Here is a 50,534-nt window from a genome sequence, read left to right as displayed (position 1 = left end):
TCTTCCAACATGAATTGCCCAATGATCCCACCCTCTGATCCTAACTCCTTTAGATAGAAATTGTCAGAGGTGAGAAAGCTGTTATCAGGGAAAACACGATACTGCATAAGATTGTCCCTCAGTCATTCTCTATGCATATTTATTATTTTATATGTACTCACAAAGAAATAAATATAGGCAGTAAAAAAAAAGTAAATTCAATGAAAAATGGGATTCTGGAGCACAATCCCATTGAGAAGAAGCCCCGAAGCCAGAGAGTGACCTGAGCCTTATGACAAAATGAAACTGTAACTGCACTTGACTCATGGCTACCCCGCAGAGCTATTGCAAGGGAAAGAAAGTAGTTTAAGGCACCCAGTCCACCTGTGCATCCTCAGCTGGTTCCTTTTGCAAGCTCCTATTACACGGACAATTAATCCCACCTGCCCCGGGGCTGCAGAGGTGTCAATGAAAACCTTCAATGCCCTGCATGGTCCTGAATGCACTCGGTGATGCATGAAGCAGAAGAAAATCAAGTTCAGACCTATGGTCCTAGCCTGAATTTGTAGGGTTTGTGGCTGACAAAACCTAGCACAGAGGCTTTCCAGAGCGACCCGAGGTACTGGATCTGTAGCACAGCAAGCACAGATCTGGCAAGGCCATTTTTTACCTGTTTTCAGCCTAGAACCACATTTTGGTACTTAGCGAACTCCCAAAAGAGGCTGCAAGTGGCAAGTACAGTGAAAGAGCTGTTGGTTATTTTGCGGTCCCATGATGATGTTTCATAAAGGTCCATGGTGCCAGGAGTGGGCTGGTGGCTGCCAGCTGCAGGGCAGGCAGCAGCGTGCCTCTGGTGCAGAGCAGCCACTGTTTGGACTGCGTGTTGGGAAGGGTGTGAGAGACTTTCCCAACTGTTGACGACAGAGAAGTCTCTATGGTGCTCAGTAACACCCATCTTTTTATCATCTTCTGGTATAAGAAGGACAAACCAACTCTTCCATGAAGTACTAGCCAGATGCTGGCAAACAGGGTTGTTTTGCTCATGTAATAGGGCTCTCTGAGACAGTTCTGTTTTCATGAGCCATTTCAGGATGATGCATGTTCATTTTTACCCCCAGGTAGATTTTAGGTACAACTGGGCTTTCCCATCACACGTTGCACCTGAAATCTAGATGTAGCACTACCACCGGTTATATCTTAGTCAATGCCTTGTTCCACTTTGTGTAAGAGCTGAGGAACAAGCTTAAAGCATCATATTTTTCTATCCCTACACAGTGATGCCTGACTCCCTAGGGCAAAACATTACACTTCCAAGTTAATTGGTATAGATGTTTCCAAAGTTTGGTACTACAAATCAAGCAAGAAATTCATTTCAGAGTGCAGGGGCTCCATACTTTCTCTCCCTCTCAAGTCAATTCCAAATGCTCCGCTCTACAAGTTTCTCTTCTTTTCAATTACAGTTCTCCCATGGTAGTAAATAAATTTGTTTCAAGCACACATGTTTCTCTTCTTTTCAATTACAGTACCCTCTCAAGTAATTTAATTTCTTTCGAGTCTTCAATTCACATCCAGCTTTCTCTCCAACAAATATATACATCAGGTAGCAGAAATACATCCCAGGCTCTGTCTTTATATTGAGGTTTTAGAAGGTGAGTTTTGTCTCCATTACCTCTGAATTGACTACAACCTCTTTACAGGTTCAGCAAGAGGTTCAGCAGACCAAAAAACAGGCGAAAGCTGCAGAAGTGGACTTTCATCTGGGCCATCTCCTTTGGTTCCAGTGGCTGTCCTAATCCAGCTGCAGGAGTAATAGGAGTGCCGAGTGTCAGAGCTCCAGCCTTATTTTGATAGAAATCTATTCATTTCAATTTGCAGCAATAGCTGATGTGATAGTGAAATTCTATGAAGGCTTCATCATCAGCTGTTTCAGGCTGATATTTATCACCCTCTCGTCTTCACAGAGTGTTAGAAGATGTGCAGAAAGATAGGGCTTTAGGTACACGTGAGGGATGGATGGAGGGCTGAAGGAACCGGAGGTCAAGGGCTTCCTTGGGGTTGAGGCTGGGGTGATCCGTACAGCCTCTGGTTGCTCTAGGACCCACCAGAGGTGTATCACAAAAGACTGGAGGACAAAGCAATCTACCAGTATGTGTACTCTGTCCCTCCTGTGAATATACACAGGACTGAGGTGACCGTTTAGATACCTTCCACATGTGCAATACTGAATATTCAGAAACTGAAATGTGCGGGAAAGTGCACATAAATTCATTGTGATAGGGGCTGACCTAAACTGCCCACATAACAATAAGGGATTCAGGCAGCGAGGCGATGCGTGGTCCTCACAACACAGCGAGGAGATATGTGGTTGGACTCTGGTGTATGTGTAAATTCATCCAGTTGAGTTAGCAGCTTGCTGAACAGGCAAAAATATTTCTCTGATGCTTTACTACAGCCACCTGTCAGAGGATGGGTAGAGCAGTCAATAATCTACAGAGGTCCCCACAAGAGGCTTCCTCCTGCCTTGGTTCATTTAATCACAGCAGCGAGAAAAGATGATTCAGCCTTTCATGACAACTATATAAAGGTTATGAAAGCGAGAGACAGACCTCCTCAGTCAGCTGTCCTGAGCTGGCATGATCTGCTCTCCACAGCTCGTAGCTGCGGGCCAGGATGCTGCAGTGTGTTTGGGGTCCCTGCCCAGACCCAAGCCCCGGGCAGGTGGCTGAGTGCATCCCCTCTCACGGCGCCAGGCAGCTTGGCTTCAGTGCCTGTGCTGGAGAGCCACCACCGGTTCCTGGTGGCCATGGGAAATAGGTGTCCACACTTGCTCTCATTTTGGACATTAAAATAGAAAACGTATTTCTATCTTCAGTCTCCTCAGCTAATTGCACTTCATTTCTCTCTGGATTTGGCTTTTACGTGTACCCCAACTGACACCTGCTGTTTTTATTTATTGAGTCTGTATCTGATGAGATTCTGCTTTTTTCTTCTTCTTTTCCTCCTCATTTCACTGTACTTGCAGTTCATTCAGTAGCTCCCTGATTTGATAGCTCTGTCGTGGGATCTGGCACAGTGCTTAGTCTGCCTCCTTCCCAATACCATACTATTTCCTTACAAAGTCTTGTTTTCCTAACATCCAAATTGTGCAGAGGGGCCCGCATGTTCCCGTGGTCCATGTGCTCTAAGGCACAGCAAATTGCTCTTTAGAAGAAGCCCTCCATAGTCCCCTGTGCAAGCCGAAAACGCACCCTTGGCACGGTGCCGTTCCCACTGACAGTACAAAGTAGTCTCGGGGAGAAGGTTCTCAAGAGGGCACAAGAGCTGATGTGCACAGTGGAAATGTAGGTGCAACTACAGACCAGCTCAACCAGTATGCTCAACGTGTAGCATTCTGTGAGACAAAAGCCTCCCACATTTTAAATGCCACGCGAGGCACATGCTGAGCTCCCCTTCCTACGATGTGCAATGATTAAAATCCTTCAGAGATTCCTAAACACACCAAAACCCACCTCCCGCCATTCGGAGCAGGCAAGGCACTCGCTGTGTGGGAGTGCACGGACCTTTCTGCTCGAGAAAAGTGTTTGCTGGGGCCTCATTAATTGCCTTCCCTACTTTGCTTTTGTCTTTTTCCATTTTTCCTCTGTGTCAAACGTCTGTTCTCACAACCCTCTCCCATTTTACCCTCCTCACCGTTGAGGAGGCACTTTGATTTCATTGTGCCAGCACAGCTCCTTGAAAGCCTCAGTGGTGGAAATTATGGGAGTGACTGGAGCTTGCTTTTGACCTGCTACAAAACACCCACCTACTCTTTCCTGGCAGCCCCCGGCTTCTGCTGAGCAGGGGAACTGTGCCTTGTCAGCAGCCCAGGGAAGGGCTGGGGAACATCTCCTGTTTGTCACAGGCAACTGGGAAGACACAGCTGTGCTGCATCTGGCTAGGAAGAGCCACATGGGAGGGTAGGAAGAACCTTGGGGCTGAAACACTGAGAAGGGGCAGAGAGACAAAGCAGCTGTTGGAAGGGATCTTTTGACGTCTTAGCTGGTTATCCTCTTTTTCAGTCCTGTGTGGATATAGTTACACCTTTCCAGGTGGGAAGCTGGATGTGGAGCCTGCTTCTCACTCCAGAATTTTCCTGCAGATTTCAGGCTTTCACAAAGAGGTGAACACCCAGCCCTCGCCAGGACTGAGACCTCCTTCCCATCAGCTGGCCCTCTGTCAGCCCTGCACCTCCCTAGCTGTGCAACCTGGGGCTGATTTCTTAAGCAGTTTTTTTCCTTGTTTTGTTCTGGTTTCTTTTTCCCCACAGATTTGGAAAAAACAGTTTTGGCTTCTCCCTTTTTTTTTTTTTTTGCCGGTGCGTCTTCATTGTCACTTGTAGGGTGCTACCCATGCGCTGCACATCCTCACCGAGCCGCGGAACAGAGAGTCCAGGGGAGATCTGGGAGCAGAGCTGGGCTCCTGGCTGCGGACAAGGAATGGTGTAACGATAGATGGGGAACCCTACGCATTTGTGTTGACTGGGAAGTCAGAATCCGGTCTGAAAATGAGACTTGAGATAAGGTAAAGGAGATTTTTAGCCTGACATACTAGAGGAGCGGGATGTGGAAGAAGGCTGTTCTTAAATGTATAATAAATGAATCTTTTCTTGCAAATAAACACAATGGGACACAATCCACAACAGTCATATCAATCAATATTTTCAAACATGTTCCTGTGAAGAGTGTGTAGAAGAGGAGGAGAAAAAACTACATCTCAGCGTTTCTGCCACCAGATGTTGGTGCTGCTGCATGCCACAGCTTTTGGTCCCATCATACCATGGAGTACAGAAGTCCAGGGTTATAGTTTTAATTTCTTAGTGTTGTGCTGCTGCTGTGGGCCCACCTGTGAGGAGGAGCTGGGCAGATCTCACCCTTACGGGAGGATGCCCTCAGCGATACACTGATGGTGAGTGCCAAAGAAGATGCTGCAGGGCTGGAAGGCAATGCCTGGAGAAAGCTCAGACAGCAGCAAGCATCCAGCTGCGTAACACACTGAGTGTACTCTTCACACTGCTAGCAGGGGGCACGTAGGGTTGGACACTTAGATGAACGAAGAGGTGGGGATGCAGGAGGGCACAACCTCCTCTGATGGCCCCCAAGCCAGCGTACAGCACTCCCAGCACAAGGGCCAGGCCAGGCAGTGAGGGTCCCCACTTCCCAACATCCCAAGTGCTGAAGGCCAGGCTGGATGGGGCTTTGTGAGCACCCTGGTCTAGTGGAAGGTGTCCCTGCCCATGGTGGGGGGTTGGAACTAGATGATCTTTAATGTCCCTTCCAACACAAACCATTCTACGATTCCCTGAAGGCACTGAGGACCTTCTTGTCCAGATCTCCTCACCTCCTCACAAAATTTGGACTTACTGTGTATACAGTATTTTGTGTATCTTTCAGATACTTTAGTGATACACTGACACACCAGACATGGTAGCAGATCACTTGGAGTTTGGAGGCCTTCTGATACCTGTCAGTCCCCCATAGACCTCTGCTCCTAGCCATGAGGAGCCAGGACTTGCAGTTCCTCATGCCCACCTTGTGCTTAGATTAGGCAAATCTATTTGTTGCTTAAGCAAAAGGGAAACCAAACATCTGTATCAGGTAAAATGGGCACTGCGTGTTGTTTGCATCAGGTGTGGACTTTGGCCTTTGGAAAGCAAATGGCTGTGAAATATGTAACTGCTCTAGTTCTGGAAAGGTTGTACCTTGCTGGTCATAGCACACTTTGGTCTTTGCATTTGCTTTTTCCTTTTTTCCCCCCTTACTACTCATTCTGCTGCTCCCAGAAGTAATATACCTGAAGAGAGGTATGTACAAGTCTATACAGGTTTGAGAGTATGTGCATCAACTGGTGTCAGGCACTGTCCTGGAATGCCATTAAATTAAACAACATTTCTGGGTTCATTCCTTCTCATTCAAAAATAGTTTTGCTTTATGATCAGTCCATCCTTTGCAATTTTAAGTAGTTTTCCTGTTGGAACCAGGGTGATGATATAGTATGTCTGAATTTATCCAGTGCCTGGATAAATCGCTCAGATTCAGTATAAATGAATTTTAAGGCCAGCACCTGAATTTACACAGATTGGGAGCACATCTATACTGAAATCTTTCAATGCTTTGCATAGTAAGGGCTCTACAAGAGACAAAGGACAGCTATAGGATGGCTCGCCTTATTCATAAGAATTTAAAAACTCACTAACAATAATAAAATTGTTGGTGTCATCTGTGGCAAAGAAGTTACTTACTTTGTTCTCAGACTGAGTATTTTCATTACCTCATTTTGCTGCTTGGCCTGTGTTCCTCTCCTGGTTCCTGAAATCTCTGGATTTCTCATCCCTGGATCTCATCTTGTCTCATGACTGGACTTTTTGGATGTATCTTTATATACTGGAAAATCTCTGGTGAGTCCTTGAGAATCTGTGTCTCAAAGAGCCGCCCATATCAAGGATGCTGCCTTCCTGCTCCTTTCACCTTACTGCTCGTCTAGTTTGTCCGTCGTTTTCTGAACTTCTTCCAGGATGAGGCAATCATGTTTGTGTTTGCTCTCTTTAGCCTCACACTACCCAGCTGTCCTGTGCAAGAGGTCACCTGTGCGTATCGCAGTTCCTTCACTCCACAAATTGAGTTTGAGGGATGATGTTATCCTCCTGTCTTTGAGTTCAGCAGGATTCTTCCCTCAGCCATTCTGCCTTTTACTGTCGAGGTCACGGCAGGCTTAACCACAGGCAGAGTACCGAAGAACTGATAAATAGGGCTTATTATGTGGGGCTGGGTGCCATGCTAACCCAGTTACAGAGCTCCCAGCTGCCACCCGCCTGGCTGGGGGCTGTGCAGTGCTGCTCTGAGCAGCGTACCCGCACCTTGGGGAGGGCAGGGCTGTCACGGCTGATGTGCCCACCGAGACTCCATCATTCCCAGCAAGCAAGGCATAGCACCGGGGACTGTGAGGGGCTGCTGGTCCCAGGGTGGGGAGGGGTGGTCTGCCAGGGGTGATGATCCCCTCCGCCCATGTGGCAATAATTTCTTTACGCAAGTGTTGGTTACCGTCAGTGATGCCAACCTGCATCTGCAGAATGATGCTTCAAGATGAAGAGTGAAAATCTATCTGGAAAATGGTGACAGTTTCTAATATGACAGTGTCCAACCCATCAGCTAATGGAAGACATATCTGTGATTTGTCAAAACTAGGATTTCAGCTGAAAATGCAGATTTGAAATATTAATTACAAATATAGTCCAATAAAAGAAGTTAGCCATTTTATCAGCTACGGTATATATACAAAAATACTGAGGGTTTTATATTTCCTAGAATTCACAGAATTTTCTCCTTGGGCATCATATTGTTGAGAGAGTTGCTTGATCCCAGGAACTACCATTTAAGTGCTTTTCTGCATCACAGATATACTTCTTACTTGGTTCGTCTTACATTGTGTACCTACCTGATTTTTACAATTTGCCCTTTTGGTACTGATTTTTATAAAACATGTTCTATTATACAATATGTCAAATAGAAAACCAAATAAACTGAGATTCCAGACTATGTGCCTAATGTTGTTAAGACTTGATCCTACCCACAACAGCTTTTAGAAACAGTGAAAATAAAAGCAAACCATCCCCCACTTCTCCTCCCCCAAACAAAACCCAGCACAAACCGCAGACACTATTAAGTTTGTGGTCGTCACAGGAAAGCACACGTGTCTTGGGTGAGATCAAGCTGCCAGCTAGCACCGAAAAACAGTGCTTGACCTTTTGGTAACATCAAGAGAAGAGCTCTATCAATGTGTGGTATTTCCTCTGTAGTAAGACTACATCCTGCTTTTGCAGGAAGGGAAACTCAGGCTAACTAGTTTTTCTTCTTTCACTTAGAATTCTAGCCTGGCAAGAAGAAATATGATTAATACTATGCAGCTGGGTATGGTGTTCAGCTCTAGGTATTCGGCTGTTTTCCTTGTGGAACATTGCTCAGGCCAGTGGTTGAGCAGGGGACTCGCCTGCAGTGCCGAATGCGTGTCTCCTCGCTTGCGCTTCAGCCAGTTGAGGCCAATTCCTACCGATTCGGAAGCGGTTATCAAGTCTTGTGTGTGCAGCTGAGTCACACAGAAGCAACGAGAAGTTACTCGTTAAAACTTGAGATTTTTGGAAGGAGAGAGGATGCCTGACTTTTCTTCTCATCCCACAGGTAACACTCACTATGCTTTTTGGGGGGGTTATGATTTTGAGTGTGGCAAAACTTTTAATTTGGATACGTACTCCAAGCATATGGTACTGTTATGAACTATTGTAGTGTTATTTTTTTTTTTTTAAATATGACGGCCAGCTATGCTTTTAAAATAAACCATCTGCTTTAAAGCAGAGCTCTTTTGATCCTTGCCTGTGAACAGCCAGTCACCACTTCGAGACAGGAAACTCTGGGAATGGAAGGAGAGGTGTGAAATATCTGGGAGTCATTAAGCAGTGTAGCAGAAATGTAGTTACCAGTTGCCAGGAATAGTAAACCCTGCTTACACAACACTGACTTTTTTCTTTTTTCTTTTTTTTTTTTTTTCCTTTTTTCTTTTCTTCCCTTGGTTTGCCTGGGTCTCAAAGATTTCCTGCCCGATGGATCTGCATCCCCCAGGCCAGTGGCAGCAGTGAAGTGGGATGCTCCCAGGGTGCCATCTCCCTCTTCTGCTGCAGTGGGATCGCTGCAGCTCTTGGCAGTGCCCAGCACAAGGAGCTTCCTCTGCCCTGCCTCTTTTTATCCCTGTAGGAAATCTGCAAGGCTGCTCCACCCCCAGCTCACCTGCCCCCAAACCAAGGCATGCAGGACCTCCTCCCTGGAGCATCAAGGAATTCAATTTTAGCTGTAGCTTTGCATGAAACCATACCTGAGAGTTAGAGGCAAAAACCAAGAAAAAGTCGCTTATTAGAACGCCAGAGACGGTGGGGTTCTTTTGTCACAAAGACCTCTAGAAAGCTCAATTAAAGAATTTCACTAGGGTAGTAGCCGCCCTGGAGAGAATGTGTTGGGATCTGAAGATGCCGGTGGGAAGCTGCAGCGTGTCACACCCAGTGGCAGCAGCAAGGGAGGAGTGGGCCAGCTGCCGCCCCCTCTGCTGCCCGTGCCCCACGTGCCCGGGAGACCATGCGATGCGGACATACCGCACTGGCGATGCCAGCATGGCATGGCAAGGTGGGCAGGACTGTGCTGGTGAAGGACCAGTTTTGGTTCTGGGTGGGTTTTTTTTGGTTGTGCTTCCCCCCCTTGAAGCGTGTAGTTTTTCATCGACTGGAAGAAACTTGCTGGACAGAAAGTAAGGGGAGAGGTGTGCAAGGCTGTACTTCAGAGAGCGTGCGTTACTCATACAAGCTTGTGCCGTAGGTTGGTTCCAGCATATGGGAGAGCCGGGATTCCTTTTTCATTCCAGGTTTGTTTTGTGCTCAGGACTTGACGTTTTGCGAGGCAGCTCCTTTGGATGTATTACACTGGTAAGCAGAATGGCAGAAGCTCCTTAGTGGTTTGTAACTTGGCTATAAATATCAAGCTGGGGTTCAGTTTCAGACTGCAGACGGATGATAGTTGTTAGAGGTTTAATAAAATAGACTTACAGCCAGTCTTTTGCTAGCTTACGGAATGCCAGTCTGAATAAGGAGCAGGATTTCAGTCAGGTGCAAGACCAATGTTCAGGTAAGTTCACAGGGTCTGAAAGCATTTGCAGTGGGTCTTGAAGCCAAGCAGCATCTCATCTTAATCTAGAATATATCTCAAATGACAGCCTGCTTTCATTGTTGTTGTAAGTTCAGGCTAATGTTTTATCTGGAATCAGAGGATCAGTTGTTAGCAGTATTAATGACTGTAACCATGTACGGAGTTGTGCAATACCTCCCTTTTCCCTCTTCCAACACTGCCAGACTTCAACTCCTTCATCAGAAATATTCTGTATCAAAACACTGCCTGAATCTGTACTTGTTAATATTTCTGCCAGAACTTCGCAGATGGGTTTTGAAAAGCAAAATAGGAAGGAAGTTACGTTTGGGGGGAATTAGGACAAAACCATCTACCTAAGCCAGAAAAGAAATCAACTGAAATTTCAGACAAAACACGTGTGTAGAAGTGCTTTTTAAAATAAAACAGTAAGCTCTCTCTTTAAATTTGAAATACAGTGTCTTCCAAGGTATTTTTAGGTGGAAAGATGTGAAAAGCAAGTGAATGCAAACCAAGCCTACACCAGTTGTAAAAACCTTGCCTTATGAACACAGTGTAAGTCTTGTCATTGTAAAATTACGTACTTAATTTTTTACCATCAGAATAGACACATGCAAACTTCGCTGTTACCCAAAGAAAATCCTTTAGGAATCCGTTTATAGCCATGTACGTAAGATGGCAGTGCTTATTATAACTACGAGTTGCTTGGGTTTATTTGAAGAAGCACAACAAAGCATATGTAGCAAGCTTGGCAAATACTAAAACGATCCCCAAAGCAAACGCTACGACAGATTTAAGCTAACATCTCATGTTAGTATGATGGCAATAGCACATGTGCCTCTGGGCGCTACATGGGCAAATTAAATTGTCCAAGAACAGGGCCTTGGTGCCGTTGTTCAAGCATGAGCCAGGCAGTTTCTGCATGCCAGAAACAGCTTGTTTCAGGTGAGACTTGGTCTTGTAAGACCCTGTGGAGTTTTGCCGGACTGGCCAATTAATTTGCAAAAGGACTGATTAATATTCCGATCAGCACTACTCGCAATCTGAATACACTGTATATTCTATGCAGACAGTGAACCACATAGAGCGTGAAGTCTATTTAAAACACCGACTTCTCTGTAGTCCGTAGAAATTTGCCTAAAAATGTTCGAAGGAGACTAATTTTCATGAAAATCAGAAAGCCAGTATTTTAACTCATTTTTGGAGTTCAAGGCTGATATAATCCTTCGTATGCAGACTATCCGGTATGTGTTTCTGTAATTCAATCAAGGACAACTTAGTGGGCTTCCATATACTGACAAAATCAAGGAATTCCACAGTTGCACCAAAAAAGATTATGGAGGAATGTGACTTTAAAACTATTAAAGACTTGCTCAAGTTGCCAATAAAATAATAATATCTAAACAAAATATTCAGATACAATGTGTTTATTTTTTTTTTAATCCAATTTGTAAAGGTCCCTTTTTAAACAAAACAAGAACAGAAAAATCAACACAATTCAGAGGGCTTATCTCATTTACCGTATTCTTCCCCACTCTTCACTTATAACACAAAGCAGCAACTTATATTATTAGTGCTCATATAGTGCACTTATATGAATTTTGATTTGTGTATTAAGCTTTAAATACAATGGTTTTTCTGTGAGTATAGCCCAAAGAGTACACAACATTACATTTCCAAAGCATTATGTTAAAAAAAAGGACAATAGATGTATATCCAAGACAGTTAAACTCAAATATTTTGACTTGGCAAATCCTATAACAAGTAACAGCAATTTTAAACTGCGTACAAAGCAGAACAGTGCCAACATGCCTCTGGTCTGTGAGCTATGGTAAAATATCAAGCATACGTATAAAGGAGAGAAGCCAAAGAAAACCGCCACAAATTCAGAGCTAACCTGAGGCACACTCAACTGCGACCAAACAAAGGCAGCCCACTTTCTCACTCGATAATGCAAAGAGCCTGACAACAACGAAAAGCACTTCTACCCTACAGAAAGTGAAACGGTAACTCCTTCCAATTTTGTATCTGTGTTTTTAAACAACTTCAAAAAATTTAAAGATGAACATCTACTTATGCCAAACAAATGTACAAACTATAAAGTCAGAGAAGCTCCAGAAGATTGCCACTTTCAACCTTGCATAGTGATAGCTGGCATTGATATTGCTACCATAGCTTCAGCAGAAGATATGGAAAAGAAAAATCTTTACTTCTAAGTGATGCACATACGTAACGTTTTCTTCACAAAATTCAGTTAAACATTGTTTTAATAAAAGGGAAAACAGCTCTAAAAAGGGAAAGATAGTGTTCACAAGCTTAGAAATAAAAAAATACAAAACCGAAACATTCCATAATAAAAAACCTAAAATAATAAACATTCCATCATAACAGCCCTACTTTATCACTAAATAAGCCCCATACATGCGACAAACTACAACTATTGTATAAGGCTGTCAAATTAAAAGGTTTACTTTTCATATAAACGAAGTGTAAAAATAGCAGTAAGTTGCAATCTTCAAATCTAATGCTGTGAGGATTCTGTCCCCCCAGTTTCATTTGGTAGCAATTTCAATATGGATTTGATATAAAGGTCGTTCATTTAGGAACCGTGATACAAATACATTGTGCCTAGGACAGTATTGTCGTATCTCTGTTCAACCTTGACCGAATTGGAATGCTCAACGACACTACTAAGTTCGGGGATGCTTTCAGCAGTATCCCCAAAACCATGGTAGTGTCCATAGTGCAAAGTATCGCCAGGGTCTTCCACCCATGAGGGCCGGTTAGAAACACAGCTACTCGGGCTGCCATTCAGATGTAGAGATCCACACATATCGGTGGAATTATTCATGGCTTTTTCTGGTTCCTCGGTGCCACCACTGGTGTGAATTCGATGCCTGCTGGGAGAAGTTATTCCGGGAATTACTCCGTTAGGTGTTAAACACTCCTCGCGCCTGGCATCCATCCCACTGAGCTGTTGTGCGGTGGTGAAATCCAAATGTCCATTGATGGCACATCCATTTGTCAGTGCATTCAATATGGAGCTACTGCTATTCATATCTGCATTAAGAAATACACCTGTCACCAACAATTAAGAATAAATCAAAATACATCAAAATGTCTCCACTATACTCCGCTTATTTAAAAATGTTGCCGTACACAGCTTGGAAATGCAATCTACCCTTTCTGTATTTGTAACAATATAGGTAGTTCAAAGTAATGAGAACTGATTGCTTGTTATCTTGTAAGCTTGTAGCATGGATTCTTATGTTGAAAATGCAACTATCTATCTACATTCGATGTGTAAATATGCCTATATTAATCTTTGCAAACACAATGTGAACTTCTCAGAATTTTTTTATTTAACTGTACAAAGTAAGCGTAGCAGAAAACGTTCCGGGCAGTGTTTTGAAAAGTGGAATATAAGGTATCTTTCCACCTTAACTGTAATGCCCTCTTGGGATGAAAGATTATGTACACACAAGAACTGAGTATCTGTGAGAGAGTGAAGTGTTGTTGGTTGGGCTTTTTTTGGTTTTTTCAGCTGTAATTTATCCGTGGCTCTTTTTTCTTTTCAGTGGTAGCTTTCTCAGCACAATATACACTGAAATAGGTCAAATAAAGAAATGTTATGCTGAGGTGCTAATATAAAATGTTTCCAAGTTCCTTTATTCAGAAAGTACTTCAACTTAACTGGCAGCATGCTAGAGAACGTACTAGGCAAGTTTGTACTTAATGGTAAGTTTATAATAACATCTGTACAATCCACATGCAAAATGCCATACAATAGCAACAGCAGAGTGCACAGAAGACTAAAAAAGATTAGTAGTATGAAACAAAATTCTAAAAATGTGCATGCAAAAACCACTGACAACTGTTATAAAGCAATTTCTCCTTTGAATTTAGTAATTAGTACAACAGTTTTTATTTCCATAAGCAGATTTCATCAGTATGTCTGAGATGTACGCTTTTGCAGTGGTACTCAAAGTACTAGCACAAAAAATGGGTGATGTATTCTGCCTTAAAAATACCTAGCAGTAAAGGACATCTAAAATTTACATCTCTACTGGTAAAGATGAGTAAGGCAAACGTAGACACTGCAGACCTATATGGTGACATTTAAAGATTTTACATTCTGTTATTATCCTTGGATACATGCACATATGTTTATGTATACATGAATACGTAAACCTATGTGCAAAATAGGATTGCATTTACCGCCTGTTTCCAATTCAAGCCAGTAAGTCTGCTGGCAACTCCCCACATTTGTAAAACGCTGGGTTCCTGTTTAAGCGACACATAATGAGTACCACTGTTTGACAAGGAAGAATACGAAGTTTTGTCTCTATTAGTCTTTTGCATGGGTATTATCTGAAATATGGATTATGATACTGATACATACAGCAATACATAATGCCAAGAAATGTGTTCGATTTGTAACTCACTGGATGTACTAACTGGAGTTTTCTGTTAGTTCCTACACAAGTTGAAATAACGGTATCAGCTGAACTCACTAACCACAAACTCTTATTGAAAGTGGAAAAAAGAACCCAAACCCATCAAGATATCAAAGCTACTAATTCAGTGATGAAAACACACAGAAATAATTTAATATAGGGTTTATTAACTTAAAAGTGCAAAATTTTAACTGTTTAAAAATAAATCTTTATAGGCTGGCTTTGGCAAATCAAATTTATTAAAGATGGAACTACTGTTAGTTAATATGCAGAAGTAGGTAATGAATAGTTCTAGTGATAATTATAGAATGTTATTATTTGTTAAAAATTAGCACCTATAGTAATAGAGTATATTTATGAAAGACAATCATTTTTCCATAAATAAGAACACTTAGTAATTATCACTGGAAAACATCATAGTCTACGTTTAAAGTATTGATATATATGTATGTATATATTTATTCCTAATATATTAAAGTATCTATTAATTATCATTCCCTTTGGTGAATCTGATCTGTGGTACAAAGCATAAACATATGTATCACAAAACGGATTAAAGAAAGAAATTAATTTTTGAATGTAATAGTGCACTATCATAGTAACTCCATGCCTTTACCTACAAAGTACATGGAAAAAGCTGACCCAAGACAGTTTTAATTGAAACTCTATACACATCCTGGGGTTACCAAAAGAATCTTGATTAAGCAGCCCTTAAAAAACTTAAGAGCATTAATCTTCAGTAATACTAGTAACATTTTGACTGTTTCATGAAGATCAGTACAAACCACAAAAACTGTTTTCCAAGGTACTTTAGTTCCAAATACTAGTTTAAGACCTGTGATGTCAAGTCTTTTATTTACATAAAAAAACCCACAGCAGGATCCTGCACTTAAATCATTGTGGCTGAGCAAAGTCTGAAGACATGGTGTATGTCTAGGCTATTCTTTATAGTATTTGTTGAACTATTTTGAATATAGTTTCATTGTAACATGTTATTTTCAAAGCTATAAAAGCACTAAGATATGTTTCCCTATCGAGTCTTCTCATTAGCAATGAAATCTATTTAATGGAAATTAAATCAATAATTTAAATTATCTCTGAATTTCCTTTAACCTGAAATTATAGCAACTAAAAGCAAGGCACAACGTAATACAAGCCTCAGGTTAAAAGTGAAACAGCCATTGTGGAATTCTGTTTATCTGAAATAATAATAAACTGCTAATAAACCTTCTCTTTCACCATTAAAATATACTGTGTGAAACAGCTGATTTTCCATACCTACTAAACCCCAATATAACGGGTGTTACAGCAATACAAGTTTTCAAGACTCCAGACAACAATGTGCAAAAATAAAGGACTAAGTTTTATACTTAAATTAAAAATAAAATGTGCATTGATTCTTGCAACGACAAGGAGTTTGCATTGCCGAAACAGTGTATATTTCAATTTCTTTTGGTCCAACAGAAGAACTCTCCTGTTGTTTGGTGTCTTCAACCATTTGAATGTTGTTGTAGTTAACAGGAAACTGTCCACTCCCACCTGATACAACAGCAAACTCTCTATCAACGTGCATATTGTCAGCATCGTCCTCAACTCCTCCATTCATCATTGGTATTAAGCCATCAAAGCTGTAAACTGATAAAAAAAAAAAAAAAGTCATGTTTAGTCACTGGTGCGCACTTGAAAACTCAGCCGAACAGACGACTATAAAAGCAAAAGCTTTTTACAAAGGAATGTAAATTTTTCATGTCTGAAAGCTTCTGACGTGCTTGAGATTCCAAATGCAGAGTAAGTAAATGCTAAGTACCTGCACATTCATTTTAATTCCTCAAAAATGGAGAATTACCAGTGTACCTACCAGACTTTGCACCTACATACCAAACAATTACTAGTCTGATATACTAATTAGGAGCAATTTAAGTTACTTACATTTAGGCTTTGCAGCTAGTGCTCCCGATAGATAAAAAGCAATCTCTACCTCACATTTGTCTACCGTGTCTGGACTGCTCCCTCTTTCACTCCCAAGGGCCAGTTCCCAGGAATCCACCCCCTGTTCATACCAGACCGCTACAGGGAACCCTTCAGGAGCTGAACGAGCAGATTGGTTTTCCAAGAAAAGCTGTCAAGTGGTCAGACTGCTGTGGGAAATACTTTAACATGCAAGATGGGCTTGACTCCACTACCTCTTGTATCTACCACCCAAATCACTGCTCCAGTACTACCCCAGCAGATCTTCTGCTGCTGTCACACTGATATTAACACACCTTCCTACATACACTGCACACACTCTTAAGGTTACGTTATGAAGGGCTACTTCAGTAGACTGCAAGTCAGCTCTCATTACCTTGGGCACAACAGAAAGGTAGAAATTTTTGCAAACTACTTGTCTTTTAAAGAACTTTAAGCAATAGCTGAAGAGTTTCAGGGCCAAAGAGATTGCACAGTGCTTAAAGGAGACGGGGGCCCTTGATCAGTGGGCTTCAAACTACCCTGAACCAGGAAGGGTAAGGCGTTTTTTCTGGTTACCTAGAGGAATATGGAAGTGCAGTTTCAAGCTGGCCAGCTCAAGGGTACACCTGGCCATGCCTTCCACCCCCACCTCCCCACGCACATCTAAAAGCTGCCGTGCCGAGGCTCGCAATACCAACACCGTCGGTCACCGGCTGTGTACAGCAGGTCAGTGACGTGTGCAGCACGTACAGCACAGTGCCCAAGCCAGGCTGCCAAGGGCCACAACCCGAGGGGCTGGCACGAGGAGTGCCGCAGAGCCATGTGACCAGCCAGGCTGGTGCGCGCCACCCTCTTACCAGCCAGCCCAGGAAGCGGGATGGTATTTCTCTGACTGATTTCAGAAAAACAGACACAAAATCCAGCTCATGTTTCCAAGTCAAAATTAAAAGCTGTTTGGGGTATATTCTGAAAGTGGCCACTGTGTTAAGCTCAGGTTCAGCCTTTGGAACGCATCTTTGCATTACATTTGAGAAAGTGATCGGTGCAACTTAATTTTGAGGCCGAATGATTTTTTTAGTAACTATGCATCTAACAGCAGATATATGTGTGCATAAACATATAATTTTAAGTAACCCCCACCCTCTGCTCAGCTTAGCTACCCGAGGACAAAGGGCAGGCTAAGTATTTCTCTTCTTCCAACTCTACTGCTTACAGGTTCTTGTAAGGGGCATATACTGTGCCTGGTCACAAGCAGCTTTTTTTCCAAAGCAGCATTTGTTTTAATTTGGGGTATAGCCATCAAAGCTTGACTCTTCCCTGCAAGTACAGCCTACCTGCACATTCTGAATATCTGGAACGTCCCGTGCAACATCTGAACAGGCCAGTGTGGTTTTGGCAAGGGCAAAATTACCACAAAATCGGGCTTGTTTTGTAAGAAGGCTAGCTAAGCATAAAGATGTACTGATGACTTCTCGTTACTCAGCTCTGTTTACAAATTGCCTTGAGAACAGTGACTCATTCTCACGCCAATAGACTTTTTACATTGACAGGGTATTACTGATGCTGATGTCTTTGAGGGAAAACACGTCAGATTAGCAACTCCAGCTTCTGCACATGGGATATATCTCTTCATTTTTCTGAAATCCCTCAAGCAAATGCAGCAAAGCTTTTGGCTTTGTTTGCAAGTGTTATAAAAATCATACTGGTAAAAAATTCAGATTACCTACTCTGATTGTTTCTGTAATTGCTTAGCTCTCATTTACTTGAGCATATTGTCTGTTTGTTTGCTTGATCCTACTTATCCACTGGGCCAACTGTTTCTGCTGAAAGGTAACGCAGATACTGCTATTTCATGACAACACGTAGAATAAAAAGAGCTAGCTCAGCGCCACTTCCACAGCCTGTGGGGAAACGCTACCTATTGACTAGATTGGAGCCATTTCCTGAAACTAAAAGGTTATGAACTCAGAAGGAACAGCTCATCAGAACAAGAGATACACATCTCTGACTTGAAGCAGCACCTCCTGGTAACAGAACACAAACGCATTGAAGATAGCCTTCTGTAGCTGTATACTGTATTTGGGCACCTGTATACTGCCTAAGTTTTCCTCATGCTATGTAGCTACTTAGGACATTATTTCTGAAAAGTAGTCTTGCACGGGCACTCTTCATCATGAATTAGTTATCATTTAGACAAACCGCATAAAGTAACATATCCCATTTATGATCAGCTATGGAGTACCGCATAAGGGTCTCCAATAATAGTGTAGTTGAAATGGTGGCTGGATAGCCAAGCAAATACTGCAGGATGTCAATAGTGATGCAATTTATGTTGTCGATGTCATATTTAGAAACACTGTTTTGGTTTCAATTCCCCTCTCATTTTCTGGAATTATTTGGCTCACTGGAAGTCATACCTGTTAAAAACAATATAAACTTTAACTGGTGTCTTCAGTGACGACCTACAAAGTCCATTTCCTGATGCTACATGGGAAAAAGAACCAAGGTTTGAGTGCAGTGCTGTGTTCCTTTTAATAACAATTTAATGGGATGACCGACAGAAAGGAAGCAGAGGATATTCTCTGTCATGTTAGTCAAGGTATTTATTGATACAGCCATCAAAAATATCTATGGCATCATTGCTGGCAGACAAAAGCAGTAGTATCCTCAATACACAAGGATGAATCTGAATCCTTAAGGTTCATTCTAGACTTGCATCCTCCTGTAAGGTACCAGTTCTCCTTGGAACACGATCCTGGAAACTTAAGGTCTGTTAACTTAATGTCACAGACATAATCCCTCTCAACCTGAGAACCCTTTTTCCATTACATTTCTTTCATCCATCTAACAAGCCATTTTCAAGTTGTGAATTAATCCTGAAGTGGAAAATTAGCATCAGAACATCCGGGCATCTTTGTGAATTAAGGCAACATTATTTGGCACTCCTGAAGGGGCAGAAATCGAGGAAGGAGTAGAAGCTAATTTCAGCTCCTACTCCTCCACATATTATTCTTGGCATCATGTAACTTTAGCACTTTCTGGAAATAGAAGTTTCTGAAGATACCAAGATGATGACAGTGAGAATGAGATCTTGTGGCATGGAGTAACTGTATTCATCTGCTTCTTGTATTAATATGTAATTCAGATATGTAGGCGAGTTTGTCAATAATACCCAACATCCACTCTGAAAGGCTTTAAAATGTTTATTTCCCTTTCTCCGCAACAGTATCACCGCATCCCTTTTACCTCTGAGGTCTCACCTTCCGTTCTAGCCTTCTTTACTCCAGCAGACTCCGTATCTTCAAAGGATCTCTTTCGACTTGTCCCACCACTGAATGGATTGGGACCTGCATTCTGATGAACCCCATTTAAGGTGCCATTGCTATAGAAACGATTCAGGTGACAATTCTGGAGGTTCAAGAGAAACTGGGCACATTCTTGGAAGCCCTGGTTATGTGCAAGGTCTGCTGCTGTCAGGCCACTGGCATTTCTCAAGCTGTACAATGCAAAGAAACTGAATTACACTCATTCATCAAGCTAGCTTGCTCCTGCTGCTGCCCTTACTGACTATCTATCTGTTGCTGATGAGAGAAAACATACACTTAGCAAATTTCCATTAAGAAATTAGTTATCAATCTTAGTTTTATAACTAGCTTAACTTTTTGCACATATATCTGGCTTCTAAAGCAAAATTTGGGAGACAATACACTTTTAAATAAAATCAATATACTATGTGCCTTAAAAATCTCCATCTTCCTATTTAAGAGTCTCAAAATACTTTATTCTAAAATAGTCTGAAGTATCTGATCTTTACATAAACTTCAGACTAATTTACGCCTTGAATTTTACCATCTTCTGCAGTCTATTCTGCAATCTACTGCTTTAACTTGAGCAAAAGATCAAATACTCAAAACAAACTTAACATGACTTGGCAATTGTCCATGGCATTCTGGTTTCTAAGGTAACATCATCATCACTATTCTTCCTAACAATAAAATATATACATATATAGGAAAAGATAGATAAAGATGCTATACTTAGTTATGCTTTGCTTTTTTTTTTTTTTCCTTGTTTGTTTCTTGTTTCAAAGTGTGTGACATCATAAGTGCTGGGACTTGCTTTGTTACTTGAACCAAGATGCTTCCATGCATGAGAGAATGGCACCAGATTTTGACTATTCTAATGCATGAAGGAGATTATAAATGAAGTCAGGTAGGACTTGTACAGATGTAGAAGTTTCATTTGAAAAAGTGCTGCATCACATGCATTTACACAAACATACGGCGTATCTGTGCTTAGAAATACAGGCTAACTTCATAAGGAAGTGCATAGAAGTGGAGACAAGAGGGACAGAAATGACAAAACTAGATTGTGAAGTGAAAGATGCCAATAAATCTTTGCAAAGCTTTTTCACCTTTCCAGACAGATGTAACTACTCAGAAAACAGAATTTTTGTTTCTTGGCTAGATAGACAAGTCCATTACTTAAAAAAATCCAGAAACGGACCAGTCAACAGAGTAAGAATTCACAAAGATTAAGAGACCTGAATCTGTTGAAACTCATACGAAATAGAAAACTACTCACTTGAGCTCATGTGAAGAAAGAACAAAGCACAGATCTGCTTCCTAAATAAATGAGACTAAAAAAATAATTAGACACTGACTAGTACAGCAAGACTAATTCCGTAAATGGATACCGTCAGACTACATAGAAATTAGAAGATGAAATCAAAACACCACAGAATCAGAAAAACCACTAGGCTAGATCAGGGTTGATTTCATTCTGTACTCTATGTAATCACTTGAATACTAGTGAAAAATCCAGAGAACAGCAGCCACGAGTGGTCTAGAAAGTAAGATCTCAGAAGACTGAAAAACCTAGTTAGAAAAAATGGAATCTCAAGGTAGAGGTATGAGTTTTGAATACCTCAAAGACAACTGCAGAGAATAATCCATTCCGTTCATCCAGTGCACACAGTGTATGTACAAACCAAGGATATTTGAAGTTAAGACATTAGGAGAAAGTTTCAGAGTATAAAGGTTGCCGAAACTCCAGAGGGTCCTCTTCTCCCCCTCATTTTAAGAGCAGATTACAATTTCAGAAATTCTGCAAAATACTTTCAATCCTTTCCCACGCTGAACTAGATAGCTTGTTGAGGCCCCCGCTAACCAACATTCAATGCTCTTTTGGTAGTTCTAATTTACTTGCGTAGCATATGGATCAAAACCAGAAATTTCAACATATCCATTTTGGTCAAAAAGAATAGCTCAGTTCTCTGAAATCCATTTTACATTTGCAAGCCCCAAGAAGACGGTAAAGGAAATCTATATAACAGCAAATTAAAGTTATGGAAATATAAAAAAATGACCAGAACAGTATGGTGTTGACTGACTACCTCATTTAACAAAACTTCCAAGTAATTCCATTACTTCGCAAATGTTACTGGACTATAATTTTGCTTTGAAAAAAAGGACCATAAGACAGACTGTAGTTGAGTCACCACTTCCCAAAGGAATGTTAACGTAAGTTGCCAGAGGCATGTGGAGATGTACAAAGTAAAATGCAAGTGTCTAAGGCTACATGACCAAACTCTGGAAAAGAAAAGTTAAGTTTCCCAGAAACAAATGAACTTTAAGTCAGTGTTTGTCAGATTTTAAGATGTAACTGATTTTGATATTTTTAGATCTGTCCCCATGTCTTCCGGAACAGCTTAATTACAGGTAGGCAAAGATGTACGTTCTACAGGAGTATTTTGGAAGCACTGCCTAAGTTTTCAAGGGAATCAAGCACATCAGCTATAGCATTCTTACTTCTGAGTTTAGAAATCTCTCTCAAATATCTGAGCCTGAATTTAGCCTATCAATTACAAAAGAACATCCTGTATTTAATAGTAATGACAAAAAGAGAGGGGGGGGGGGGGGGGGGGGGGGGAAAGTCCAATCAGGTAAAAGACTACAAGATTTAGATGACTCTAGAAACTGGTTGGCTAACTGCTACGAAAGAGTTAAATACTGTTAAATCTCTCTGCTCCCTCTCAGTGAGAACATTTAGTGTATTTTCTACATCCAGTTGCCAATTTCCATTAATTTCATCAAAGTTTGTTATTCCGGGACTTTCAAATTTCAGTTAAACTGGTTTGCAGTCCAATACTAACGCGAAGGAGAACAGAAGTTGACAAAATTGGTACAAACTCTTCTCACTTTCTAAAAAACAGGCTAGAAAGATAAAAGACGTACTTTTACTGATTTTTCTACCCTTCTCTAGGAGAAAAAAAATCTTGTCAGTGGAAACACAGAAGGTAGCAAGAGCTAGCCATGCTATACTAGGCTCACCCTAACAAAATGCAAGTAATCAAAAAAAAAATGGCTAACTCAGACACAAGCACAAAGTAGGAAAGAAAATGCTCTTAACAAGTATCACAATAGTTTTACCAGATTTGAAGAGCTTTAGGCATTTCCAAAATATGTAGAAATACTGCCATCACCATGTGGCTTCTGAGCGCATAAGAGAAAAATATAGTCTTATACAGACCTTTCTAGAAACCCTGAAGTACTTGAATGAATTATAGAGCTAGGGCATCTACTAGACCATTCTTTAGAAGTGCTAATCTGGACCTGAAGTACCCTGTTAACAGCAGTAGTTACAAGTTACTGGGAAGCCACCTTTCAGTGTATCTGCAGTGTATGGCCTACCTCAAATGCTGCCAATGTCTGAAAATGGAGCAGCTACCTCAGCTTAGTCCACGAGCTAAGAATATAAAAGCCATTACTGTAAACAGACTCCATTTCAGGAATGAGAACAGAAATGGTTCATTGCTCCAGCTACACATAAAGCTTAGAGGAGTTCCACCTCTTATGTGTCAATCCCTAATGTCAGTCCTTGGTTATGAACTGCCATTACATATAAACTATCAAGCAAAAAGAAGGAGCAGTAACCAAGGACTCATTTGGCTATTACATAGACTATACATGACGTGGACTGGATGGTTAATAAATAAATAAATAAATCATCAAGCAGGAAACTCAAGAGGTAACCACTATATTTAAGTAAATTTTTAACTACTTCCGTTATTAAGTACTTCACTTTATCTACATAAAGAAAAAGGATAGGTAAAGAATATTAGAACTGAAACCGATTTCAAGACCTAGGCGATGAAAGAAAAGCAGTGAAAAAAACATACACCACTGGACACCACAGACAGAAATATCATAAAATTTCACATCTGAGTTTTTTTAGTAAGTTAAAAATCCCTTCAGTACTAGTTTTGATCTTCTGCCCTGAATACCTTGAAATAGCGGAAGCTCCAAAGAAGCTCAGAACACACTGTTTGATACTAAATCTTCAGGCAATCTGTTCTTTGTTACTGCTAATCATACAGCAAATATGACAGCTCTATTTCAGTAACTGCATTACTCAGAATTTAAAAGTGACTAAGGAAATTTCATGCAGGTTTTGTGGGTTTGGGCATGTCCCCCATCCCTCCCCCTTTTTTTAGGTTGTTTTTTTGTTTTGTTTTGTTTGGGGAGTTGGGTTTTTTCCCCAACAAAGATGCCAGACTTGAAGAGAAGCTTATGTTTCTTTTCAGGGTTTTTCTCTAAGGTAGGCTACCTAGCTGAAACAAGCATAAGCAAATAGCAAACTACATAGACTGTATTTTTCAAAGATGATCTTATAAAGGAAGCTACCAGTAAGGAAGGTGTGGAAGGATGGAAGAAAGTCACATTAAAGAAAGTTACATTAAGGAAAATAAAATCAGACTAAGTCTTGAAAAGTTACATGCATTTTATGATTAGTCAGTCTTTTATTAAGTAGTACTAATTGACTTGGTGCAGTATTTTTTAAGAGGCTGGCTGACTAACTTTCAAAACTGACAGCTGTGCTCCAAGAACTTGATTCCCTGTCTCCAGTAAAAATGAAAACAAAACCAAAATTAAAACAAAACACCACCCCCACCCCCCAAAACCGGAAGACATATCTGAAGATAAGTCCAGCTATAGAACAGGTGGAAAAACTGAAGGACAGACACTGAAAACTAAAGCTCTGAAAATCCCATTCCCTTTTTGGCACCTACTCCAGACAGAAAAATACATGAAGGTTTGAACTGATGAAAAGGAGAGAAATTCCTTAACCTTGAGCAGGACTAAACACAGTTTTGGTACGTGGTTGTAAAGTCAAGTGTCTCTGTGCTTAGAAAACAGATAAAAAATTTCCAAAGCAATTCAAGTCCTGTTAAGAATCTTTTGCTAGGCAGTATTGTTTTGCTTTATAGTTTACTCACTATTTCCATGTAATTCTTATTACTAAAAACAAATTAAGAATCATGAAGCATGGTATTATTTACCCTCAGCCTTCTTGCAGTCTAAAATCCAGGAGCTGGGAATGATAAAGACATATTGTTTTCTTCAGCGTACAGAAGTGTAAGACGCTAACTCCAAAGCAGAAGACAGACAAATGTAACCAGAAAGATGTATTTTCATATTACCAAGTTATTCTAAATAGAAAAAAAATCCTGAGAAAAGTTGAGGAAAGTCTGAATATGGATGAGTAGAAACAGATGATCTTGGAAGCTCCTTGACAGATGACATTTAACACTTGAGATGGTCTCTAGTGACAGGCATTTTATAAACAAACTCAAAACATGCACTGTTATTCTAACTTTTGTACATACATTTATTCACACACCTACAGTGCTTAGAACAACACTCTTATAACATGTTTTTCTTCCTCCATCAAGTGATGTCCACAGGCAGTCTTCAGATCTTGGTATGAAGAGGACTTTTTTTTATTTATTTATTTTAAAATGTTTTTTCTCCCTCTAGTTGACATCACCAGAACTCCCATTTTAAAGGCCCAGTTCAACTAAGAGTTCTGGTATCAGTTAAAGCAGCTATAAAGAGGACACTGATGAAGCACATGCTTTAAGATATTCCCTTCTTCTGAAATGCTTTTAAAAATGCTGACTGTGAGTTTAAATCAATTGTTATTCAAAACCAAAAGAAATAAGTATGTTATCTGACCAAGTAGGATTGGTGGACATAGACATAAAGTTAACTTTCAGCTTAGCAGGATGTTTTTATTATTTCAATCTAACCAGAATTTGTTGTTCTGAGAAGTCCACTAAAGGAAAGAAAAAAATCTGAGGCAAGCTCTCAAAAAATACACAAGACACTTCCACCATGATTAAGTTACAGAAAGTAAAAACCCAAAAGTTAGAATTCTTTAAATATAACTTGTGTAAGAAAGATTTAATTCAAGATAATTTATAAAACTTACTCTTAGAAAGATCTGTAGAAAGAAAAGATAGGCACTTGTGCCTCTCACATTGAATTATGAATTATATTGAATTTACTTAGAAAATACCTTGATTCCAAGTTGTTTCAACTGTTCGTATCTTTCATACTTAGAGGAAAAAAAGCAAGTACATTTCTATGTGTCTTTAACATAGAAATACATTTGAAATACACTATCTTCCACTTATAATGTCACATACCTTGAAAAACAAACATTTGCTACAAAAAGTCAACAGTAAATCTTTTTGAAAAAACATATATGTAAGTAAAAAAAAATCCCCTACATGTTTAATTTTAAACAGTGATTACATCACCTACAGCTTACTGTGTTTTTGTTAATGCCATGCGACAATCTAAGAAAATAAACCACAGTTTTCGTATATCAATGTAATATCTGTTAAAAAATACTGATCTCAACTTATCTATTGTTAGTTTACAAATAAAAATGTAGATAATTGTAAATTAGGGTAAGCAAAGCATGCAAATCTATAGATTCTATATCTGAATTCCTAGATTAGCATTAAAACCAATCACCGCAACAAATACCTCAACAGTATGCCTTGTGTGCAGAAAGGAAGCGATACTGAACATTCAATGCCACAACTGTAAGGTTTTCGGAGAAGCACCTGTGGCAGTTTCAGCAGTTTCTATATGGAATGCTCCCCCTTTCTAGGATTACTTGAAAAAATCAAGTCAATTCGAATTACGTAGCTGTAAAACATTGACATGTGTAGTTTTTACAGTTTCAGAATCTTCTGTTTGATTTAAACGGGCAATGGTGCATAAACAGGAAACTTATATCATAAGGGATCACATATTTGCAGGCAACATTAAGATTAAAAGTTACATTAACATACATGAAGTGCTGTAGCACATTATTCAATATGTAAGCCATTATCATGTGACCACCTTAACAACAAGATACTAAGCCTTTTATGCCTTTAAAGCATTATTACTTTCATCCTGAAACCAATTTGTCAGTTCTTCACTGAAATTTATATAGATTGGATTAAAATTACCGGTCAACTCATGGCTTCAATTACTTTAAATTTAGTAGGCTGTATTTCAAAAGAATTAGTAACTATTCCTATACAAAAATTAGCAGATACAAGGATTAAAACAAAACAAAAGAAAGAGAAAAAGAGATCAGAACACTAAAACGCCCACAGTGAGAAAAAAAACGTTTCCTATATAAACATCAGTATACTAGTCTAAAATTTCTAAAGCAAAATGATTTTAAAATACTAAACTTTAAGTGTTTTAACCCTTTGGTGTCCAAATACAAAAGATGTGAAAGTTTCAAACTTTTTTTTTTTCCAGATACCAAGAGAAATATTCTTAACTAAGCAGACGTGTGTCACTGCTGGGGACAGCTATAAAAATTCATGCTAAAATTACATACTGGGCATCTAAAAAAGCACAAGTTGGTGCCAAGTTTTTATTTCACAACAAAACATGTGGCAGCTGAAATTGTTTTAGACTTTTAAAAACAATGGTAGAATTTCTATGAACATCCTCCAAAATTGTAACAAGGTGAATATACTAGGAAAGAAGGAAGCTCTTCTTTGTGAAGCCACTTTTCTGACATAAAAATAAAGGTTCACTATGAATTACACACCTACAATCAGCTCCTAGATACTTCAACTCACACAACTGAGCAAATGCTGGCAGAAGAAAGAATTGATTATCCATGGTAGGCAACATTAGAATTACTACAAGCATCACCATCAGGTGGTGATTTATTGCTGCATCTGTATTCCACTTCATATGCTTTGAAAGACTTCAGTGGATTTTGATTTTCAGTATCTCTTGTAAAAATAAAGCACATTTCCAAGTAAACTTCTGTCTGAACAATATAGACCTATCTGACTTCGCCTGGTATCAGCAATATTTTGAAATTCTTATCTGATTACGTAAGAAGTGATTCCTAAACACAATTCACAAAAGGAATGTATGAAAGACTATGGAAACTCTTAAAGCAAAAGTGATTGCAATACAACCACAACAGAAAAGACATTCCCTCATAAAGTGAAAGTAAGTATTTCCTAGATCACTCACAAAAATTAATTCCAAACAAGCATCTTTTTAGTACTGCCGCCACTTTAAATCCAGAGACTGTATAAGAGTTACTTAGCCAGCTAACTTTATGAAAATGAGAACTAACCTTACTGCTGCCATCATGTTTGTAGAAACAGACCAGGAATTGCAGATAAAGTGGCTTACAATGAGGAAAGCATCATGGAAGACCATTAAGGAAAGGTTCAGTGCAAACTCTGACTTGAAAAGATAAAATAATCTTACAACACTGATGCTACCAAGATGCCTCTAGCAGCAAATAAAATCACACTGTTTCTCCTCACCACACCAACTGAAAACCAGTAATTGCTTAGAGTTAGAAAAATTAAGAAAGCAAGCTTCTCTCAGACATGCTGAACATGGAAGAAAGTTTAAGAGATTCAACATAAAAAGCACGGACAGTAAAAGCTTAGGAATAAAACTAAAGAAATGAGGTAAATTAATTTTCAAGTATTTTTGTGCCAAAAGGGGAATAAAAACCCACAATGAAAGGACTAAAGGAATTAGATTATTTCATTATTTTCCCATAGTAGGCATGTAGGGGGAGACTATCGAACCACACAAAATTATTTTTTGTGACAAAAAGAACTTTATGCTCTTACTCAAGCAGACAGAAGATATTTTGGATTAAAAAACCACTGAGGTGCATAAAACCACTTTAAATGAGCTTCACAGAAGAGTTTTTTCAACTTAGATTTTCCTCCCTTTAAAAGAAAATTTATCTACCATATATAAGCAACACCAAGCAAAACAGAAGAAAACAGAAGCTGAAACAGAAGAGTAATATTTTCCCCAAGTTATAGCTGCCAAACCCTCCATGCAATGAGATACATCTTGTAACCTGTAGCACATGACACACATTAGAAAACTTTTCTGATGAACCTGAACACATTCTGGCCCACAACACAACTACCTTTCATTTTTTGTCCAGGTTCAAAGAGTGCTAGCTGAACTATGATCAACTTTACTGAAAAAGACACAAACTAGAATAGAAATGAAATCTAAATCAATATAACAGAAGTTAGAGCAAACACACTGCAATTAACAGTTCTCTCATCACATCCAGTCAAAAACTATCAGAAGATCAAGCACAGCACACGTGCAGATCACCACCACCACCTGTCTGGACTAACCATCAGAACTAACCAGACTATTGTATTTGGGAATATACCCCACCCTTGTTTCTCTCACTGTATCCAACTTAGGCTCTGGCCAAGTTCTACTTCATAACCCTCTGGTGTCTCCACCTGCCTTAACTGCATTCACGTTTCTGTTGCCAATAATATCTTATCTTACAGAAAAAAACCCCAAACCTATCCAAAGGGAAGGTGCACAGTGAACATTAGCCCAGTATCATATGTGAAGGAAGATCACTCCCAACAAAAAATCCAAACATTCCTATCAGAAATCTCAGCTATCCTAATATAAAAGTCTTACAAATCCTTCACAGTTCCTTATTCAGCTCTTCTGGACTGAAGAAAAGCCGAGAAACCAGTGCTATAAATCACAGAGGCTCATCACTAATGAGTAAGCTCCCCTATTAAGCTGACCCATACCCTGTGAACTTCCTTTATGTTCCAAAAAGGTCATAAAGTATCATTGCTTTAATGAGGGATTTAACTGTATTCATAGGAAGTGCAACTTCTCACATTCTTCTCCATTTCTGAACTGGTGTCAGTCACTACTGTTGTTACTCCACCCCCACTATGAATAATCCACTCTCAAACCAAATAGGAACTCACTGGTAAGAGTTTGCCTCAGCTTCTTGCAATTATTCAGAACAGCTGTAACTGAAAACTACCCTTTTCCATTCTGTTTTACTGCAAGACTGAGATTCTCCCACTTTTTGATTTTTCAATTATCCACGCACCTATGTTCTCCTTCAGTATTTCCAAATCTTTCTTTGAGACTAAATCCAAATTACTGCCTTACTTCATGGTCACAACCTCCCCCAAACCACATTAAGTTCTTCTATAATGATGGCAAACAAGTGTGAAACTGAACATGAAAGAAATTAGCAAGCTTCACTTGTAATTATTTTGCAGGAGAATCACCAATTTCACCACTGATATGTACAAACCACTTTGCCTTTCTGTAAGAATTCCTGCAAGGCAGGAAAGGAAGAACCAATTCCAACACCTGTAGCCTCCATACTGTCCTTAAAATGCTTGTTATATACAATTAAACAAGAGCAGCCACATTTTTCCCTATCTATACTGCACTGTCTAACAATGCAACAGTAACAAATCCAGCAGTTTAACTGTTCTCTGGAGGGCAGGCCATCAGGTTTCCCAAAAGAATTGTGTATGAAGTGGTCAGAGTTTGAAAAGTACCAAACAGATTACAGAAATACTAATATACTAATTAACAGGTAAGAACCCCTCTGTTGAAAAAGTATTTAAAAACTATCCTAGACAAACGATCAGTAAGAGCCTGAAGGATTATTCTCAAGGTGAGGTTAATGACCATAAGAAAGTAGTATGTTGATAATTCTACACTACATCAATGCAGCAGTACAGCTTCTAAGGTAAAAAGATGACAGTAATGGCACTTGACAAATACATTAACACCAGAAATGGACTGCAGTTTAGTATTGTAAGTTTGGTAGTTAAGTTAGCCAGGTAAGAAAAACAAGACAAACGCTGAAAACCTGCAAGTATCTGCTAAGATTTTAAGAAATCAGGAAGAAGCCTAGAAACTAACAAAGGAGATCTCTGAACCCCGAGACCCTTCAAGAGAATAGGCCACGAAAGTTTCCTCTCCAGACTGAAAAGGAATTGAGGGTTTATCTCACAAATGAATTGCTGATTTCTACATTGTCGTAATGAAATCTACACATCACTCTTCTTCTGCTTCTTCACTAGAGGTGCATAAATTTCAGAAAATCAAGAAGCCTCAGAAGTACAAATGAGAAGAACAAAAGCTGAGCTATCACAGGAATGGTCATAATAAAAATGTGAAACGGACATCACTTCAAACAGAAATGTGTAACGAGAGTTTCAAAGGTCGAATCCAGTGGCACTAAAACATTCATATTGGACAGATTTTTGTTATGGAGGATGGAGAGCAATTGTGGAGAAGAAAAACAGATTTTTTTTTTATTTTTAACAACAGAATGCAGTTCATGACACATGAATTTGCAAAGAACTAAAATTAAGCCACTGTCAAAGAATGAGAATAAAAGTTTTTGCTGAAAAACTGAATACCAGAGATGGGACATTCTGGCATTACAGGAGGAGTGAATTTACACATTCAAATGAATGCAAGACACCTTTATGAGGAAGTGGCTGAAGTGTCTGTCTAAACTAGATCAACATCACAATATGAATCTGTCATCTGGTAGAAACAGATGTACTGGTATATTTATCCCAGCATGTTCGTTATTCTCCCCAAACCTGGAGACCAGAGTGTAAGAAACTAGAAAAAGCCATACCTCTCTGGGGTCTTGTAGCATCCCATAATGGTACACAAACCAGTTTTCCCCAAAACCTTCAGATTTCTGGCAGGCAAACAAAAAGCTTTCCTATGCTACTATTCAAGCATCTTGATCAACAAAACTGAAGCAAGCAAGTCCTTGTGTTCAACTGGATGGGTGTATACCAAGCTACAACCCATTCCACATTATCCCAGGATAATAACAGCATTCAAAACTCCTCTCTTAACTCTAAATCAGGCCACTAACGAATATGCAACTGTGACAGTTGCAGAAATTTTATTTAGAAATAAGTCGACACAATGCACAAGCGAACTGCATGCAAAGGGACATGAAATGGAAGTTCAAATCAGTATAATTAACAGCTGCAACTGCTTTTTTTTTATTCAAGTGTCCTGTGTTTATAGATGAATTTTATATTTTTTATATATGCTGTGATGCAATCTACCTAACTATATTAATACCCAACATTTAAAAAAATTGTGTGCAAGAGCAAAACAAAACATGGCACCAAGGTGGCTTTTCCTCCATCAAGCTGTGGACACTTGTTTGTCACAATGATAAATAATACACAATTAACCATACATAAATTGAATAATTATGCTTTTAGTGAAAACCCAGCAGTTATTATGGATACTTTAAAAGGTACTATCCACATTAAAAAGTCAGTTACACAGCAAACCTTTTCACTCATATGAGGACATTGTGACCACCTGCTTCCCCCTCTTCAAGGGTCCATGAATACCATAGTTAGTGGAGCAACCATTTTTATGGCTGTAGGACATACTGTGCACAGAATATGCTTCAGCTAAAATGAGAAGGTAAATACCACAAAAAAAATCAAAATATTTTCACTAGGGTACAATTATTATTTTTTAATATTATTAAAAATTTACACAGGAATAGAGACCCAAATTCTCTCTCATCAATTAGGAAAACAATGCAACAACTTCATGAAATTTAGAGACTGCAACATACTGTATTTCTCTGTTAAAGCAAGAAGCAAGAAGCTAACAAGCCTAAAATTAATGAGAACAATTCAAGTGAGGCAACTTTATTCAAACTAAAATTCTTACTTTTATCCTTACTTGACTACTGTCAGTATTCTTTGGCTTCCAATACAACCACAGGAGTGAATAAAGTAGGAATACAGTAAACACTGATTTCAAAGATTACACTAGTCCAAGTTACTTCATTTTAACAGCAGTATTTCAATAATCACTCGATAATAAAAAAACACATCTCTTGCCATATTACACTACTGATTACTAGTGTTTGTGTAATAACGAGATCTTAACATCCCTGTTCTACTAGCTATAAAAAACTAGGGATGTGCAATACTTTATGTATGCTCTAAGTACCACATATAAGCAGTATATTTGACTATTTGCAGTCACAAGGGTATTTTCTGCATCTTCACATTAACTAGATTTTGATACCATAACTGTATGAATAAATAAAGAAAACACTGTATTAGAATATCTAATCCCCATAAAAAAGGGCCATATTCACCATCAGTACAGATCAGCACCTTAGTTATAGTTAGTGCTTAGTTCTGTATTTACTGAAATTTTTGCCTTGGTCCTATATAGTCAATTATCATTTCAGTTAATGTATACAAATTAGAACTCAAATATATGCATAAAATCCCTCTTCCTTTTCTTCTAATGGAAGCCATAAAATAAAGGAGTCAAAACTTTCAGGGCATCTACATTTTCAAGTTGTTACAAAAATCAGAAAATCCACATAACTTAAGAGATATGGGGCCAGTTTTCAAACCCAGATAATCCAAAATTAATCTGTGCCAAAATCACATACATGGATTTGGCCTAATTTAACATACTGAGCCTGTAAACTAGGTTCTATGGGAAAAAATCCTCACTCCAATCAGTCAAACAGCTAGCTCTCTCAGATGACAGTCCTGATCCCCTAAAAAGACTAAACATAGGTTGCTCCACCAGCCTATTACATTTGCATCCCTGATCTTACCATTTCCTGGATAGAATTTTATATTTAATTACCTATAGAACTTGTGACAAGTCTATCCTACTGAAACACAGATGGAATTCAAAGTTAGAAAACTGAGAATTCAAATTATTTCCTCTTCAATAAAACTGCTGTAAACCTATGGTACTTATGCTGCAAATAGCTGTGACCAAAGACAGGTATCACTCTCCAAGTTTTACAGAAATTTTTGTCTATGGCTTGCGAATACAATGTTTAAAAGGCAAAATTTTAGTTCAGGAAGTTAAAAGTTGCAGCCACGTCTCCTACCTCAGTTTATCAGCTCTTTTTTTGAAAGGCCTATGGACGTAACACATCCTCTTCTTTACCAGACTCTTTAACTCACTCATTTCACATTGTTTTTGCAGTTCCACAACTTCTCTTTTCATTGGATACTTCGTAAAAATCAGAAGATTACATACTAATTGATGATGATAATTAAGGTTTGCTCAATTCCACAGTAAATTTAAATCCAGGTTTATGTTAAGATATCCAGAAGTGAGTACAAAATGGGAATGTATCAATTTATGACTGATTTCATGAGCTTGTCAATAACCGAGACAGCTGCACTAGTTATTTCAGTGTCATTTTTCTATGAAGCAATCTCTTCATATCAAGTGATTTTTAAATTATTATTACTTAGAAGATACAGTATTTCCTGAATACTCTAGGATACCATTGAAGGAGTTAAATTTTATGGTAAGTTTATCAGGGCAGCATTACAAAAAAAGTAAGATGGAAACCAAAGGGTAAAACAAGAAATTAATTACATAATTCTTATTTCACAACTTAAAAATTTCATATTGCAGGTTAAAATACAGTAACTAGTTACCATTTAAGATAATAAAGCTAGTTCTAATTAAAACAAATTGCTAAAATATTTACATTATTATAAGCCATAGAGCTTATACTCAACATTTCTAGGTGAAAACTGCATCCATTTTGTCCATGCTGAAAGTTGCAAAAGTTTGTGAGATTTTCTGAATGTTTTTGCAGTACATAAACCTTTAAAGAAAAAAGTTAACAGGGCAAATATACAATACACTAGCAAACAGTATTAAACTAACTGTGAAGAGTGTGTGAGTTGCTTTTTTGCACATAATGTTGCTTTCGCATTGTTTTTTATATTTATTCACCAGTGCAAGGTGTTTAAATTTGTTGGAAAAAAACTAACTACACACTAGTTAAAAGTGTACGATTTGGGGTCATTTGACAGAAGCATGGTAAGTATTTCAATATATCAGATATAAATGCAATAGTAACGTAGCATACTGGTATCACTTAAGTAAAATAAACTGTATTACTAGACATGCAAAACACCTTGGGCTTCATTACAGTAGAACATGTCTAGCTTTCTTTCAATCAGGTGTCTGCTGTTTTGACTTTTCTTTCTGACATTAGTATCTACATTTACTGGTCTAAGTTAGTTAGCTAAACACACAACAATCAACAACAAAAAAAAATACCTCACTTACTCTATTTGCGCACCATGAGCCACAAGGGCACTTATGGAATCCATACTACCAGACCGTGCTGCTTTATGAATAGGAGTTTCACCAACATAATCCTGTAAAGACAAACTGCATTTTGTCAAGCATAATCTTTCTTAAACTTAAAATCTTTTTATATTACTCACTTTAGTTAAGAAAGCAGATATATAAAAGCAGCATTTATTAGCTAGCAAATGCATCAGGTACTTTATTATTGTTTAAAATTTGCAATAGAGTGTCATGTACATTAAATATTTAGCAAAAAATAACGCTAAGGGCATCTAACTCACAAGATAAGCCTTATTCGACAACTAAGCAATCAGCAGAGTCATATTCAGCAAAACTTGCTAAAACCCCACAACATATACCACTATAAGAAGATACTCCAACACCTTTATTTCCTAGCACTTTTATTTCCCAGTATGTTGGGCTGAGCAAGTCATCCTGAAATCAGAAGCAGCTTGGCCAAGTTTGTGGGACTAGACTGCTTTCAAATCTTGTTGACACATTTACATAGTACTGTAATGCATCACAAATACTCACCAGGACAGGCCAGATCTCCCCTGAGATATATACACGTCGAGGCATGTGCCATATGCTTTTCTTTTTTGGTTATTTTTACCCATTTACATTCCATTATTGTTAACCAGCACATCCAGTAATTTAATCTTTTTGTATTATGTGCAAACATACTCGGAGAAGTGTATCACTTTCCGGGCAACTCCTCTCTACAAACTATCTTCATAGAGAACAGGGAGAATTTACAAATGCAACTGGCAAGCTGCGGGTAAATGCCATGCATCACGATCTACAGGCTGCAGATGAAGTTGAGTACTTGCAATTAACCATCAGTATTAAGAACCACAGAGAAGAATCTGTAATGAAATACGGCCTTGAAGTATCAAGTAAATGTTCAGTTACTGGTTTGTTACATGATTTAATTATCACAACCCTCAACACTTCCAATGCATAGCGAGGCTGGGTTTTTTCCTTTCTTCCCCACCTTCTTTCTTTCTCTCCAGATTTCTGGCAGACTTTGCTTGTCTGCTCCACTGATAGTTGGCATATTCTAACTGTATGTGCCTCATTTTTGCTTCTCCATTCCTTTTATTAAAATATCAACACTAGCTATTAAAGTAACACAGCACCTTTACTGACTTACCAGTCTTTATCCACAACAGTGTTGACACCTAACTCCACAATACTGGTTACACTTTAGCTTTATTTGCAATGTGAATGTATTCAAAATACAATCGTACTACCATCTTGATAGATAGAAGGTAACAAGGTTTTTTTGTCTGCCAAGCTTCTAAGAAATTAAATCACATCTTTCAGACCACGTAAATGTAACCTGAAAATTAATTTTGAATTATCTGTTATATACTCTCAGTTTTCTCCTTGCCAATTTTAGCTCATGGTAAAGTATTTTTATAACAAGTTACAAATTCACTGAGGGTAAGCCAGTTTACCAGTGCTTAAGACATATATTCAGCCTAATAGCAAACCACCTAGTGCCCCCCAGCAGAGAACAACAATAGTATCAAAGTTTACTTTCTTATAAACTAAGGAAAATTGCTGAGGATGACATGAAGTTGAGAAAGAAAATAGCAGAAAACTCCCTGGAGCCCTTGGTGATTAGAAAAGAGCCATAGAGCCCTTCCAAGATGGTTGCCTGTAGCTGATGAATAGAAGACTGCTTTCCAATGAAGTTTATATAATTTCTTCTATTTATAACTTTTCTTGATGTTACAGACATGCTTAACAGAGGACACAATTCCATTATACATGGAAATTCATTTGTCCAGGAAAATTTTCTTCATAGTGTAATATGTCTTCCCATCACAGAAGCTGTCTTCGATTCATCTTTTTGTTAGTTTCCTTTTCCCCAACTTTTGTCAGAGGTAAAAGTGCAGAAAAGATGTGAATTGCCTCCTTTGTTCAGCATTAGTATTTATAAACCCAACTCTAACTTAAAAGATAATAATTCAATATAAAGTTCAGTTTAGGGCAAGTTAGCTTAACTAGCCATGCATACGGCAAAAATCTCCATCAGCCCCATAAGCCTAGCATGTTGCCCACAGTAAGATCTAGAGAACTGAATTATGAAGTGTTGCTGTGAGGGAACACCAGAATAAGAAAAGACTTTTGCAAAAGGACTCCTTGCCACTGCACTACAAGAATAAGCTATGCTTATAGCAGCTAACCATCCTGTCACCAGCAACCAGAAAAAGGTTAATAGCTCATAAGAGAATATATGTCTCGAGAAGGGCTTCTTTCAATCACTGGCCCAAAAAACCTTGTGTTCTTCTCTAAAAGCTAAGGAATTGAGCAAATACTTAAGAGAATGACGGACTATATGGATTTTGATTTTTATAGCATTCATGTTAATTACAGCACCTAAATTTCAGTCATCATTAACATTACCTACTTCTGAAGTTCTCCTACGGAACAAATCTCTTTGTGCTGAAACAATTTCTAAAATAGCCTCCTAGCTCTACAAAGAAATCCTCTCTGGGTTATGAGCTAGACTGAAAGGAAAAAAAAAAATATCTCCCACTGAAAAATGTCTAATTTTTCAACACACTCAAATCACGCATACAGAGGAAAATACTCTATGAACTCCAGAACAATTCTGTTTTGATGCAACAACTGAAATGGATTGCACCAAACGTAAAAAGCACTGTAACAGAGGTTCTTCCAAGAAGCATCTGAAAGCAATTCAGGGTCTAGATGGCTAGCACATTTTCATGGATAAGACACCTCTTCACTATCTTTTTTGTTTGCTCCATATAGCCAAAAAAAAAAGTTATTTTATTTTGAGGGGCTCTTACAAACTCCTAATTATCCTTGATAATATCTCATAATCCTTCTAACTGTCCACAGTTCCCATATGTGCTTCAGTAATCATATTCCAAGGAAAAAAACATCCATAACTTACACGGGCCTTTCACATCTAGAACAGAACTTTTCAGGGTCCCATTTACCCTTCTGATGTAACACTGTACCAACAGCCCAGATGTGTATCACAATCCAGAATTCACATTGTAAACCAATAAGCAGAAAGACCAATCATGTTTTACTAATTTAGCATTCAAGATAAAATGTACATTTGCTTCTGCAGACAATAAGTATTTTGTGTACAGTGGTCCTGGAGATGACAAAAAGAGGCATGAGGCACCATAGACACATTTACTTTTTGCAGCTCACTGCCACTGTCCAACACCTCCCACCTTTCCCTTGGAGAAGCATTACTACCCTCCCACAAAGACAAGGAATGTCATCTCTAGCTTTGGGCTGTTGACTAGATAACCTTTGACTTCTTTTCCATTTTACTGCAAAAGTATTTAGCTTCCTTCCTTATTCATGCAGCTGAAGAGTCTTTTGGATTAAATCAGTAAATTTATCTCAGCTTGATTGATCGGTTTGCATTTCCTCACTATGCTGCTAACCTCAAAAGACATTTCTTCTGCTTTTTTTTCCCCTCAAACTCTGCTTATTCTCAGGCCTCTTTTAGACATGGTTATTTTTTCATTCAGTCTAAAGCCATTTCTAACTGTTTTCCCCTCTTTCTTTTTGGGATCCAAATTTCTGTTGGCTTTAGGATAGTCAAGTTGAACTTAAGAGCAAATTTTCCATTTTGTTCTCCAAGTTCCAAGTCCCTGGGTATGATTCAGTTCATTTCACTCACTGGTACCTTTACACCCCTTTCATTTAACTAAAAAACCCAAAACTTACTTACCTGTAAATATTTCTTTATAAAATAAAGAGGCCCCATCCACATTTACAATGAAAGCTTTCAACTACCTGCACTGCTTTTGGCTGAGATAACGTTAATTTTCTTCACAGTAGCCAGTATGGTGCTATGTTTTGGATTTGTGACCAAAGTGGTGTTGGTAATACACCAGTGTTTTAGCTAGGAGTGGGCTATGGGTGCACAGGGAGCTGGGAGGTGACACAGCTGGGACAACTGACCCAAACTGACCAGAGGACTATCCCATATCATACAACATCATGCTCAGCATGAAAAGCTGGCAGGGTAGTTTGCCAGAGCTGTTGTTGCTCCAGGACTGGCTGGGCATCAGTTGGCTAGTCGCAAGCAATTGTGGGATTTTTTTGGTTGTGGTGTGGGGGTTTTAGAAATTTTTTTATCATCACTTTGATTTCTTGGGTTTGTTTCCTTTTTTACGTATTAAGCTGTCTGTATATCAACCCACGAGTTTTCTTACTTTTCCCTTCCGATTCTCTCCCTCAACCTGCTGGGGGGCGGGGGGGGGGGATGGCATGAAGAGCAATTGGCTGTGTGGTGCTTATGTGCCGACCAAGGTTAAACCACAACACTATGCAAGTACTTGTAAAATACTTCTAGTATAGATATCTAAGAAAGACACAGAAGGACTATTTTACCTGACAAGAAATATAAACTAACTCCATTCTGTAACTCAACTGACTGAATTTCACGTTCTAGCAACTCATCACACTACCAAAAACCGTTCAGATTTCTTAGATCCAGCACCCTACCCTTTCTGAAACCAACAAGTAGAAGCTGGAGAATACTGACTATTCTTTCCGCCCTCATTCTTTGCCAAAACACTTTGAACTCACGATTGTTTCTCCTTCTGAATTTTGAGTACAGGTGAGAACTCATGGAATACCTTTATCTGGATTTAGTCCAAATTGTTGTTTAAAATGCAAAACTATAACATACCAAAGGAAGGAGCGTTTTCTTTCTCCTCACCAAGGATATTAGTGTGTTTACAGTTCTTGCTAGCACAGGTAGTATAACACTCCTACATCTATCTGCCATCACTGCCAATGATGGCAACCAGCTAGATGACAATTAAGGTTGCATCACCTGTAAGAATGCAGTATTTCTTATCCCTTCTCTTTAAGACAGGCCACACAACTCTTTCTGGCCAATCAACACAGTCAACATACAACAGAAATGTTTAACAGGCTGAGGCTAGAGGGAAAATATATTTAAATGAAGTAACAGGCTTTTTAATCAAAAAGTACTCATGATTATCTGATGTTAATGTGTACAACAGCACAGAAATAAACTGCATTGTGACAAGGATAAAATATCAGAAAAAAAATCTCAGGGAAAGCAGCAGTGTAATTGCTTTGCATTGTTGAAAGTGAACTAGAGCAGGCAGGTAGCCAAATGCAGATCTTGAGTCACATTATTAGTAACAATTAGCAGGTACTACCCGCTAAAGAAAAAATATAAATATAGTAGGACTTTTGAGTCCACTGCTGGGTAGAAACAGGCAGATCATTGCTTGGCACTTTGTCTTTCTCCTGTGATTTTTTATGGTGATCCTGGCAGGGGTGGGGGAAGAACTGCCCACTGACCATTAAGACAGATAGATGGCTCTAGCCAGCACATAGAGTTATCTAAGAGGGCTGGGCATCACAGGATATACTCACAGAACTTAGTTGGGGAGCAAGGTACAGTTGGGACAAGCAGTTTTCAGCATTTGTCCTTCACTGTTGCTGCCTGAGAAAAGTCCTGGGCAACTGTCACCAGCACTGAGACACGCATTTTCAAGTTTTCCCTAAACTTCAGGGCAGGCAGCATAGGCTACAATACCATACCTCAGGGCAGATATGAGAAAGCGTGCATGCAAATTCTACTGAGTACCGGAAGTTTACGTTAAGACTGAGAGACTCGAGTAGATTCCTTTTCAGAAGCTATCCTTTTCTTTTTCCAGAGGTGATGGGTTAGTCTGTAGCCAGTGACCAGGAGTCAGTTTGGAAGCAAGGTTTTACTAGTTTAAGTATCAAGTATTCCCAGATCTTTCTCAGCATGTGTATTGTATCCAGTGTCCATGGAACACTTGTCCTCACACAACCATTAGCCAGTGACTATGTCTGTTTGAAGTACAGCATCAGTCAGCGAGCTGGAAGGAATAAACAAAATACACATCAGGAAATAGTGCTCCAAAAGCTCAAGTGTGGGTGGAAGCCCTAGATGGTCACCTGGAAGTGCTTGGAAGTTAAATAAAGAACCATGATCATTTATTAAGGAATTCAAATAAAACAAGAATATTAGAATTTGACTGCAATTCAATAAACAGCTGGGAGGAACTGGGGAGAGCAAAGCATGCACTATGCTTTACATAGCCATGTATGAAACATTCCAAATAGCAGTGGGATGAGTTTGCTGCTATAGGTATCACCAAGGCACACTGCCTAGCTTTCAGTGCTCATGCATGTGAAACCAGTGTGGACTGACCAGTTGCATCCTAACAAAAAATTTAAGAGACTTTTTTGTTTCTACTACCATTTTAATTAACCAAAACTATCTTCTTATTTTAATGTTGAACTTAATCTAAACTGCCTCTGCTTGTATGTTCAATTAATATTTTGTGGGGGCAAAAAAAAAATTACATTGAAGTGTAACTTGAGCCTACCATTAACAACATACAAGGCTTCCACAGTGTCAACATCCAGTATCATCTATACTGGTGTCCTTTGCCTGGCAACATCCAAATCTGCCTTTAGAAATCTATATGATACTGTCACCACTATCAGAAAATTTGAGCATCACAGTACTCTTCCTCCTGTGGAAGACTACAGATCTATTATTTGTATTTGCTCTGGTGACAGGCCATAAATTTGTAAAGACTCCTGAGTCACTGGCTAGTCTTGGTGATTACTTCAGGCTGGAATGAGTTTCCTGCCTACTTTTAACTGCATATTATACTGCCTTCTGCTTTCCTTTACAGTCATTTGCATATTGCCCTCAGCCCATGGAGACATCTCTCTGCACTCTTCTCCTCTTCTTTGGGGGGCCCGCTGCTACTTTCTTCTTTACTATAACCTTGCCCACTAGATGCGATTTCCCTCCCGCCCCCCCTCATGTTCCAGGACAGCAAGCTTGTTCTTCGACTCCATTTCAACCTCACTGGTCAGTTCTTCTCTTTATCCTCATAGTTGGAAACTTTCATTCTTCTCATTCATTCATTTTCATTCATTCTTCTCTTCTCATTTAGCAGATATTTGTACATCTTTATTCTGTGCATGCCATGTTTCCTCTCTAATCACCATTTCTTTACATTCTTACCTGGTCTCCAGATGCATTTATACTTCTTGTATTTTCTCTTCTGAAGATTCTACCACTATGCAGCAATAACTTATTGCATAAGTTACTTTTGTCAGGTATCAAGGAGAAGATGCGATCTATAGCCTCTGCATCCAGTCACCTTCATTGTTTCTACAATTCTCCTGGTGTCTCACAGCTGTTCTCAATGCACCAGCCTTCTTTTCTGAAAACTCAACACAAACTTCCCCATTTCTTATTTTTGCATAGCTTAAAAAAGAAAAAGAACCAAACTCTAGAAAAGCAAATGTTCAAGTTCTTCAGCAGACTTAGCTTAACTCTACTGCATATGGAACAGTCTGGCCATTAAATATTTTATAAAAAGTATGATGCAAGATTTAACAGACCAGACATTTTATGGGTGCTGTGCCATATTAGTAAATGCTGCAGTATTAATTAATCTCATAGAATATTATACATAATTTTGAGTACTGTTTCAAAGGCATACCTTATGTATGCCCTGCACACACAATAGATCCATTCAGTACTGCAAATATTTTCCCCAAAAGCATGATAGTTTTAAGCACTTGATTCTGGTATTGTACCAGAGTACAACACTCCTTTACAGGAATTTTGCTGTATTATTGCACTCTCTGCTACCAGATAAATCATTATCCATACAGTAAAAGTAATGGAAAACTATTAAAAAAAAAAATAAAAGTCACCCATTCCTTCTTTGTTAGTAAAGTACATGTTTCTGATCTATTTGCAGGAAGTTACCAGAAAAGTTTTGCAAGTAATCCAAAATGGACAACAGTATGAAACCAGGTGCACCTTTAAAATAAACCATGGCAGACCTTATTGTATGCCATGTATGTATGTACTAGATGTATGACTAATCACGAAGTACCACAAAGGTCTCATGGTTCTGTAGGTAATGGTGAATTTTCCAATTCTTAGCATATTAAATAAGTAAGATATTCTTCACTAGTCTTTTTTTCTTTCCCCTAAAGAGGCATTACAGTGTCAGAGTATTTGCTAATGCTGCCAACACCAGCACAGCACACCATTTTGTTCAAGAAGTAGCAAGATGTCATTTCCTAAAACAAATGTTCTCCAAACCTTTAGTGGCTTAAAGGACATTTATTGCTCCTATCTCTACTATAATCAAAGAGGTCTGTAACTGGTTATTAAGTCATTTGACTTCAGCTGATGTTAAAAATAACATATCTGTATGTGAATGTAAGGATCATACATGTAGCAAAAAGGGACCAAGACACTCCTTCCAAAACTATATGCAGACATGAAATACACACAAGTCCATACCTGTTTGTTTATGTTGGCCCCCACTTGAATCAACCAATTCAGGCACTGTGGATGTCCTCCAAAAGCAGCAATGTGGGCTGGTGTTTGAGCAAAACGTGTTGTACTGGCATTTACAGAAGCTCCAGCTCTTACTAACTGCATTAGGCACTCCAGCTTTAAAGACATGAGGGAATAAAACCAAAAAATATTACACAGATGTGCTATGACAATAAGCACGTACTAAATACATAAAACTTAGAAAGGCTAAACTTACTAGTGAGATTACATGGATGTAATACAAGACAGAATACAAACCTTAGCATTTTCCCCCCTCCTCCTTATACTCCTCCCTCCTTTGGCCACAGAGCATACCTGAGAAGTACTTAATTCTCACCCCTAAAACTGAATTCCAACATTTATTTTCAGGATGAGGGAAAAGAGGGCATAAATACTTCAGTTCTGACTACAAGAACTATTTGGTTCACTTCTGTTAAGAAGGCAAGAAAAAAGAAGAGAAGTTCTGATCCAGCAAAACTACAAACATGATACTAAACCCACATTGTTAGATAACGTTTGCCAAAACAAGAGTATTGTTAGGAGACACATGGATGTGTTCTCAGAAGAGTTTAGAGAAAGGATATCAGAAAAACACAAGATTTTAAATTCCTTTAATGTTTTCCTAGACAGCAGCAGATTAGTAATGAAAAGCAGTACTGCTAATACTATGCTAAATTTATAAAGGAAAAATTCTTTCCACCATTTTCCTGTTACTGCAGCTGAAGAGCAGTGAACAAAATAGGTTGCATGTTTGCGGCAATACCAAAAAAGAAAAGCACTCAGTCTTAAAAAATTGCAGTATTTTGTCACACTATATTCTGACTTTTATTTTCCCATCACACTAACCAGAAGTGTCAGATATCCAGTTACTATTTTTAAATGTTCCTAACATCACATTGTAGAAGCCAGGCAAACCACAGCCACAATGACCTCAACTTTCAAAAATAGCCAAAAAACTGCTCCTTTCCTGTCACAAAGCAACACTGTCTTTTTGTTGATAGGAAAAGGAATGCACTATGTTAAAATAAACAGTTTAGCCTAGGCTTCCGTTTGTTGCAGTTAGGAAACAAACAACACTGTGCACACATGCCACAGCAAAACAATAAAAACACCACACTGACTCGGGGAACTGATTCATATAAAACAAAAATTTACAGGTCAGTCTCTCACAGTTAAAGAAAATGTTTGTTAGCCATACCACAGCTGTGGAATGGTCTGTTCATAAAGGAACAATTTAAAAAGCATCAAAGAGTCAGCTGGCAGCCTGATTCAGAAGCACAAATACCACAACTCCAGTGTGCTTCTCTACTGCTTTATGTCAGTCTCTCCTTTTTTTGTCTAACCTGTAAATTCCTGATCTTGATGAATTACATCCATGAGAAAAGTACCAACCACCGTAGAGAATTATTTTGTATTAGCTTTCCAAATATATTGGGAACTTCAATTGTTTCCTCCCCCCATATAGTTCAAACACACACATATGAACCCTATCCCTTAGGATATACCTAAGTACTTTTTTGGACTCTAATAGACTTGACACTAGACATAAACGTACCATTAACTCACTAATTACATGAAGTAAATGTGCAAGGGTGAGACTGACTGAAATATGGCAGTATTAATGAATCTAGCTCCAAAGTTAGGTTAAGTACCTTTTCAAAAAGCACCAAAGTACCTTTTCAAAAGCAATCGAGTACTACTTCTGCAAAAAAAAAAAATACATCAAAAAAATGGTGTAATAAAATTTATAATTCTAATGGTAGACCACCCAAATACATTTTGTATTTGCTAATCTCAGCTTTTCCTTTGTGTTCACATGCTAGCACCCCCAATAGTGCTGTTAAACCTTAGTAACACTGTAATTATTAATCAACTATGTAATGGAAATAAAACTCCAGTTACACCAAGAGGTCCCTCTCCTGTAACTGCAAACAACAATTAAAAGTTCAGCCAATTTTTAAAACAGACTTTTAATAGAATTACTTTGACAACACTTTCAGACAAGCATTACAACTTCAGGAATAAGTAGTACTTCCTGCACAGAAACTGGACCGAACAAATTTCCATAACTAGACAGGCATTATAGCCCATCAGTTGCAAGGGGAAAAACATTGGTTCACCAGTGTCACCTTGCACTGTTTAAACTGTTTCATAAGAATGCCACCATTACCTATACAACTTCAAATTTAAATGTTTTCTTGTGTACTTTTTTTTTAATTCTCTCTAACAGGGGTTTAACAACAAACATAACATTTCATCCTAGTAAGAGCTGAAGTAAGTGTCTTCTGCATCATGGCTGTCAAAATCCTGCTTCTTCCAACATGATGGAAAACTGAGGCAAGTTATTTCTGTGGATAGGGAAAGTCAACATAACAAAAACCAATACCTCACTGATTATTTATGCTTGAGATCAAGACACACAAGTCCACTTTCATCAAACAGCCTTTTAGAAGACATTTTCCAATGTACTGTTATACCTAAAGCAGAGGTTAAACTGATTTAATGAAGAAAAAACCACAGGCCTCCATATAGGCCACAATACTGGCAAAATACCAAGGAAGAGACAGGCATTTCTCTCTACTACTTTTGTTTCAGAAGAAACAAGGTACTTGCTACTTTCTGCTTCCTGTAACATAAACAGTCAAGGGCAAAAACAGAAGTGGAAGAGTACAAGCAAACAGATGTGGTCAGAAAAAAATAAAACTATGCATGTAAGTGGTTAAAAAGAAAAATTAAATTAAGGTTAGTCTAAGAAAGCAAATTAACAGCAACTTCATTTTTCATGCAAAACCTTCATTTTCTACCTCCCTGGCAACTTTTTAGATTGTTAACAATTTTACATTCCAACCCATCTTCTCAGGAATGTACAGAATGCCAGGGTAATTTAGGGCACTATATAATTAACTCTTATTGGAATACAGCAACTCTAATGGGAATTAGTTTACATCTCGGGATACGAGCACTTCTCTGCAGTCAGGTAATGTCCTGAAAACACAAACTCTACCACAGATACTCAACACAGCAATTTGAACTTACTGCTTTCTCTAAAAGGAGGTCCATGCTGTCATTAATAAAACAGGTATTACAACCAGAAACACAAATTGTAATATCACTTGCAATCGACTTTGCTAGTATTTTATTCATTGCAAGCTGTAGAAGTATGTTTCAGACTAAACTATTAAAAAATACTGTGTTTTCATTTTTATTGGTACTAGTATTACATCAATATCATGCCCCCCCCCCCTTTTCTCTTTCACATATTAATTCATAATGGAACCTGACTGTTGCTACTACTTCCTTACTGCAGCACATCTACAACTGCATGCAAGAATGTAGTCATACATAGCTTTATTCTAAAATGATTTTGTACTCTCCTTTGAGATGAGTTCTTTCTTCTGCGTTCAAATTGTGCAACAGGTAAAGGGAAAGAAACACCTCTGTGCTGCTGAAGTTAACCAGCCCTAGGCTGATACTGTATGTACATGCAGATGCATATATACACGTATGAACTGTTGTAGATTTCACTCTAAAGAAGTTGGTCTGCAAGGACTTCTTCCAGAATGGAACTAAATCAGTTTTGTCATTTCAGCCTCCTACAGAGCTGCAGTTAGAAACAATACATGTATAGTGGACCCTGTTGCTAAATGGCCCTGTATCAGAAGGGCAGCCAAGAAGTTCTGTCACCATTTAATTTCTTTCAAGAAAAGAAATACAAATGCAATGACAATCCCACACAATCCAGAAAAAGAGAAGTGAAAAGAATCTTGTTTGGTAACTACTGATGAACATTTCAAAAATTAATGTTTTAAAACTCTGATACTTGAGAAATAGAACCCTCCATTTGAAGTTTTGATGTATCTGTATTTGGAAAAAAATCCCAACATAAACAAGAAGATAAGACATACATATGAATGTCCCCTAAGAGCAGCTACTCCACTGCTGGCAAACATCTATTAACTGGTAAAAGATAAAAGTATAACTATACCACACAAACACAGCGTCACTTGAGTTTGGGTTCCAAATACATTACTGTAACTTTTTCAAGTGTACTCTACCCTGTCTGGCTCAGAGAAAGGAATACTAGCCAACAAGACTATAAAACACATGGGTAACTTCTGTAAATTGAATTTGCCTTGACTCTCGTCACAAGGCTTTTAGGAAAGTACATATATAAAAAGTTGTATAAAACCCATTTATAGCCTATGTCATTTTCACAAGTCTCATTTTTCTTGCCAGATTTTTCCCCCTCACATGCAGCAACCTCCACAAAAACATGTATCAAATTTTGCTGACACCCAAGAATGCAGATGGCAAGTATAAACAGTATCTTGTAGATTAACTTATTCCCTTTGTTAGCTGTTTCTGCAATAGTCTCTTCAACAGGAACTAGCACTAGAATGTACACAGAAATCTCACATAAACTAGGATGGTTAGTAGAAAGCTGAAGATGCTGAAAGAAAAACACAGAACACCACACACACTTCCAAGACAAAAGCAAGGCTGCCACAAGCATGCACTGGAGAGAAATTACAAGATGGTAAAAGGAAACAGAACTCTAGGGCCAAATTAGTATCTCCACATTTCTATGAATGTGCTTCATGATAAAATTTAAGGCGCTCCACTTTTTTTTTTGAGTGTAGATTATTACCTTCTTTCTGAAACAAAAAAAGACCGATTTAGCATTTAGTTTCGGAGGTTTTGAGGGTGGGGCGCTTTTTTTTGTTGTTGTTTCTTAGCTATGTTTCTCAAACAAGCACTGCAGGTTAAGATCACATAACATATAGAAACCATCTCTTAATGTACTTTTATGAACAATGACAACTGCCTAACTGCATTTATATTCTTCCCCTGGCACACAATCAACACACAAAGAGAAAAATATTGCAACGTGAGGGAGAACAACAAGTCCCTCAAAATCCAAACCCAGACAAACAATGAGGAAAAACCCCAAACCCCAACCCTCTAGCCCAGAATTCTGCACAGGCTAGAACACTCACCACATTACCTACATAAAATCAAGAAATCAAGATACCACTCATCTTTACACTTGAAGTTAGCATGGCTACTTATGTCTTAATCATTTCTGCGTTGCAGCGATGCCAACGCAGTTAATTCTGTTCTCGTATCTGCACGCATATAAACCGTGCAAAAAAACCCCCCGTATAATTTCACGTATAAACGTGAAAAAAGTTATTTTTCATTCTGAAGGCAACAGAGGAGCGCTTTATAAGCCCAAGCACCTTCTTCCGAAGCTCCTAATGAGCCGGTAGTCATAACACAGGCACCACAACAGAACAGTCTCCAGGTGCGGAGTCAGAGGGCGATAAGGGCCATGACTAGACTGCACACAAAGCACGAAGCGCGGCCAGGGGACGGGCGAGGCAGCGGGCGCAGGGGGTGGCGACCCCGGCGCTCCCTCCCGCCCCGGCCGGCGCCCGCCAGGCAAGCCCCGAGGGGATCGGCGTGGGAGGAGCCCCCTGCCCCTCCTCCTGCCCATTGGCTCCCGCCGCACTGTGCCGGCGACCCGGGCGCCTTTTTGAAAGCCCGGCTGCGCGACCCAGGGCCACCCCTGTCAGCAAGCCAGGCAGCCTGCCGGGCGGGCAGCGGGACCAGAGGCCGCTCCGGCCGGCGGCGAGGATGAGTGATTCGGGGGCGGCAGGTGCCACCGGCCCGGTGATGTGCCCCACCGCTGCCGCTCTGACCGCGGCGACAGGACAGAAGCCAAGCGCCGCGGCTCCCCGATCCCCTCAGGAGCGGCGACCGGAGGGGGTGGGGGCGCGGCGGGCGCCTCCCGGCAGAGCGCGCGCAAGGGGCAAAGATGGCGCCGCGTTGCGCGCGAGCGGCGCTGGCGCCCTCCTTCCCCTTCACCCCCCCCGCTGCCGCCGCCGCCTCCCTCGCTCCGCCGGCCGAGCCGGGCCGGGCCCCACCTTGCCGAAGTGCGCGGCCCAGTGGATGGGCGTCCAGCCGTAGAAGGAATCCTCGGCCGCCAAGTCGGAGCAGGGCGAGCTCTGGAGCAGCGCGCACAAGGCGGGCAGGTCCCCGTCGCGGCAGGCGCGGTGCAGCGGGAAGCGCAGGGTCAGCAGCTCCTCGCTGGAGAAACCCGCCTCGGGGCCGGCTCCCAGCGACATGGCGAGCGGGAGAGCGGGCAGGACGAGGGGAAAGCGGCGAGAGGGGAGGGGGAATAGGAAGGCGGGACAGAGAAGAATCAGGCAGAGGCGCGCTGCCCAGGCTGGAAGCGGCGGCGACTGCGGCTGCCGCTCGCTGCCCGAACACAAAGGAAGCGGGGCGGGGCCGAGCGCGCCGCTCCGCCCCTCGCGGGCGGGGCCGGGGTTCCCGCGGGGCGCCGGCGGGGGCGAGGAGGGGGCAGCGCCGGCGGGGCAGGGCGGGGGGCGGCGGGAGGCGCGCGGCGGCCGCCCCCCCCGCTCCTTGCCGCCCGTTTTTTTCCGCGGCCTGAGGCGGCGGGGTGCTCGCGGCCGCCTGAGGAGGCCGGTTCGGCGGCGCAGGGCGGGAGCGGCCTCCCCGCCCGGGAAAGCCAGCCGGCGCGGCCGTGCTGCTCTCTCTCCCTGCGCCGCGGGGCCAGGGGAGGGGCCCGTGGTTCCGGCCGGCGAGAGGGCTCAGCCGCGGGGCACGGAGCGTTCCCCAGCCTTCGCCTTTGCTGTGGGTAGCGGGATCGGCCTCCCTCAGGGATGTAGTATGGGTGTAGATGGGAATTGCCATTTTACGGGGGTTTTCGCTCCCCAGAGCGCCTGTGCGGTTAGCAGCGGTAGGTAGGCAGGCAGGATGTTTGTGTAAAAGCACACAGGGAAGCAGGGTTGATGGAAACAAACCATCCCTGATCAAACCCTTCCCCAGACACCAAGGGACCTCGTTCCTCTGAGCAGGCAGCCCTCAGCTCCCAGGGCCGGTTGGTGTGCGTGTAGCACGCTCCCTCGCTGGGGCCCTGACCCAGCACCCCAGAGTATTCAGCGGTGGTGCTCGCATACTCTGTGTAAGTGCTCTCAGGCGGACTTCAGCACGGGGAGGTCTCTATGGGTTTGTGCCGCATGATGTACTGCAAACCAAAGGATGATCTTAGTGTCTGACTAAAGTGACGATGCCGAATTTTTAATTGCAACTAAAACCCAGTCCTTGAGTGATGACTGCAGAGAAACTTCATGTAACTTTTGTCTTCTGTCCAAAGTTACTTTTCCCATGTAGCTAATTGTCTTCTGTCCAAAGTATTTGTGTACTAATTTTCTGACCGTAGTAAATTAAATCGATAATATGTTTGTTTAAGTACACTCATCTGCCCCTGAAAATCAAGGGCTGTTCCTTTTTCAGTATATTAAGCGATGCAAGCCAGGAATTATGTTTGGGGGCAAAGAAAGTATCAATTTCTGTTAAAAGTACCAAGAGACCTTAGAATTTTGAAAGCTTTTCTTTAACATCAGGTTAAATTGATCATCAAGGTATTGTGAAATTACTTTTTCTTAATGTAAGAGTTCTGATTTCTCAGAAAGTATGTTGTTTTTCTCTCTTATGGAAGCAAACCCCAATAATTAGGAAAAATAATCAAAACGTTTGTAACTGTTTTGGATTAGATTTTGTGCATGGGAAATGTTGATTTTGTATTGTGGTGGGTAGAAGCTAACATCTGAAATTATTTGGTTTAAATGGATTTTTTAATTACTTTTCTGATTGAACTAGTAGTTAAATGTATAAAGATGGTGGGGTTTTGTTTTTAATTTTTTAATAT

At 39.8% G+C, this 50,534-nt stretch overlaps 1 protein-coding gene across 2 annotated transcripts; it reads right to left on the bottom strand.

The window, feature by feature from the left end:
- Nucleotides 1–11,106: 11,106 nt before the first annotated feature.
- On the bottom strand, nucleotides 11,107–49,075 carry ANKRD10 (ankyrin repeat domain 10). Of its 2 annotated transcripts, none has more exons than XM_055803111.1 (6): nucleotides 48,727–49,075; nucleotides 42,764–42,916; nucleotides 34,381–34,472; nucleotides 19,363–19,598; nucleotides 15,692–15,787; nucleotides 11,107–12,773 (listed from the first exon to the last, which is right to left on the bottom strand). In XM_055803111.1, exons 1-6 carry the CDS (start codon nucleotides 48,925–48,927, stop codon nucleotides 12,295–12,297), a joined length of 1,257 nt encoding a protein of 418 aa, XP_055659086.1. In that variant the 5' UTR covers nucleotides 48,928–49,075; the 3' UTR covers nucleotides 11,107–12,294. The 2 variants fall into 2 exon arrangements, with proteins under 2 accessions (XP_055659086.1, XP_027632788.2); XM_027776987.2 differs by having other exon boundaries at nucleotides 11,107–12,755; nucleotides 48,727–49,073.
- Between the last annotated feature and the right edge of the window lie 1,459 nt (nucleotides 49,076–50,534).

This window comes from Falco peregrinus, chromosome 4, assembly GCF_023634155.1.
Source record: "Falco peregrinus isolate bFalPer1 chromosome 4, bFalPer1.pri, whole genome shotgun sequence".
Classification (NCBI taxonomy): Eukaryota; Metazoa; Chordata; class Aves; order Falconiformes; family Falconidae; genus Falco; species Falco peregrinus.
The sequence above is the reverse complement of the archived record's forward strand: the minus strand, read 5'-3'. Positions and strand labels throughout refer to the sequence as shown.

Excerpts from the sequence above, each read along its gene's own strand:
- ANKRD10 (XM_055803111.1), bottom strand. The coding sequence starts at position 48,927 with ATGTCGCTGGGAGCCGGCCCCGAGGCGGGTTTCTCCAGCGAGGAGCTG. Across the intron at positions 15,788-19,362 it reads AAAGAAGGCTAGAACGGAAG|TTTACAGCTTTGATGGCTTA; the intron begins GTGAGACCTCAG and ends TTTTTTTATCAG. Across the intron at positions 12,774-15,691 it reads AGAGTTTGCTGTTGTATCAG|GTGTATTTCTTAATGCAGAT; the intron begins GTGGGAGTGGAC and ends TGTTGGTGACAG.